Source organism: Notolepis coatsorum (assembly GCF_963971535.1).
Source record: "Notolepis coatsorum genome assembly, chromosome: 5".
In the NCBI taxonomy this organism is placed as follows: domain Eukaryota; kingdom Metazoa; phylum Chordata; class Actinopteri; order Aulopiformes; family Paralepididae; genus Notolepis; species Notolepis coatsorum.
In genome coordinates, this window is record NC_140169.1 from 179,686,293 (window position 1) to 179,758,381 (window position 72,089).

Here is a 72,089-nt window from a genome sequence, read left to right on the forward strand (position 1 = left end):
TGTCTGCGCACAGCCCAGAGCATGCTTAGCTGATGCCCTGTGGTAGAATATGGGAACTGCAGACGGACGGCATAGATCAGTTGCATGCATTAGTTTCAACGCGGAAATAAGCTTGACTGACGTGTTCTGTATGACCCCCGTAATTCATTATAGTTCATTGTGAAATAGCGATATTAGTGTAATTATTGTCAAACCCTAAATAGTATGTGGAATAGGTCTTTCTCTCCGAATGAATGCAGGTTTATATATATAGCGTTATCGGGTGCACTGACTGCGCTCGCAGGAACTGTTTTCAGAGATAGCATCAGATAGGGATGAATGAATGAATGAGGGGCAGTCTAATTGCAGAGAGAACATAATATTAACTAGAGTCCACTACCCGAGACACCTCCTTCATTTGTACCGCAATTTGGGACCCAAATTGGAGCTATAAGCTTAAACGCTTTTCCGTGCTTATTTGAGAAGGTCCAGCTGCAGAGCCGGAGAGACAGACAGAGAGACACTGTTCCACAGTGTGTGTGTGTGTGAGTGTGTGTGTGTGTGTGTGTGTGTGTGTGTGTGTGTGTGTGTGTGTGTGTGTGTGTGTGTGTGTGTGTGTGTGTGTGTGTGTGTGTGTGACCACTAGTCTCCTAGTAGAGACCCCCCCCCCCCCCCCCTCTGGACCACCTCCCAGTAGAGACACCCCCCCCCCCCCCCCTCTGGACCACCTCCTAGTAGAGACAAGTTTTCTGAAATGTATGTTTATATATGCAAATGAGGCACTTCCCCATTAAATATGTGGACATTTATGGATGCAATAAGGCAAAATGAAGTAAAATAAACAACTAAATGTGTGTTATTGACGTTTTATTGTCACTAGTTTCATAGAAGACATGTTTAGGAAGCAAAATATAACAAAATCTCAAAATCAACAAAAAAAGTATATTTGCCTATTCAGCTGCAGTGACTCGCCTTAATCCTCATCTTCGTCTTCTTCCTAGAGAAGTCTCTACTAGGAGGTGGTCCAGAGGGGGGGGGGGGCTGAGTCTCTACTATTAGACTAGTAGTCACACACACGCACGCACGCACGCACGCACGCACACACACACACACACACACACACACACACACACACACACACACACACACACACACACACACACACACACACACACACACACACACACACACACACACACACACACACACACACACACACACACACACACACACACTGTGGAACAGTGTCTGTCTGTCTGTCTGTCTCTCTGCTGTCTGTCTCTCTGCTGTCTCTCTCAAAATAGTATAAGTGCTATCTTGGCCCTGAGAGTTGCTCTCCGGCTCTGCAGCTGGACCCTTCTCAAATCAGCACGAAAAAAGCTATAAGCTTATAAAACGATTTAATATGCTAAACTTCGTTTTAAATTCTTTAATTCACATTTGTTTATTTCATAAAGATTTTCCCGACATAATGCTACCTGCCCCGACCAGATCCGTGACTCTGTTGCGATACAGATGAATTATCTACTCAGAATAGTATTATAAAGTGGCTATCTTTTATGCTGTAGATCACTGCTGGTATGTGCGTGCAGAACCTTTATTTCAGCGGGGACTGTAGTATTTATTTGACGTTACTGTACAATATATGTGTATTAAAAGACGGAGCTGTGTTTTATTGTATTATAATAATTATTACTATTAAAAATAAATGAAGAAAGGCATTCTTATTCCAGCATGCATTAATGACACCAACGGGCAACGGCAAAACAGTGGTTAATGGTCTTTATTAGTGTTTGCGGTGTCCAGGCAGCAATGGTCTTTTATGAAGTTAATAGATATAATATCCGACATCACCGTGTACAACACGCTTCCCTCGGCTTAGTCCACTTTTCCACATTTCATGGGGGTGTTCCATTACTGTATATGGTTAATCGGGGCGGTTCTGGTATGCAAATACTTAAAACAGTGCACGAGCTCCAGCTTAGGAGCAAGGTGATATTTATCAAGACAACTGTGCGTAGGACCTGTGTACGCACGTGTGATAAATCCCGTTTTTTTTGTGCGTGCACACATTCTAAATTCTGTGCTTACGTGTGGAAATAGAAGGTTTTCTAAGAAAACTTGATAAATGAGGGCCCTGGATTCTACTCCTCCTGTATTTAAACCTAGAGTATCATCCTCCTGCATCTAGGCAGTGTAGCCACCCTCCTTCAGTATTTAAACATGGAGTACCCTCCTTCAGCATTAAGCAATTTTCCACGAACCATACTTTTGTATTTGTTGTGGCCTTCAATACCCTCCTGGATTGAATGCACCCATTTCCCTCCCACTGTCTGTCTGCCCTCTGGTAACTTGGTTGAATACACCCATTTCCCTCCCACTGTCTGTCTGCCCTCTTCGGGGGACAATGTGACCTCTTTAAAGGTCGGGGTTACCCCACTGACTACCCTGTAGTAGTAATCAACGGGGTAGGTGTACTGTCCTTCTCGTCACTCCCTTTCCGGGCGTCTGTCAGATACTTTGGGGGTTTGTGTTCCCTTGAGGGATACCTCCCACTGCTTGGGGCACTTGACGTGACCCTCGGGTGCTCCTCGTCAACGCCCTCTGGGGGTTGCTGACTGTCTGCCTGCACAACCGTACTAAGTACACTGGGCTGATGTGTCTCTGTTTCTACACACCTTACTCTGGAGTCCAGCTCTGGCTCCTCTGTCTGTGTCTTGCTCTCACATGTTGCCTTTGTGACAAACTTGACTAGCATGTGTTTCTGCACTCTCCCGTTACCGGGATGATAAACTAGGAAAGCGGGGCTTCCCTTGTCGTGTCCTACGGAAAATCCTTTTACCCCTGTGGACTCTGGCTTTCCCCTGTCCTGCAGGTACGCATAACACACTGATCCAAATCGGTGCATTCTGGCTAGATTACACTTCTTCCCTGTCAGTGCTGTATACGGGGTGGTGCCCGAGTGCTTATTAAAGCACCTGTTTCTGGTGTAAGCGGCTTCTTGCACCGCATAATGCCATAGGCTCTTAGGTAAGTTACTATCTACTAGCTTACACCTAGCCATTTCGAAAAGTGTGCGCCATTCCCTCTCTGCCACCCCGTTCTGGTGTGGGGGATATGGACGTGACGTCTCGTGTCTTATCTTGTACCTTTTCAACAGTGATTGGAACTCTCTGTTTGTGAACTCGGTTTCGTTGTCGGACCTCAAGCATCCTATGTTACCATAAGGGGCTACGTCTGCCAGGAATTTCTCCGTGGCCTGGAGTGTGTCACTCTTTGCTTTGAGAAAGTAAACAAACACTGCCCCTGTGCACACATCTGTAAAAGACTGTACATATCTAAAGCCTCCTATGGACTCGTTGCTTACTGGGCTGGCTAGGTCCGTGTCAACTAATGCAAGTGGTGCCCTTACTCTTCTGTGGGATTTCTGTATCTCGGTTGAGTAAACTTCACCGTTTTGCACACTGCACAATTTTTGTCAGGTCTACGCTTTTCACCTTTAATGTGCATGCCTTCTGTCACTACTTGCAGTTTCAGTAAATCCTCGTAATTACAAGAAGAAATAACAACAGCAACAGATAAAAGGAAATTAACAATAGGGGTGTTTATTGATTTAAAAAAGGCATTTGATACCTTAGATCATAATATTCTAATTTCTAAATTACGTTCATATGGTGTGAGCGGAATGGTTCTTGAATGGTTGAGTAGTTATCTCCACAATAGGCAACAATATGTGCAGTTGGCAGATGTTAAATCTGAGCTCATGAAGATTGAATGTGGGGTACCGCAAGGTTCGGTTTTGGGGCCCAAACTATTTCTTTTATATATTAATGATATTTGTGATGTTTCAAAACTATTACAGTTTGTCTTGTTTGCTGATGATACAAATTTTTTTTGTTCTTGAAATAATTTAAAGGAACTAGCTGAATATATTGTGTATGAAATGACAAAGCTAAAGAAATGGTTTGATGTAAATAAGCTATCACTGAATCTGAAAAAAACTAAATTCATGATTTTTGGCAATCGAAAACTAGATGAAAATATAGTACTGACCATAGATGGAGTTGATATAGAGAGAGTTAATGAATTTCGTTTTCTTGGTGTGATTATGGATGATAAATTAACATGGAAATCGCACATAGCACACGTTAAAAAAAAGATGTCCAAGAGTATTTTTGTTATGAATAAAGTAAAGGATGTGTTAGAGTATGAGGCAATGAGAACACTCTACTGCTCACTCATCTCACCTTATATCAGTTATTGTGTTGAAGTATGGGGGAATACTTATGGGACCAATATAAAACCATTATATATACTACAGAAGAGGGCTGTACGAATCACACATAAAGTGAGTTATCGAGAACACACAAATATATTATTTATTAAATCTAGAATAATTAAACTTGAAGACATGGTTAAGTTTCAAACAATGTTAATTATGTTTAGGGCAAGAAATAATACACTGCCAGAAAAACGACAAAATCTTTTTCATTTAGAAAGTGAGTTTAGTACGAGAAAATAAAATTTTAAACATCAGTTTGCACGTACCGTACTTAAACAGATGTGTCCTTCAGTTATTGGTGTAAAGTTGTGGAATTCTCTCCATAGCGAGCTTAAGGGATGTAACAGTGTTTATCAATTCAAAAAAAAGTATAAAAAAAAAATATTTAGTCAGTATGCAAATCAAAATGTGATCTGAATAGTGAGATATTTTCTTTTTTTTTCCTCTTCTCTTTCTTTTCTTCTTTATTCTTTATCATTATTATTATTATTATTATTAAAATTTTTCTTGTTTAACTGTGGATTGTGTTTCTTTTATAATGGTATAAATGATTATTTTTGTAAATAAGGTTGTACGCCGACCATTAAGAAAATACATGTTAGTTTAGGAATAAGGGGCAGGTAACTATAAGATTTATTCTTCTTCCTGCTCCTTTTGTCCATGGAATGACTATTTATGATTTTTTTTAATGAAGAAACTATGATTGTATTATTCCATGTGGCAAATAAAAACTCTGAACTGAACTGAACTGAACAATGACCCATAATCTTGTGCCATGTCTGAATATCATGACTGGCCGTCACGCTACACATATCATTATTATCATTACACTTGTTGTTGTCATTACACTCCGTTTGCAGATAATATATTCTCTGGTACATATTTATGTCAAACCGTGTACCGTCAGGTTCTACAAGAAAATGTTTACCTTTATCGAAGAATACCTTGGCACCGCTTGCAGTAGCAGCTATTACAGAGAATAGTCCTTGTGGGAACGATGGTACGTAGAGAGCGTTCTTTAACGTTACCGTACGCCGGTGCCCCTTACTGTCCGTGAGGCATACCTGTGCGTCTCCTCTCTCTTGCGCCAATCCGTAGGTGCGTCTCCCGTCTGCCAGCTCCATGCTGTGCCTCTCCGGGTGGAAAGAGTCGTTGATAGTTTTTTAGTTCATTGAAGTAGTAATATTTGTTGTCAATATCCTATGTATCTGTGCACCTATTGTCTGATGCACGCTGTAGCCAGGGCGTCTCTCAGTCTGTGACCTGATGACCCCGTTGCTGCATCCATCCTGTGGCTCCCTCCTCACACACACGCACGCGTGCCTCACACACACACACATCCTCCTCTTCCGACGCGCACACGCACACACACTCACGTACACACGCGCACACATCTCCCCCACCCAGCTGTCGCGCCCATGATTTGTTGGGATGTTGTTCGAGACTAGCGATCTTTCCCCGCCTACATCTGGAACCCATTAAGCACACACACAGACTAGCACAGACACACACCACACACACACATACTACACACACACAGATACATATACACACATACACCCCTCCCCTCCTCCTCTGTATAAATGACATGTAATGTGGTGTGCTTCTTTCTTCTACTGGTGCGAGAGGATGAGCCTGTGCAGGGTGACTGTTCTTCTTCTCTGTGAAATAAAAGCTCCGTTTGAAATACTCTGTCGTTCCGCGAATCTTTTGGTCGACTGGTCCATGACCATATCAATTCAGGACTCACGAGGGACAGGTTATCCCTTTCAAATGGAGGTTCCAAAGTGAGAATTTATGTGGGTCAGCCGCAACCAAGGATGGAACGAGGAATGGAGACATGGAGGAGAAGACGATGCAGAAGATCCAGACATTCACTACCAGCTGTCTGCAGCGTGTCTGAACCAGGGGTGAGAGCAGCAGCCCCTAGAGACCACCAGACGATGGTGACAGGCAGGAGGAGACGGAAGACAGGCCAGGATGAAGAGAGGCAGACTGGAGGAGATGGCAGCTGAGCAGCAGAGACCGGAGATCGTCGACAGCAGCCAGGCACCGCAGATCATAGGCACCGCAGATCATCTACGACAGGCAGATCATCCACGACGAGAACAGGGGAAGCGGCAGCAGGAGAGACACTGAGCTGAGCTGGAGTGACGGTGGGCCAGCTGGCGAGAGGTGGAGGGGACAGTCCAGAGGCACTGAGGATGCAGCAGACCAGAGGAGACGCGTTTGTCTAGGGGGCCGCACCCTGGAACGGGGACCAACTCAGGAAGTGGCCCTTGCCCTCTAGAAAATGGGGCCGACCCAGGTGGGCGGTGTACTGTAACAGAGGGAAGGTAGCGCCCTGATGGACGTTGCGTGTGCCTGAGTAAGGGGGGTCCCACAGGGGTTACGTGTATCATCTGGAAAAGTTGCAAATCAGTGTTTCTCTCTTTCTTCTCTCTCTCTCTCCCGCTCCCCCCCCTCCCTCTATCTCTCCCTCTCTCCTCTCCTGGTGTTGTTATCCCGTCTGGTATTAGATGTGATGCATGTAATGGTTGACAATCGACGGGTACAGATCCATCAATGAACTGTTGTGTTGACGTATTGATTTAATGTCAAAAGGGGGGTTGATAGTTTTTTAGTTCATTGATGTAGTAATATTTGTTGTCAATATCCTATGTATCTGTGCACCTATTGTCTGATGCACGCTGTAGCCAGGGCGTCTCTCAGTCTGTGACCTGATGACCCCGTTGCTGCATCCATCCTGTGGCTCCCTCCTCACACACACGCACGCGCGCCTCACACACACACACATCCTCCTCTTCCGACGCGCACACGCACACACACTCACGTACACACGCGCACACATCTCCCCCACCCAGCTGTCGTGTCCATGATTTGTTGGGATGTTGTTCGAGACTAGCGATCTTTCCCCGCCTACATCTGGAACCCATTAAGCACACACACAGACTAGCACAGACACACACCACACACACACATACTACACACACAGATACATATACACTCATACATTCCTCCCCTCCTCCTCTGTATAAATTACATGTAATGTGGTGTGCTTCTTTCTTCTACTGGTGCGAGAGGATGAGCCTGTGCGGGGTGACTGTTCTTCTTCTCTGTGAAATAAAAGCTCTGTTTGAAATACTCTGTCGTTCCGCAAATCTTTTGGTCGACTGGTCCATGACCATATTAATTCAGGACTCACGAGGGACAGGTTATCCCTTTCATCGTCAAAGTTCTTGAACCGCCTCCTGTCGTTTATGACATTGGACGACGCACCTGTGTCCACGATCAGTCCTCCTCTCTGGGCCCGCTGCAGCTGGGCCGGTCCGGCGATGCACGCTGTCCGTGCCCCGAAAGCGCAGTCTTCTTGTCCCGTTATTCTCCGGGCGTCGTCTCGATCCGTCTCACATCAACCGTCGCCGCCCTCGTGTCCGCTGCCGTCCTCGTGTCCGCTGCCGTCATCCAGTCCACAGCCGTCATCTTGTCCGTAGCCGCCATCTTGTCCGTAGCCACCATTTTGTCCGTGGCCGCCGTCTCGTCCATGGCCGTCATCTTGTCCATGCGCGTATCACGCACTCTGGTTGTGTTTCTTCATGCATGTGTGCCCCGTGGATTTGCAAAGCTACACCAGACAGTCTTTGTGCAGTCGCTTCTCCGATGGCCTTTCTATCCGTATCGCCAACAAACCAGTTCCGCCGTAGTCCTGGTCCTCTCCCTTTAGCACCCTCTCTCCCGCCTCCGCGGCGGCCGGGTGGGTATCTTCTGAGGCCTCAAAGTTTCTTAACTTAGCCTTGAACTGTCCCAGCGTCATGTCCGTTGAACCGTGTGTTACCAGGAATGTGAACGGTTTGTACAGCTCCGGTAGTCCTCTCATCATCATCGCCATCATTAGCCCATCGCTTGGTGCTTCTCCGGCACTCCTCAATGGTGTCGTGATTTGCTCCGCTCTGTTGACGTATTCGGTCACAGTCTCAGTGTGCCCCTTCATCAGGGCCGTTAGTGCTATGTAGAGGGCCACGACTCGGGGTCTTCCTCGCCCGATGTAATGCTCTCTCAACACATCCAGGCTTTCTCTGCCTTTGTCTTTAGTGTCGCGGAATATCAGCCCCAAGCCGGTGTCGTCGAGCAGCGGCGCTAACTCACAGAACGTGTCTGCGTTACGCTGGTTGTCCAGGGCTTGCTCTTCCGCCGTCAGTTCTCCCGTGGGGGCTGCCAGGATCATCTCCTTCAGTCCCGCACCGTGCATGCAGCATAGCATGCGCTCTTCCCAGAGCTCGTAGTCCTCTGCTTTTCCAGGGCCATTTGCCCCTTCCCTTGTTTTCCATCCTCTTCGTTGGTGGTAGGCGTAGCTTTAGCTCTTGTTGGCCTAGCGTCTAGCCACGCGGTGCTCCCAGTGCTAACCTAGCCTATACTTTAGCTAAGCTTGCTACCCTTATTATTTCGCCCCGGCGTTATCTGGGCCCATAACCTGTTGACAGAATCCGGCTATAGGGCGACAATAATGTGGTCAAGAGACATGGTTTCTATCTTGAGCCTTAACTGGCGTGGTTTATTTATTCACATGGCAGAGCAGCAGTTCTACAGTTCTCCTCTAACTGAGAGGCTAGGGGAAAGAGAAAGAATGGGAGGAGACATCTCTATTTATACTCGCCACCTGGTGCTGTTCCTGAGTGGCTCCGCCTAGAGCGCCCTCTAGTGGAAACAGTTATATATGCAGTTAGACAGTTAGTAACAATCCTACACAGAACCTCTGACTTCAACAACGTGAAACCGGGAGCGGCTACGTGGTGCAGTGGGCAAGGCGCTCACCACGAATAATGGAGACGCTGGGTTCGCCTGTTCGAGCCCAGCACTCCACATTGCTTTCAGTTTAGCTGGTCGTCCGTACTAATACACATTGGCAGTATTAGGGGGTGGGAAACTGATGGGTGGGGATCGGGCGTTGTGGACAGCGACTCCTACAGGTCGGTTTGTGGGCCTGTGCAGTAGAATCAGGAAGCGATGGGGGCGGCGCCCCTCCAAAGCGCAGACCCCTGACGCTGAAAGATTGCGCCGCGCAGGTGAAAAAATGCGACTGCTGTTACCTTGAGTATCGGAGGGGACTCGTGCTATGTATGACTTAGTCCACATTGCAGCCGGCTTGTGGGAGGCAAGAAACAGCGTTCGAGACAGGGGAGGGTTGAATTGGATGATACGAAATTGGGATGGGAGAAAAATAGAAAATGGGAGAAAAAGTGGATAAAAAAAAACAACGTCAAACCGGTCTTATTTGACATGCCCTGAGTGGGAGTTGAACCCCGGTCTCCCGCGCCGCGGTGGTAATCTAACACTAGTGGTAATCTCTGTGGATGCCTTTTAAGGGGGAGTGAGTTTACTTGCAGTACCGCTATGTGCCACAGTCACTTCACAACACTTGAAGTCCATCGTGACTGTGGATATACTCGTGGTACCTACGTTACACTCGTTCCTTATTTGAAGAGGAGGAAACCTATTGATTTTAGTGACCTTTCCTCTAGTGCAGCGGTTCTCAAACTACGGGTCGTGACCCAAAGTGGGGTCGCGGGTAGGTGACAGTGGGGTGCGCATTGGCAAATAAAAAAAACTCAGATAGAGTTTTCCACCCGGCAGCTGTGTGTATTTGCCATGTCTCGCCCCTTCATCAATGGAGGCGACACACGTATTCCAATACACATCTCACTACACCCTGTGCATTTATAATCGCGGGAGGGGGGTCTGGTCTTTTGTGTGTAACCTGGAGTCGCAATGGATAGGTTTGTTGTCAGAAGCGTTGCTGGTTGGCTGCGATGAAATGGGCTCTGCCTCTGCGCATGTGAGGTGGCTATCTCGAGGAGTATTCGCCTCTGTTAACTCGGAGAAGAAGCGCAGATTTTCCTTTCAAACAAAAACAACACAAAAAAATGTGCTGGTAATGAGCTGGAAACTCCGTTAGTGGCACTCCAGGATAATCAGCGGAGATTTGGGGGTATTTACTCAGCTTGATGGCTTTTTGTAGGAACAGAATGCAGGAGGCACTCAATGATCTTTCGTGTGACGAGCTACTGAAAGTCAAGTTCACTGGACAGCTCCTCGCAAAGTTCTGGATATCAGTCTGGAACGAGTACCCAGTGTTGTGTAATGCTGCTCTGAGAAAACTTGTCCCCTTTGCATCAACCTCTGTGAGGGCAGATTTTCAGAGTAGAAGCGGATCTCTGCCAAAACGCACGTGAGCGCATTTTCTTTTCATGTTCTGGCAACATATTTTGACTAAATATGCCTCATTTTATAAATGTGTATACAGAAACAATTCTGTTGCTTTTGTTGATAATATTCATTAATTTTATTGATAACATAGTGCTGTAATTTCATTTTCAAAACAACGTGTGCTTTTATTTTGATATTCCTTATTTCCACATTGAAATTACGCGTATACATTAAGTGTGGGGTCGCCAAAAAAAATCCTAAATAAAATGGGGTCACGGTATAATTTTTTTTGAGAACCCCTGCTCTAGTGTGTCTATCAGGCCAAATGAGCGCTACTCCTCACCCATTTGCTTGAACATTATGACCTTTCCTCTAGTATGACTATCAGGCCAAATTAGCGCTATTGAGTGAACATTCATGACCCCTAGAGGGAGAAACCATTTGATTTTGGTGACCCTGTGACCTTTCTTCTAGTTCCACCATATGGATTTATAGCCTGGGTCTGTTGACACTGGTGATATTTGCAACTCTTGTTTCTGTTATCTACCCTATATCATGTGAAAGTAACGACAAGGTGGGGGAGATCGTTAGGCCTTGGCGGAGGTCTGCTGTCTACGGAGTGCATTCCTCTAGTTCCTTATATGTGTACCAGTATGATCCCATCACAGGCCTCCAGCTCCATGGCATTTAGCCTCGGTCTCCTCTCTACCCCCTACCCCACTGTTTCTCACTGAAGTGTGGAGGACCCCTATTGGATATGCATTGAATGGCTGACCCACCGTTTGACCGGGAGGTCCTCAATCCATGTCAGTGTATCCATGCAAAAGATGGCGAGAGCTGCAAGGAGTTTCTGCCGTGTCATGAATCTCCGGAGTAAACAAGATCTGCCTCCCTGGTTCACTGACATAGGGGCAAGTGAGCGCTTTCACGGCGAGCAGACAGTTTCGGCATGTCGTTTCCTGCCAATCGAAGATAAAAATGTTTGACTCCGTGTTGTCGAAATTAACTTTTGCCACCAACAGCTCTAGTCTAGAGGGAGCGAGAGTCACTTCGGAGAGAGCAAGACCTTCAGTTAAAAGACAAACTTTTTTTGTTGTGCTGTGGGTTGCGGCGGCCGAGAAGGTTAAAACCACCATATAGCCGGCTGAGCGGGATCGGGGTGTTGGTCCTGGGGGGTCTGGGGGTCCTGGGGTGGGGGAACGGGAGTGGGGGAGGAAATGTCTTTTGTGGTGTATTTATTATTTTTGTGATTCTACTGCCATTATTGTTTTGTTAGTGTTATTATTGTCCTGTGAAGTCATGTATATTATTATTATTATTATTATTATTATTATTATTATTATTATTATTATTATTATTATTATTATTATTATTATTATTATTATTATTATTATTATTATTATTATTATTATTATTATTATTATTATTATTATTATTATTATTATTATTATTATTATTATTATTATTATTATTATTATTATTATTATTATTATTATTATTATTATTATTATTGTATTGTGTAGTTGCTTCATTGTTTGTGTTGTTTTATATTTCATGTAAAAAAAATTACCTTTTTTTAACATAGTATATTGCAATGATTAGATTCAATTATATTCAAGATTAGATTCAAATGTATTTATGCAAATGTCATTACACAGCACAAGTACAGTACAATGAAAATATATTTGGAATCCAACCAGCATTTAAAACATGACTTCCCTGAAGGTAGCCAAGAAGAACAGCTGGAGATGTCCAGAGAAGACCTTCAATTTATGGACAGTGTGTCACAGTCTGCCAGGCTGGTAGTGGGACATTACTGTATTGGCTTACCACTGAAGAACAAATAGCTCTGAATGGCCAACAACCATGTAATAGCAGTGCAGCATGTCCTGAAATTAAAAAGCTTATCAAGACCCCTTCGTTTTGTGAGGACTGATCACTTTCACGAGTGATATGATCACCAAAGCTGATGAAGACCTCAGCCGTAACAATGAAAAGGTTTGGTATATACCACGCCATGGAGTGTGCCATCCCAAAAAACACAAGATACTTGTGGTGTTTCTTATCAGGGGGCCACACTGAATAAGCAACTTCTTCAGGGCTAAAATCTCACTAGTACCCGGATTGAAGTCATCACTATGAACCTGTGGATACTAGGGGTGGAACGGTACGCATTCAAATATGAATTGAAAATGGGGGACCCTGATGTAAACAAGACAAACGTCTTTCTCTGGTCGGCATCCCTTTAACACTTTCAGTGCCGGCCGTGTTTTCCTTTTTACCCTGTTGAATGCCACCATCCACGGCCAATGTTAACGTTAATATTGCCCAATCTATGTTTTAAATTATGGCTATGTGTCTAATCTGCCCGTCGCTTATCAAAGACTCACTTTCCAGTCAACATTGGCAAGGCAGATTGTATTTTTATCGCTTAATTTCCGTTTGATAGCATTTTGAAAATCACCCGTTTTCCGGGGAAAAACAACCCATGCCTATGATAATCGCATTTTACTGGAATATTCCAGAACGTTGTCATTTGTCGGCCTATTTATGAATCGTTTTCAAATAAACGCTAGATGATCGATAGTATATGTGTGCGCACGCACGCCCGTGCCGTACGCTGATAATCGCTGCTCTTATTTCCTCATGGCTTTTACAGTCAAAACAGCCATATCACATATCACATAAACACTTATATATCCGTGAAAACGAGTCTGATTATCCTAACACTGATAACATAGATTCCTTACCTGAGGTCAGATGGTATCCAAATGGTTTATTCCAATTTCCGATCGCCATTCGAAAAAATCGATAAATGTATTGATCCATCGTGTGTACAGTATAACACATGATCCGCGCGGCTCAGAGGCTCCGGAATGAACTCTGGTAGACCCCGGCTGCATCAGTGAGAAGTAACATGTGGAGTCAGAAATCCATTCTCCCATTCACTTTCATTGAGTCCATTCCAAAAGGGTGATTTACTATATGGGAGACGATAGGGCGCGCTTTTTTCACAGTTTGTGGAAATGGCAAGCGCAATATAAATCAATCTTCATTACGACTTTAAAAACATAGCCATTAACATTACATAAGCCTACACACATCTTGTCATAACGTTAACACGGTTTGTACAACAAAACACACGTTTAACTATGGTAGCCCGCCAGCTCTAATACAGCCAATGAAATGTTACCGTAGCTACTAGCTAGCAGAGGAGAAAATGGGAGTCTGAGAGGCGGGGTGTTGAAAGACAATGATAGGCATTTATTCAACATCTAAGAAGGCTAACATACAACTGTGTTTACTAACTCCAACCGGGACTATTGTCACTTTTCCACTGCATGTTATCAACTCGATTCAACTCCGGTAACGTTACAGTCGAGAAGGTCCGAAGGTACCACACGCTAAATTGTCAGTGCGGACCCCCCAACCCATAGACAGTTCCAACTCACCGAATTACGTTAATCCACCACAGTTTCACAATTACTGTGGTGCACTCAATATTTAAATAATGTTAGTCTAAATAAGTAAGGGATAATGTACAGTATAACTACGAGGTCATTGTCGCAAAATAATTTACCGACACGGAGTTTAGAATACCGAGGCGCCTCGCCGAGGTGTTTTAAACGTAGTGAAGGTCAATTATTTTGCGACAATGACCGAGTATAGGCTATACATTATCCCGCTTATTACATGGCTAACTTACTAACAATATACCTAATTCATTTTACACCATCGACAAGACCAGATAAAATGCAGACGCAGTTGTTCTGTGGCTCTGTCAGCCCAAATAAAGTGATTATTATTATCACCGGCAGCCGGCAGGTGTGTCTGATTGCACTGATGCAGTGTGTGTCAGTGGGCTTGATTGCTTCAGCTGCGAAAAGCAATAATCACTGGTGATTATTGCGCGTTGCCCATGGCAGCGGTCAGTTATCGAAAAATAATTCACCGCTGTCAGGGGCTATTGACCAATCACAATCAAGCATTTCGGCAAATGTAAAAACGCCATGTAATAAATGTAGACAATGTACATATGTGTACAAAAATTTTATGAACAGAGCAGTGTTGTTTTGAAACAGTACAGTGTGTGTGTTAGTTTGATTCACGCTGCATTTTATATTGATGGCCTTCTAATTAGTTTGTTTATTTATTTATTTTAAATAACAGTGACACTTTTCCTTTTGATAAGAAATCCAGCCATATTCCTTTCATTGTATTTCAAATACTGCACTTTAATTTCAAGCGGAAAACTAATATTTCCATTAAGAACTGACAATCAGGGAATTTAAACATTGTTGACATTGTTTTTCTGTGTTTATTTTAAAGAAAGGAAAGTCTAGTGCTGGTTGAGCACATGCATACTTTATGTTGATGGCCTTTGTCTATAATATGGCCAAAATAATTGAAAGATTTAATAATTTTGTTTGTTTGCACTAAGTTAATACTTTGACAAATGTAGCCTATATATTTTTTTCAGTCAAAACAAACGCACGTCACAAATGATGGATTCAGTTCACCTCCAATACCTGTTATTATCCTTGTCACATTTTCACCTCTCTCTCTCTCTCTTGCTCTCGCTCTCTCTCTCTTTTTCTCTTTCTCTCTCGCCCTCTCCCCCTCTCTCTCTCTCTCTCTCTCTCTCTCTCTCTCTCTCTCTCTCTCTCTCTCTCTCTCTCTCTCTCTCTCTCTCTCTCTCTCTCTCTCTCTCTCTCAATTCAAATGGGCTTTATTGACATGGGAAACATACGTTTACATTGCCAAAGCCAAACAAAACAAAACAATCAAACAGATAAAACAAAAGAAATCAGTACATTAGAGAAGGAATTTCTTGTACAGTCTTTATGGTGGTTGTATTCCGTTGGATGTCTGTTTCTTGTCACAGCAGCTCACAAATCTGGCTGCTGTGTTTGCACATTCTTGTATTTCTCCCAGTAGGTATGGGAGTTTTGAGTTATTGTCCATGTTTCTTTTATTTTTTTTATTTTTTTTTGCAAGGCCCCCCTTCCCGCGAGGCCCTTTTTCATCACATACCTAAAATCTAGTTTTGCTTATATACTTATATATTTCACATTAGACACGTTTGTAGAATGTGTCTGACTTGTTCCGGGCTCTGCGGCTCTGCAGATATACTATTTGAGCTCTGTGGCTCTGCATACACTATTGGAGCTCTGTGGCTATGCAGCAGATATACTATTGGTTTCAACGAGGGGAGGGGTTACAGGTATGGTAGTCGGCCGGCGTGCGTCTGTCTGACTATTTCCACGGGAGCGCGTGCAGCATTGGAGGTTATGCCAGCCAAGACGAAGAGGACGGTCGTTCGGCAGATGGACTGAAGATGAAAGTTGTTGCATGTTAGAAAGTTCAGTCAGGCTAGCCATGTCGGCTTAGCTAAAGGCAGGGACAGCTAGTTAGCTTTAGCTACGTTAACGAGTGCTAACGTGTGGTTCAGTCGGGATAGCCATGTCGGCTAGTAGCTTAGCTAAAGGCTAACTAGCGTTAGCTAACGCTAGCTATCGAGTGCTAACGTGTGGTTCAGTCGGGCTAGCTATGTCGGCTAGTAGCTTAGCTAAAGGCTAACTAGCGAGTGCTAACGTGTGGTTCAGTCGGGCTAGCCATGTTGGCTAGTAGCTTAGCTAAAGGCTAACTAGCGTTAGCTAACGCTAGCTAACTAGGCATGGCAACAACCAGGACCACCTGACGCTTTTTAAGAAGGAGGTGATGAACTACAGACAGACGAGGCACGAGAACGTGGTCCTCTTCATGGCGGCCTGCATGGCTCCACCCCACCTGGCCATCATCACCAGGTGAGAGAGGGGAAAACAAACGCACGTCACAAATGATGGATTCAGTTCACCTCCAATACCTGTTATTATCCTTGTCACATGTTCACCTCTCTCTCTCTCTCTCTCTCTCTCTCTCTCTCTCTCTCTCTCTCTCTCTCTCTCTCTCTCTCTCTCTCTCTCGCTCTCTCTCTCTTTTTCTCTTTATCTCTCGCCCTCTCTCTCTCTCTCTCTCTCTCTCTCTCTCTCTCTCTCTCTCTCTCTCTCTCTCTCTCTCTCTCTCTCTCTCTCTCTCTCTCTCTCAATTCAATTCAAATGGGCTTTATTGACATGGGAAACACGTTTACATTGCCAAAGCCAAACAAAACAAAACAATCAAACAGATAAAACAAAAGAAATCAGTACATTACAGAAGGAATTTCTTGTACAGTCTTTATGGTGGTTGTATTCCGTTGGATGTCCGTTTCTTGTCACAGCAGCTCACAAATCTGGCTGCTGTGTTTGCACATTCTTGTATTTCTCCCAGTAGGTATGGGAGTTTTGAGTTATTGTCCATGTTTTCAAAGTCTCTTTGGGTGTTTGCAATTTGTGGGAAGTATATGTCTCTGATGTCTTGGTATAGTGGGCAGGTTGTTAAGAAGTGGAGCTCGGTTTCGACCTCATCTCGTGTGCAGTGGGTGCATAGTCTGTCTTCGCTTGGGAGCCAGGTTTGCCTATGGCAGCCTTTCTCGATGGCTAGGCTGTGCTCGCTGAGTCTGTACCTAGTCCTGTGTTCTGAACTGTGTGCTGAGCTGTGTTCTGCATGTGTTCTGTGTTCTGAGCTGTGTTCTGAGATGTGTTCTGAGCTGTGTTCTGTGTTCTGAGCTGTGTTCTGAGCTGTGTGCTGAGCTGTGTTCTGTGTTCTGAGCTGTGTTCTGAGCTGTGTGCTGAGCTGTGTTCTGCATGTGTTCTGTGTTCTGAGGTGTCCTGTGTTCTGAGCTGTGTTCTGCATGTGTTCTGTGCTGTGTTCTGCATGTGTTCTGTGTTCTGAGCTGTGTTCTGAGATGTGTTCTGTGTTCTGAGCTGTGTTCTGAGCTGTGTTCTGTGCTGTGTTCTGAGATGTGTTCTGTGTTCTGAGATGTGTTCTGAGCTGTGTTCTGAGCTGTGTTCTGCATGTGTTCTGTGTTCTGAGCTGTGTTCTGAGATGTGTTCTGAGCTGTGTTCTGTGCTGTGTTCTGAGATGTGTTCTGTGTTCTGAGATGTGTTCTGAGCTGTGTTCTGAGCTGTGTTCTAAGCTGTGTTGTGTTCTGAGCTGTGTTCTGAGCTTATATAGTGCTTTTACTAACTATATTATATTTCTCTCTCCTCTGGTCAGGTGCATTGCCGGGTCTGTGCAGCGATAACACTGTATATTGACTGTAGAACGGGAGCTCTCTCTCGCCCTCTCTCTCTCTCTCTTGCTATATGTTGACTGTATCATGCACAGCCTCGGGCAGCGCTATTATTTAAGAATATGTTGACTGTATAAAAAAATAAATAAAAAATAAAAATAATATAATTTTTTATTTTTATTTTTTTAACCTTTAGGGGGGGGGGGGGGGGGGGCTCGCGTTTAAATCTCGCACAGGGCCTCGCATTTCTCCCAGGTGGCCCTGATCGCATTACCAACGTTTCACAAGACATGACTGTTCCAATGCATCGTTGTATCTGTCTACCTCGCCTGAGCACCTAAACCCCGCCCGCACAGCTCGGATCGTCCCAGAAAATAAACTACACCATAACCCAGTGGAGTGCAATACCCGCTGGAAGGCGTAGGCGGCGGTGTTTGCCCTTTTGCGAGCTCAGACCCATTCCCAACGATAACATCAGGCTGGATGGATGAAAATGAATGGATATCGCTAATAAAAGAAATAACGATTAAAATCCGACTATACTCGTGATTGGCGCTCTAGCGATGGCGAGTTAACCCGAGTTAACCCGACTATCATCGTGATTGGCGCTGAATGAGTTAAGGCAAACCGCTGTAAACATTATTTTATTTTTAAATAAATGAGAAGCATGTTTACATATTTGGAGTGTTACATATTTGTTTAATATAAAAAACTACTTATATCAAACCAAACCGAAAACCGTGACCCCAAACCTGTGATACATACAAAGATTTTGTGAACCGTTCACCCCTAGTGGATACAATGGCTGATGTGGAAGCCATGTTCGAGCAGGTAAAGGTTGCTCCAGAAGACAAACACCTACTTTGGTTTCTGTGGTGGCCAGACTGAGATGCCAACATAACTCTGGTGGAGTACATGATACAGGCTAGCCCACAGTTGATGTGCTGAAGACAACATGGACCTGTTTGACACTACCTCTTAAACCCTAGCCATATTTTCAGAAAATGTGCCTAAAAGTATGTTGTGGAATATATTATCATGTCATTATAGATCTGTGTTGAGATATCATTTTATACAGCTTGACTTTCAGTGTGACCAGCTTGACTGGTTAATGTGTGTGTGTCTCTTTAAGAAGACTCCAATGTACTAATATCTCCCAAGCCATAACCTTTTTGTTGTTGCTTCCAGTGACTGAGCACCATTCGTGTTTACCTTCGTCATATCATTGTGTATTAAAATATGTTCCACATAGACAGTTACAATGAGTATTATATTATAAAGGCCCAGACTATAGGTCACAGGATTGTGTTTCTTCAGAGCCATAACCCAAGGTTATGGGAACAGTTAGACGAAGCTATAGCCATAATATAGTGATAGTCGTATTATTAAATTCTCTAACCAGCCATTTTGTTTCTTCTATGTCATTTTCATGTATTTAATTGTATGTCTGACCAGAGCTCTTGATCATTCTATGGTCAGACACTTGTGTATGAACATTGTTGTCTCTGATTGTAAACTGATCTTTCATTTGTGGCCACGGATGAAATAAACTTTCCTATTATTAATAATGACTCTGAATCATTAATGTAAACGGCTCATCGTTTGTCCCTTTAATATTTCCGATTACAAGTACATACCCAAGTAAATGTAGTTCAAGTAATTCAAGTTTTTCGAAATTCGAAAGCCCAACAAAAGCCCTGGGTCTCTTCCTTCAAAATACTACACTCACTTTTGGCTGTGCCACTTCCTCCTGTCAATATGCACCGGTTTCCGACTCAATGCCCTGAGATTTCTATAATCTTATATTTCACTAATACCAGTTGGTAAACAAACGTAATGCTGAAAATAATACACTTTGACTGCTGTTTTGACAGGGTTAGGGTCTTTACTATTGGCTACATAATAGAAGAAAAAAAACGCAACATTAATTCATACATTCTGTAGAGATGGATTTATGGTGTGATGTAATTTGCGGTCCAGTACCGGATCGCTCGGGTTTAACCTGTTTTAACTAGGGATGCTCGATATTGGCTTTTTTACCGATACCGATATACCGATATTGTCCAACTCTTAATTTCCAATACCGATATCAACCGATACCGATATATGCAGGGTTTCCCCCCCCAAAAACATGGAATAATTTCAGGTAATTAACATTACATATCTCTTGTTGTGGAATTAACACAACATTATGCATACTTTTGAAAATAAATAAAATCAGAATTTGTTCTTACTTGCTGGGTAAATAAAGGTTATAGAAATGTAAAAAAATAAAATAAAATAAAAAAATGTATTTGTAATTTTTGGAAAACCGATACTGATTTTTTCCGATATCACATTTGAATGCCGATATCGGCCGATAATATCGGTAGGCTGATAATATCGGACATCCCTAGTTTTAACCCTATTTTCTGAAAATCCGCCTAAAAATACATAAGTAAATGGAAGATTTCTCCACTTCTACAAGGTCCATTTGCATATTCTTGGTATCTAGAGACATCTATGGTGTTACAACCACAGCCAGGGCCTCTCTCTCTCCTGTCTGGCAGCAGGTCTCCACGCCCTTATTTTGGCAGCTTCCTGTCTCTTTCCCACGCTGTCTACCTGGGTCAACTTACACACCTGAGACTCATCAGGTCATCACCGAGCCTGGATATGAGGCCTGCGCCCCTGCCACTCCCCATCCGAGTGTTGCTTCACCTACCATGGTACTAGGACTCTAAACCTGTATGCTACCTCTGTCATTGAACCTGCCCTGTTCTAACTTCTCTCTCTCTCTCTGTAGGATCACACAACCCCAGACTATTCCCCACCGTGGATGTCTTCAGCCTGGACACTGCCTGGTGTCACATGGAGTGACCTTCCTAACCCCCTTGTTGTATTCAATATTTCCAACTTTGTCAAGCCTGGTCCCTATTAAACACCCTAAACCGCCTCATTCTCCTGTACCTTGTGTTTGGCTCTTGGGTTCAAACCTAGACGCCACCCTAACATATGGATATCATGGAATGTATGCCCAGTGTCAGAAATATTGTGTCTAGGCTAGGTTTTTAGTGAGTTTTTCGTTATCTTTGCTGGGGTACGTCTGGGAGTGTTGTTTTGGATTTCATCATGGGTTTTTTGTACTTGATTTATTGTGATGTTTCTTCTTGACTTGTTTAACCTCTTAAATGCGCTCTATAAATAAAGTGGATTGGATACACACTTTTATCCACACACACACACACACACACACACACACACACCAGCGTTTCCGTTAGCCGGTAATTACTGGCAAAATATGTTGAAGTCCGAATATTTAAATATCTCCGGTCATAATGTCCGGTGAAAATAATTTCTCTAAGCACAATTTTATTATTTGAATTGTATTAAAATAGGCTCAAATTAAATAGCCTATGCGATGAACGAAACAATCATTACATGTTGCTTCACGCTGATAAAGCGTGGATGGCGCCGCTCGGATGTGAATCTTTTTTTCTTTCTTTTTTTGAGCCTGTCTGGCCACCATAACGACAAACAGGTATACGAGCGAGAGAGAGAGATGGCCAAACAAGCTAAGCTTAACAAATATTTCATGAAACCAAGCACAAGCAGGTCTAATAATAATGACAACGAAGATGAGTCTTCTGAACTTGAAGTCACAGAGACCGCTGATGCTGTGGTGAAAGAAAACAGAAACAGAAATGTCGAGCGTTCAGGCCCGAGTGGAAAGTTTAATTCTCCTGGCTGAGGTGCGACATTATATCCACATTTTCCAGTTCACTGATCCAGCCAGGGTTACCAGTGACACAGTTCATTCTGGAACCTCAGATCCCCGCTGATCATGGAGTTCTACAGTATCGCGGTGTATCCATACACGTATCGATTTTTTCGAATGGTGATCAGGAATTGGAATATACCAGTTGGATACCATCTGATGTCAGGTAAGGACTCTATGTTATCAGTGTTAGGATAATCAGAGTAAGTTTGATGAAGTTATAAGCTGTTTTGTGAAATGTCTTCTTTCGGTTTCAATGTAAAAGTCCGAGAGGAAATCAACGGGGCGATTATCCGCGCGCGGCCGTAATGTGCTTGCATGCACGTATAATATTGATCATCTAGCGTTTATTTGAAAACGATTCATAAAAAGGCAGACGAATATCAACGTTGTGGAATATTCCACTAAAAGACGATTTTCATAGAATGCTCCAGAATGAGCTGTTTTTTATCTGAAAACGGGGGCTTTTCTAAATGCTCTGAAACGGAAACGACGCGATAAACAGCCTTGACAGCACTGACTCGAAAATAGTCTTTGATAATGCGATGGGCAGATTAGACACATAGCCATAATTTAAAACATAGATTAGGCGATATTAACGTTAACATTGGCGCCGATGGTGGCATTCAGCGGGTAAAAAGGAAAACCAGGCTGACCGGAATTTCTCGAATATGTCCGGGGATAGAAATCTTGCAGGACACCCAGACCGGCACGAATATGTTCTAACGGAAACGCTGACACACACATACATAGGCGCCTGGCCTTAAGAGCACGCGGAGCAGCTGCTCTCCCACTATTGAACTTGGGGGAGCAATGGTATGATCTTGCTCCACCACTTTTTGATCATATGAAAAATATGATATACCCCCCCCCCCAATATATAAATCTAACCACTACGTAATTTCAATCAAATTAATAATACGCAATGACACTTAATAACACGTTTTTAAGTTTCCAAAGATTGCGAACCCCCCCCCCCCCCTGCCCCATTATGGTTTGATCCAGTTCCTCCCATCTCCAGCGCGTAGACCTTGGCTCACAGCGCTGCAGTCAGTGTAAATATCAAAGCCCACAGAGTGTGTCATAATATTGGTGGCAGGCAGGCAGGCTTTTCCAGTAAGTTGTTCAAATAAAAGGATTATGTTAGACATAAGTTACTATTGAGTGGTAGTAGAACTTCTACGGTTCTACCACGCAATACAATAAAAGTGTTTCACGGTCCCGAATTGCGATCTGGTCATACGGTTTCCTCGAATAAATAATAATAACGTTTCCCTCTCTGGTTGGCGTTAGCTTTAGTGCTAGCCGCTAGCTAACGTTATCTAGATATGTGGTGTGAGCTGGATGACGTTGACTTCATTTCCAAACGTTAACGCTATCTATATGGCAGACGAGCAGGGCCGGATTAACGACGGCCGCGGCCCGTGGGCCTATAGTGACGAGGGGCCTCCATTTTTTTTTTTTTTTTTTTTTTTTTTTAGATCGATGTCATGATTGTGCACTGCAGACTCTGGGAGGAGGCAGAGAAGGAGAGAAAGAGACACAAGATTTACAGGTAATGGAAATATATCTTTTTTCTCTTTCTTATTAAAAACTTGGCCTATTTGAAAGGAGATTGATTTAATAAAAATGAATGAGCGAAAAATCAATATACAGTGTATATACAGTATAATATATTATTATTATAGTAATTGGCTATCATACTGCAATATAAACTGAGTTTTATAGTGAAAAGAGCAGCTTTATTGGTCAAGATTGAAGGCTCTATATTGCAGGAAATTGCACGTACAGGTTCATTAAAGGGGAACTATCTTATAAATGGCCTTTTTGAGTGTTTAGCATTGTTTCCTAGCTATGTGAACTTATATTAATATGATCTATGTCTCGAAATTCTCATATTGGCGCATTCTTCCAATTCTCCTCTCACAATATTCACCCTCACTGAACTGAGTCGTTTGAAAATGTGCCTATATGTGATGTCATATAGTCACTGCTGCATGTTAATGTTCAGCAGACGGCGCAGGCCACACAGTGGTTTAGGAGCCAAGCTCAAAACAGCTCGAAATCTTGAGGTAGAAAAATGCTGTTTTTGAGGACTTGATTAGAAATACAAAACAATGAATAAAAAAAATATATATATTACAGAGGTGTTCCATAGACTCACAGGAATTGTGTAAAAGTGCCCAAATAGTGAAATAAATAGTAAAATAGTTCCCCTTTAAATTAAAAAAAAAAAAAGTCTGCCATGGAGGGGGTCGTGCCGGACACCCTCCAAACCACCCCTTGCCTGTCCAATAAAAAAATAAAAAATAAAAAAATGTCTTGCACCCCCACTTTCAACTATAACTAGGCGGCCATGCATACACACACACACGCGCATGCACGCACACACACACACACACACACACACACACACACACACACACACACACACACACACACACACACACACACACACACACACACACACGCACACACACACACACACACACACACACACACACACACACAAAGAAAAACCTAAGTAGGTACACAAATGAGAAATCATAAAATAATGATAGACTTTTCAGTACAATTAAACTCAGAAATAGAGTAATACCAACAACCCATCCAGCCTGGCTGCCTGATTACTTTTACCAACGGATTTCCAGTTCCGCGTTCACGTTCTGCGATCTGATTGGCCACTGACGTTTCTGGTAGCGCCAATCGTGTGACGCCTGTTTCTATCACCGGTTAAGCTTAGGCACTCTTTCGAAGTTGGTTAAGGTTAGAGTTTGTCTTAGAGCATGGCGATAGAACACCAGCCCTGATTCCAAACTCTAACCTCAACCAACTTCGAAAGAGTTGCCTAAGCTTAACCAGTGATAAACTAGGCGTTAGGTCGTTTGCAGGCTGTTCGAGCCGGAAATGGGCGCGTTACGCGATTGGGCATTACATCAGGGTCCCCCATTTTCCATTAATCATAACATATATGACATACATGACATACTGATAGACAGTACTGCTACATCTATACATTTATGACATACCAGATTTACAAATACAGTACTGTTTTTGATACAAGAAGAGTCTAAAAAACAGAGTATACACAAGAAACTGTACATTGGAGGAGGTTGGTAGGTAGGAGGTTGGTAGGAGGGGTGGAGGGGGGGGGGGGGGTTGGGTAGGTGGGGTGGGGTGGGGTGGGGTGTGTCTTAATGAGCCAGACACACCTGGCTCATTAAAACTAAGACAAAAAATACACTTAATAGATATGAAATGCTACTAAAGCAAGCAGACTATACAAATAAATACATGAAACAGTTTGAGGTTATTAGAATAACAGTAACACAAGGGTGCACGCCAATCCTATTATTTGGTGTATGCAGTATATGGAGCAGCTCCAGACTTTATACCTGATGATACGATTCAATCACATTTGAGTTTTAGCGCTCACAGCTTTTGAATGTGTGTGTTTTTCATGATTACTGATTGACTGTTTTAGACCATGTTAGGAATAACATGTATGAATTCTTAAATTCCATTAACACATTCCCGGCCACTGGGATCCGTCTAATCTCACTCTATAAGGCCAGCTTCTCATAACAATGTTTCACTGTGCGTGAGGTTGTTTGTAGAGCTAAATCTATATTTCATATTATTGCTATGTGTCTATCGTCATTGTCAATTGACAGTATAAACCTTCCCTTCAATATGCCATAAAGAAATACGTTCCCATTTTATAGAGTTGTGAATATGAACGTTATACCAGAATGGTCTAGGCCTAGGGTCATTCCTGCAATGCTAGTTATAGGGTGCTAAGCTAATAACGTTAAATCGATTGGCTAGAGTTAAAAATCAAAATACATATGATCGGTATCATGGTCCACTATGAATGCATGAAAGGGGGGGGCGGGGGAAGTCGTTTCTGATTATGGATTACCAATAACGGCATTCGTTATTGCAACAAGATACGCTGATCAGAGGCTTGGCTATGAGAGAAAGGCCCGATCCGGCTGTAATTGACGTCAAATCGCTCTTACCTGTGGCCGGTTGGATTCCAAAACAAAATTCCCAGTTATTGATCGCCATCTGGTAGATTGATATGTCCATTGGCTGATGCTATATTCCTTTACTGTATACTGAATTCGGCGTCGCAAAAAGTATTCCAGGCGATCTGGTGAAGGCATAGCTTTAGTGTAGGCTAACAGACAAAATTAACCCGGGATGAAAAAAAAGTTACACCCGGTCTGCCACAGGGAACACTGCATTATTGAGACAGCGCCACTAACAGGATCTGGCCGGTACTGCACTTTCTGAATTCCAACATGCATTTTCCAGTCAACATACAGCCCCGTGACAACATCCGGGATATTAGAATGGAATAAAAACAAAAACAAGCTTAACACGTATATATACGTGGTTGGCCTTCAACGGTCGTCTCCGAAACACGTATATATACGTGGTTGGCCCCGAATGTGTTAAACGATGATGAGGGATAAATTAAGCAATGGCTTGATCCTAAGGTCTACAGTAGACCTACCTCTTGACAAGTGCCTATATTTATAAACATTTCCATCCTCATTTATTTAATATGTTAATAATATACATTTTTGGATATTATTACCTGAGTTTATTCTGCATTTATGTTTTCGCCCCTACAAATGTAAATTGCTCGTATTTATATGTGGAAGTCTGGGTAATGTCTATAGATTAGTCCATAGATTAGCGCTTCAGATGGCAGGAGTATACAAGCCAAAAGCTAAGGCATTGGCAAAATGATGCTCTCTATACTATCTGTGATAATTGGCAATTGCCACATTTGGAGAAGACACTGCTTCATGTGTCCATACACTCAGACTAGATATGTACATCCAGTCTGTAATTTTGAGATTCCAAGATTTGTTTGTGCATCTATTATTGTTTGTGTTCAGGGAACCTTGTCTAAAATATGAACAGAAATAAAGACATTAAAATGTGTGTGTATGTGCATCTATTCTCACCATATCTTGAAAAGTAATTGCCAGATTTCCTGTACACATTCATGACGCAAAGAGGAAGAACCCCATTGATTGTGATGACCATTATGACCTTTCCTCTAGTATGACCATCAGGCCAAATTAGCGCTATTGAGTGAACATTCATGACCCCTAGTGGGAGAAACCTTTTGATTTTGGTGACCCTGTGACCTTTCTTCTAGTTCCACCATATGGATTTATAGCCTGGGTCTGTTGACACTGGCTATATTGGCAACTCTTGTTTCTGTAATCTACCCTATAGCATGTGAAAGTAACGGCACGGTGGGGGAGATTGTTAGGCCTTGGCGGAGGTCTGCTCTCTACAGAGTGCATTCCTCTAGTTCCTTAGTTTACAAGTATGATCCCATCACAGGCCTCCAGCTCCATGGCATTTAGCCTCGGTCTCCTCTCTACCCCCTACCCCACTGTTTCTCACTGAAGTGTGGAGGACCCCTATTGGATATGCACTGAATGGCTGACCCACCGTTTGACCGGGAGGTCCTCAATCCATGTCAGTGATTCCATGCAAAAGATGGAGAGAGCTGCAGGGAGTTTCTGCTGTGACATGAATCTCCAGAGTAAACAAGATCTGCCTCCATGGTTCACTGACATAGGGGCAAGTGAGCGCTTCACGGCAAGCAGACAGTTTCAAGGATAACATTTTTGGACTCTGTGTTGTCGAAATGACGCTTGAGAGGGAGCAAGAGTCACTTCGGAGAGAGCAAGACCTGGCGACAGTGGCTCAGGAGGTAGAGCAGTCATCTGGCAAGCCGCAGGTTCCCGGTTAGATTCCAGCTCCTCCTGGGCAGCGTGTCGATGTGTCCTTTAGCAAGACACTTAAAGGAACACTCCAACATTTTGGGAAATTTGCTTATTTGCCATCTAACCTGGAGTTAGACAAGAAGATACATACATTTTTCTTCTCTGTGCATGCAGTAGGAGTAGGAAGACGTTGGGAACTAGGCTAATGGAGGAACCTACATCCAGTGACTGACACTAAGCTAGGCTAACGGTGCGCGTCTTCCTACTCCTACTGCATGCACAGAGAATAAAAAGGTATGCATCTTAACACTCCAACATTTTGGGAACCCTGGAGTTAGACAAGAAGATGCATACCTTTTTCTTCTCTGTGCATGCAGTAGGAGTAGGAAGACGTTGGGAACTAGGCTAATGGAGGAACCTACTTCCAGTGACTGGCGCTAAGCTAGGCTAACGGTGCACGTCTTCCTACTCCTACTGCATGCACAGAGAAGAAAAAGGTATGTATATTCTTGTCTAACTCCAGGGTAAATGGCAAATAAGCTAATTTCCCAAAATGTTGGAGTGTTCCTTTAACCCCTAATTGCTCCCGATAAGCAGGTTGGCACCTTGCATGGTTGCCTCCGCCGTCGGTGTGTGAATGTGTGAGTGAATGTGTGAATGAAAGGGTCAAATTTGAGTAACAAATTGTAAAGCGCCTTGGATAAAAGCGCTATATAAAAAAGCAGCCATTTACCATTTAGCTTAAAAGACAAACCTTTTTTACATAGTATATTGCAATGATTAGATTCAATTAGATTCAAGATTAGATTCAAATGTATTCATGCAAATGTCATTAGATGTTTGGCATCCAACCAGAGTGCAAATGTAGCAGTAAAAGGCAACAGCAATACAATGTACAGGTGATTAAACTGGGTAAAACATATACAAATTAGTACTACTGAGTGTAGTGCTAATCAGATGTATGTACAGAGTTGTAGTATAATGTGTTCAGTGATACAGGTGCAAAGACAAAGGTAGTAGTCATACTAGTAAGAGTAGGATATGTAAAAGGACTATGTGCAGGAAAATACTATACAGGTGTGGATAGATATATATGCAGTTGTAGAAATCATCGGAAAGGAGAAACGCACAATTTCTATCTTGCGACAACACAAAGCTGTGTGTCATTTATTTCTAGCACAAGTGACAGCTGTCAGAACTATGCCGTGCTAGCCTCTGACAGCTCGTAGTAACGAAACATTTTATCAATGAAATCCCACCAGCGCGTCTTCTCTAAGCCCAACCCCAAAACCAAGTGACAGTGCCCCATCAACACATCAAAACAATACAATGGTGAATTATGTCTATAGCACCCACTCAGGGCCGCCTGGGAGAAATGCGAGGCCCTGTGCGAGATTCAAACGCGAGCCCCCCCCCCCCCCCCCCCCCCCCTAAAGGTTACAAAAAAATTAAAAGAAAAGAAAATTATATTATTAATTTTTTATTTTTGTATACAGTCAACATATTCTTAAATAATACCGCTGCCCGAGGCTGGGCATGATACAGTCAACATATAGCAAGAGAGAGAGAGAGCGAGAGAGCGAGAGAGAGCTCCCGTTCTACAGTCAATATACAGTGTTATCGCGGCAATGCCTCTGACCAGAGGAGAGAGAAATATAATATAGTTAGTAAAAACACTATATAAGCTCAGAACACAGCTCAGAACACAACACAGCTTAGAACACAGCTCAGAACACAGAACACATCTCAGAACACAGGACAGAACACAGCTCAGAACACAGCTCAGAACACAGAACACATCAAAGAACACAGCACAGAACACAGCTCAGAACACATCTCAGAACACAGCTCAGAACACAGAACACATGCAGAACACAGCACAGAACACAGCTCAGCACACAGCTCAGAACACAGCTCAGAACACAGGACACCTCAGAACACAGAACACATGCAGAACACAGCTCAGCACACAGCTCAGAACACAGCTCAGAACACAGAACACAGCTCAGCACACAGCTCAGAACACAGCTCAGAACACAGAACACAGCTCAGAACACATCTCAGAACACAGCTCAGAACAGAGAACACATGCAGAACACAGCTCAGCACACAGCTCAGAACACAGGACTAGGTACAGACTCAGCAAGCACAGCCTAGCCATCGAGAAAGGCCGCCATAGGCAGACCTGGCTCCCAAGTGAAGACAGACTATGCACCCACTGCACACAAGATGAGGTGGAAACCGAGCTCCACTTCTTAACAACCTGCCCACTATACCAAGACACCAGAGACATATACTTCCCACAAATTGCAAACACCCAAAGAGACTTTGAAAACATTGACAATAACTCAAAACTCCCCCCATAGACCACCGCAACACTTCCGGGATTCTGAAATCGGGGAGGAGATTGCGGGGGGAGCATATGAATGAATGTGGATCAGAGCCGTGATGTAAGTGGTTGCCGATACGGCTGTGGGGGTGCTAGAGACATGATCGAATAGACGTTTATGCGCCTCAATCTCCTGAACACGGCGTGACCCATTCCTAATCGATCAGAACTAAATCGGCAGAGAAAAAGACCATTTTAAAGCACCTATTCTCCATGCACATGCGCAGATTGCCCATGGAGTCCGGACGACGCGAGATGATGCACAAATGAATGTGGACTGTTCTATCAGAGGGGGGAGCTTCGGTGGCGAGTGTCCTTTCAGCCGAACAGGATAATGAAAAAATTATCCCACTTAATGGCCAGACGTGTCTTATGGCGACATCTACAATTACCTCATTGAGTCTCCAGGTAGACTAATGTTTATATTTAAGTGCAGCGGTCTGTAGCCACTCACATTACCACGAAGCTCCGCCCTCTGATGGAACAGTCCACATTAATTTGTGCGTCATCTCGCGTCGTCCAGACTCCATGGGCACTCTACGCATGTGCATGCGGAATAGGTGCTTTAAAATGGGCTTTTTCTCTGCCGATTTTGTTCTGATCGATTAGGAATGGGTCACGCCGTGTTCAGGAGATTGAGGCGCATAACCGTCTATTCGATCATGTCTCTAGCACCCCCACAGCCGTATCGGCAACCACTTACATCACGGCTCTGATCCACTACAGCCACTCGGGCACTGGATATGTGGCGAGGGGGTCTCGTGGGCCTTACTCGGAAGACGGGGCAAGGTAGGGGGTCGTCCCCGCCGTGGGGGCTGGGCCAGTCCAACAGGTTTGCTCAAGTCCACATGAGCCGGTTTAAGGCGGTCTATGGAAATGTGTTCCAGCTTCCCGCCCATATCCACGACAAAGTACTTGTCTCCAGCCTCCTGGACACGGAACGGACCCTCGTATGGAGGTTGCAAGGGGTCCCGATGGGCATTGTGACGGATGAAAACATATTCCGCTGACTGCAGACTTGTAGGGACGTGCGACCGGGGGAGGCCATGCTGTGAGGTGGGGACCGGTGTGAATACCTTAGCCTTCTCCAGAAGTGCTGTCCGCTGCTGGGCTGCAGACCAGGGGGCAGTAATGTTAGGGATGAAATCCCCTGGCACCCGCAGAGGCTGAGCGTAAACCAGCTCGGCCGAGGAGGTCTGAAGGTCTTCCTTGGGGGCCGTCCTGAGACCAAGCATGACCCACGGGAGCCGGTCGATCCAGCCGCTGTCAGTAAGGCTGGCCCGAAGTGCTGTTTTCATTGAGCGGTGAAATCGCTCGCATAACCCATTGGCCTGCGGGTGGTATGATGTAGTCCGGTGTACTTTCACGCCCAGGCTCTTGGTGACCGTGTTCCAGAGCTCGGACGTGAACTGTGGACCCCGGTCTGAAGAGAGGTCGGCTGGAGTGCCAAACCGGGCGACCCAGGTTCCAATAAAGGCCCTGGCCACCTCGGCGGACGTCGTGGCTGACAGTGGAACTGCCTCTGGCCAATGGGTAGTCCTGTCTACCATAGTAAAGAGGTAACTGAAGCCATGTGAGGGGGGCAGGGGGCCCACTAGGTCAACGTTCACGTGGTCGAACCTCCTTTCAGGTACAGGGAAGTGCTGCAGGGGGGCCTTGGTGTGACGGTACACTTTAGCGCGCTGGCACTCCAAACAGGAGTCAGCCCAGTCTCTCATATCTTTCCTAAGCCCAGGCCAGACAAACTTGGCGGACACTAGTCTCTGCGTAGGTTTCATTCGCGGGTGGGAGAGGCCATGGACAGCGTCATAAACACGCCGCCTCCATCCTGTGGGAACGATGGGGCGGGGCTGTCCCATAGAGAAATCCCACCAGCGCGTCTTCTCTAAGCCCAACCCCAAAACCAACCTCCTTAAAGTGACAGTGCCCCATCAACACATCAAAACAATACAATGGTGAATTATGTCTATAGCATTAATAGAATAGAATTAATATATATACAATTATATATGGTATATACAGCATTTATACATGCTATCATACAGAGCTATGGGTTATATGCAGGTATATAAGTAAGTATATAGATGGGTTATATGCAGGTATATTCCGACAAATATGGATATATGCAGTAAATATAATGATAGTTATAGAGTGGCATCTAGTACCATAATAAGGTCAAGGATATTGTGTTTGCAGAGGCGCTTGTGTTTGAAAACACCACTGGGTATCAAACGTAACTCAATGTGACACGCGGTGCCGACAGAGCCTATGGATCATTTTTCTCTTTTTTTCTTCTCCGAATAAGAAAAGCAAGACCATACCCGCTTCACACTTACCTAGCATGACCATACTGGAAGGCTTCAAACTGGGAGCAATTAAGAAGATCTTTTGGGTATGAAATCAATTTTACATCCGCTTTCTTCCCCCCTAGAGCATTCGATCTAATTGAATAAGACACATAAAGTGGTCAGCAGCTCTGTAGCCATAAAGGCATCGCGAAGAGGAACAGACGTCAGCGTTATGTGACACAGTACTCATGTACTGTAGGAGACGGGTTTATAGAGAGGATATATGAGATGTAGTACAGACCAGGCTATGTACTGTACGTATAGCCAGAGGCAAATGGCACCTCTCCATCACTGGTGCCGTGCACACAGCGCCTGCTTAAATGTCAATCTTTATGGCCCCGCCATGATAGAAAATGACTAAATGCAAATGTCATCTCTATAATAAAGAGCCGGCATTACAGGCAATTAATTATGCATGAAATCTCGCCTGTCAAGCCCGCTAAGTAAATATGCCTTGAGTGAGACTATTTCTAACCTTTTTATGTAAACAGGAGAGATTAATTTTCACCCCCCTTATTCTTCTTATTTATACATCTCCCGCTGTACCCCCTCCCCCCCCCAACATATCATTCTGAATTGTCTCATATGTGACGGGACAGAGTGACAGAATCACATCCACCTGGCTGAACTGATGTTGCACAAATGCATTCCCTCTGTGACTGTACTGTACATAATGCTGAATGTATGTAATAATGCTGGCATAAATAATGTGGTAAATGCTGACCAAATGTCCAATGCATATTCCAGTAACAATGTGAGCACCGGAAAGTATACATCTCAACTTTGGGTTCTCAGCAGAATGACTAGAATTAAATCATCAATATAATACAAAACTCTTAACCCAACGTACATTGTCAGATTGCCATTGGCATTGTTGGTCTGTCATGGACTTATATTCAAATGGTCCCTCCTTCAGTCAAGCACTCTGTCTATATATCTAGACAAGCAGATGATTTAATTTAATTTAAGACAGCAAATACAGCAAGTCAATGAACTTTTGGTCTTTCTACAGTCAATTAAGGAATTTCCCATCCATGCCAATGGTAGCCTTCCCTTAAGACTTGTAAGACATCAGACATGTTAGATGTTGTAATGTGTTCAATTGAGTGTATATTAAAGCAGTGATAAATAAAAAAAAAAATAAAAAATCTGACAGCACCGTGTAGTAGAATACACTGACTCTATTGACATGCAGTTCAAGCTGTTAATCCCTTGCATTTATTTAATATTGATGAAATTAACATTGGACTCGCAGTAGGATAATTGCAGCTAGTGGATGTGTTTTAATTGCTAATATTTTGTAGATATCGGGTTGGTTATGAAATCAATTTGACCAGACCTCTTGCCAGGGCCTGCTGTCATATAACCCCATATAATCTGTACATGTGTTTTCCATTGGACACCCTCCAAAATGTAGGAAGTAAAGAGACTGTGAGAGAGCATGTGTTCTCAGGTCAGTTACAGAAGATTACTTTTAAGGTTCTTTTGAAGGAGAGCTATAGAACAACCACTCCCACAACGTTTCATAATTATACTGTCCCTGTGTATTCGCAATATTTTTTTAATAATAATAATAATAAATGAAAACCCTTTACAGTAGGCCTACAACACACAGAGTGATGCGGGGAAGATTTATTGGTCCACGCTGGTACGGGGGAAAACAATGTTGGCAAGAACACTGCAGTTCTTTTTATAGCGCTTTTTATAGTCACACCCACCGAAGGTGTTTGAGTTCACACGCGGTTAGTCACTTTTGTTTGAAAGCTTCACAGCAAACAGGGTTGGCCGGGGACTGAGACTGTGCTGGCACGCTGGAAGAGACTGAGGGCCCTTTCTCACTCACGCTATTCGTTTCTATTTCGTTCCGTTCTGCCCGTTCCGAGATCTGATTCGAACTCCCCCCCCCCCCCTCCCCCTCTGGTTTGTGTACACACTTCAGTCTGGGTGCGCTCTGGGTTTTGTTTACGGTTTGCGTTTTGAGCTTGTAAGCTTGCCGTGGTTTTTGCTGTCGCCTATGAGCCAATGAACACAAGGGTATACTTGCGTCATCTAGTACGCGACAAGTCGTTCAATAACACAGACAAGTCGATTTCATACACAGATCAAGAGACGCAATGGAGATGGAGACCTTCATGATGATGTGTCTACTCTTTTGGAAGCAATTCCAGAAACGAAATCGAGGAACCAGCATATCTCGACGCAATCGAGGTGTCACTGCCACTGCCGACATATCTCAACGACGGACTACAAACGACCACAACCGTCGGCGTCAGCAGCAGCAGCAGCAGCGACGGCTATTTTCTCTAATCCATCAACCTTCCAGCATTTTGATTGAGGCCTGCATGTGTATACAGAGGCGAGCTGCTCGCCTCAGGCGATTTCACGAGAGCGAAGCAGTGGCAATAACTGATTTTCTTCTGGTGCTAAAACAACAATTGCGTTCATCAACAAGGTGAGAAGCAGACCTTTCTATAGCCTTGTCCATTGTACTCATCTGTTGTTCATAAAGAGGGCAAATATCAGTTATAAAATCAGTGTCTGCTTATATTTGCATCTTAAGTCAGTACGTTACTGTAATGTCTTGCTTTCATTCGATCGACATCTGCAAAATATTGGTATGCCCTTATAATGACTGAAACAATCCATTTAGCTACTGTACTTGTATTAATCTCAACTAGATAACTGCACCTTGCACATACATAACCCTAGGCTCTGTTACCATACTGTATACTTTGAACTCTGTTGCCTATACTCTATTTCTATACATATAACTCAATCAATTTATACCTCCTACCTCTCACTGTCTCACTGTCTACTACTGGCATGATGAACCTGTGATTTGACATTATATATTATTATTAGCTTTGTTGTTGTGTTCAATGTCACTCCAGGAAGCTACACAGATCCCCCCCCCTCCCCCTGAGGAATGCAGGAGAGACGTTTATATTTTGAATATACTAATGTATACTAATGTACTTTCTATTCTACCTCAGGAGCGTATGGGTTCGACAGAGGCCTGGTGTGTGGTGGCAGCATGTCTTGGCTAGCTGGGGCGATCCGGAATGGCTACAAAATTTCCGGATGAGGAAAACTACATTCATGGAGTTGTGTGGTATACTTAGGCCACATCTACAACGAGACGCAACCAGGAGGAGTCCAGTGCCTGTGGAACAGCGTGTGGCTATATGCATCTGGAGATTGGCCACAAACGTGGAGTTTCGGTCCATTTCCCACTTATTTGGTATTGGTCTATCGACAGCTTGTGCTATAACCAACAATGTTGCCTCTGTAATTATGGACAAGATGCTCTCCCTCTATATTAGATCACCATCTGAACATGAATTGAAGAGCATCATTCAAGGGTACAGTGACCGGTGGGGTTTCCCACAATGTGGTGGGGCTATTGATGGGACCCATATTGGCATTTTAGCGCCACCAGACGCCCCTGCAGAGTATTATAACCGTAAGGGGTTCTACTCCATCATTCTGCAAGGTGTGGTAGACCATCGACTGAGGTTCTGGGACATAAATGTGGGTTGGCCAGGCAGAGTGCATGACGCAAGAGTGTTTGGGAATTCCAATGTTTATGACCGGGGTCAGAGTGGCACACTGTTCCCCAATCTCACAAAGAGGATTGAGGGTGTATATGTCCCTGTAGTGATTCTAGGTGATGCTGCCTACCCACTCCTCACATGGTTGATGAAACCGTACCCAGAAGGCAATGCAACTCCTGCACAGAAAACATTCAACTACCGGCTCAGCAGAGCACGCATGACCGTTGAGCGTGCATTTGGCCGTCTCAAAGGAAGATGGCGGTGTTTGATGAAGAGATACGATTGCCACATTGCAAATATCAACACCACCGTGGCAGCTTGTTGCATACTTCACAATTTTTGTGAGGTACACAATGAGGAGTATGTTGACGACTGTGACGTTGGCAGAGACAATGAAGAGCGGGATCCACGCGGGGCGAACGGCACTGCCACTGCCACTGCCCACGCCACAAGAGATGTATTGTGCACCTTCTTCCATGATGCTTAAAGGCACATCAAACAGCATTAAATACAGTGACACTCTCAAGGGGCTTTTTTCTAGAATATCACATGTTGTTTTTCAATTGTTTTTCATTGTGGTATTCTATTGTCAGTATTATGTTTTTTTCAATAAATGTATCCAATCCCAGATTATGTGGACCTCATCTTGACCCTAATACAAGGCAACACTTAACAGCCAAAATAAAACACATGCTTGGTCAGTTGGCTGCTGTCATTAATTACTGATAAAGCCTTGTCTCAGGGATCTCTGTTTCAGAAGATCCAAGCTAACAAGATTATGGCTAGCAGTGTCCATTGAATTGAATGCAGACATTATTAAGGCAGACATTATAATGTACTCTAGTCATTCACACACAAATCAAGCACTCCAGACATTATAATAATGTTGTTGCCAGACATTCAAGGTTAGATGGTATCCATTGTCTGCCTAATGGCGGGGAGGAACTACATTAATTCTAGTCATTGACAACACAAATCTGCACATCTGCCTCATAAGTCACATTCCATTCAGACACAAATCAAGCACTCCAGACATTATAATAATGTTGTTGCCAGACATTCAAGGTTAGATGGTATCCATTGTCTGCCTAATGGCGGGGAGGAACTACATTAATTCTAGTCATTGACAACACAAATCTGCACATCTGCCTCATAAGTCACATTCCATTCAGACACAAATCAAGCACTCCAGACATTATAATAATGTTGTTGCCAGACATTCAAGGTTAGATGGTATCCATTGTCTGCCTAATGGCGGGGAGGAACTACATTAATTCTAGTCATTGACAACACAAATCTGCACATCTGCCTCATAAGTCACATTCCATTCAGACACAAATCAAGCACTCCAGACATTATAATAATGTTGTTGCCAGACATTCAAGGTTAGATGGTATCCATTGTCTGCCTAATGGCGGGGAGGAACTACATTAATTCTAGTCATTGACAACACAAATCTGCACATCTGCCTCATAAGTCACATTCCATTCAGACACAAATAAGGCACCAATCAAGCACCAATGTGCTCTATAGTAATTGAAATGTATTATAATGTTTACCACTCCTGCCTAATGGCCGAATAGATGACAAGTGTAGATTAAAGCTGGTATGATTATTCAGAACAGAGGATGGTCTCTCACTTCACCAACTGTTTTAACTACAACACTCTGTAACTGTTTTATAGTGATACTATAATATTGAATCCTTCATTTGCCAGACTGGACCATTATCCCTTTCACTTCAGTTAAATAACAGTGACATTAAACTATGTATCCCTTAAACGATTCCTATTTTTTTCAGTATCAGGGAAATTAAATCTAAAATGTACAAACTAGCAAATTCTTAACAGTGCATAGTAATAAGTCGATGCAAATCTTTCCAATGTGAGGTATCAAGAGGTTTATTTGTTAAAAAAAATAGATAAGACATATGCATGGTAAACAAAAAAATACATGCTAGGTTCCTATTATTGCAAAATAGAATAATAAAATAGAATACAATAGGCAGGCACTACTATGCTATATACAATTTACAGTGTCTGTCTATTAGTGTGCAAAATATAATAACAAAATAGAATACAATAGGCATTGAAAAATATGGATGACAAGATATGCATGGTAAAAAAAAAAAAAACATAATATAACTGTTAAGGCACCTAGTTTTACTCAAATGTACAGTTTAAAAAATGTGCAGAGGGATGGGGGAGAAAGAAGGGCAACACCTTTCCTTCTACAATCATTAGAGCCTGTGATAGGTAGATGGTTCTCCAAAGTTCTCATAATTTTGAGGGGCAGGAGGCTGTGGGTGTGCAGTGCGCTGCGATTCAAACATAGTGCATATCATCCTCATGAAGGCCACGTTCTCTCGCTCTGCTCTGTGTCCAGCAAGCTCGTTCTCTCGCTCTATTCTGCGGTCAGCCCGCTCGCTCTCTTGGGATGATCTGCGGTCTGCCTCCTCGTTCTCCGCTCTGCGCTCTCGTGCTCGCTCAGCACGCTCGACCTCTCGCGCTCGCTCAGCACGCTCGACCTCTCGCTTCCACAGGTCCTCGCGCTGCTGTGCCTCTCGCTCTGATCTCACGTCCAAACTTCTTGCTTCTCGCTCTGAACGCAGATCCTCTGCTTGGGAGAAATCCAGGCATCTCTTGTTGGTCAGGTCTATAAAGGCACCCACACTGTCTCTTTCATCAGCAGTCCTCTTCCGCCGGGTGTTGGGACTTGGGCCATCTGAAACTCCTGTATATATGCAAGCAAAAATATAAAATTAATTGAAGGCAGGCTACAACCAAAATATCACTTTTTGTGTGGGCAGTTAGTGTATTTGTATAAAACCAACTACAGTAACTTTGCATAATGCCACAGACTGACCAGGCAGACACTGAAGGCATGAGAATATAGATGAATATAATTGCTAAAAACTTTGTACTTACCGATTAGCAGGTTGGCGGAAGGACTGACGTCTCTCGCACCAGCAGTCGACTGTGTGTCCAGCAGTCGACTTCTCTTGCGTCGGTTGTCTGGAGTCTCTGGACTAGGACCTGGGCCATCAGAAACACCTGTATGCAAAAAAATATATAAAATTAATTGAAGGCAGGCTACAACCAAAATATCACTTTGTTGACTATGTGGGCAGTTAGTGTATTTGTATAAAACCAACTACATAATATATGCCGTCTAATCACTGCCCTGTAGAACAGAATGAAATACAGTAACCTTGCATTGATTGAAAACTTGATTGAAAACGTTATTAACAGATTGCAGAATGGGTACAATACACACACAATTGTTAAGGGGATGCAGACCAGAGAAAAAACGTTCGTCTTGTTTACATCATGAAAATAGATGAATATAATTGCTAAACGTGTACTCACATGGACTCGATGGTATGTCGACCAAAGGTAGTGTGTTCTCCACATCTTCTGACTGAACAACGGGGGGGTCACTGGACGGTTTGCTGTTGAGAATGTTGTCCACTGCCTCGTACCACTGAAATTTGTCCTTCTCATCAGACGAGCTGCCAGATTTACGCACCACATCTCGTACTCGTAAATATTGCAGCCGCAACTTCTTCACTTTGGCTCGACACTGCTCGACCGATCTGCTGAATCCGTGCACAGCCAGATGATCGGCGAATTTTCCATAAATTTCCGCATTTTTATGCGTCTTGTCCAGCTGTTGCTGAATGCTCTCATCAGCCCAAAACGCTAGCAAGCACTCAATTTCGGCAGTTGACCACAGTGAACCTTTGCTTGTCATGTTTGCTAAATCGATGTTGCTTGGTCGAATAGTTATGACGTTATGTCAGCACCAGGTGCCACGCCCGTGAATAGGTACACGCTCGCAAGCCACACCCCCCGTTCTCCCCGGGGCCGAATCGGAGACCACCTCTGCCAGGTGATCCCGTTCAGCGGGGGGTGAAACGAATCAGCGCCGACTCGCACCACGAAAGGGGTGAGTGAGAACACTGCCCCCCGTGCTCCGGGACGGTGATTCGATACAAAAGGCTGAGTGTGAAAGGGCCCTGAGAGAGTCGAAAGAGAGAAAACAAGCCTCGACCGAATCTCCTCTATTCCCAGCCCTGCACCCCCAACCCCAGAGATGGTGACTTTGGGCCAGGGAGTTTGTTGATGTCAGCCAGAGAGGTCACTGTAGTCCCTGTGTATCTATCATGGCTGCCAGGAGGGTCACTCTGTCAGGTCCCCATGGATATAATGCCATCTCTGGATCAACAGGGACGCTCCGCTGGCCCCGTAACCCCCGGGAATCCCTATGGGAGGGAACCGTGGGATCTGACACTGTTTGAACAGAGAGAGAGAGAGAGAGAGAGAGATAGAGAGAGAGAGAGAGAGAGAGAGAGAGAGAGAGAGAGAGAGAGAGAGAGAGAGAGAGAGAGAGAGAGAGAGAGAGAGAGAGAGAGAGAGAGAGAGAGAGAGAGAGAGAGAGAGAGAGAGAGAGAGAGAGAGAGAGAGAGAGAGACTGCAGACTATAATCAGCTAGCAGATAGATAATGACTGTGATTAGAGGTCCAACTGAATGGGCCTCCCAGTGAATGCAGGTGTAATTGGATAGGGCATGTGCAGGAGGTTTCCAAGGCTTTCATATCATTACAAAATTTGAAATAACTATGATTTGCACTCGTTCTTTGGATAATGAGCTTTTGTGTGAGTGGGCTGTATTTTATTTTATAGACAGAAAAATGACACCTTTCCCCCACGCAATATCTCCCCCACAATGTTGGACTCTCATGATAATGTAATTACTAGTGCTGTCAGGCGATTAAAACAATTTATTTAATTAATTACAGGATTTATAATTAATTAATCGATTTAATCGCATTTTAATCACATAACCAATTTAGGCCTGATATTTTATAATAATCATATTTCAAATTGCATGTGTCCGGATGGCAGAATTCAGTACTGTATCTACAAAACCTTCTGTTTAATCATCTTCCATTTATTCATTTGCTTAGATTTTTCAGGTCTGGTCAATTTTAGCATGGTATTATTCACAGTCAGAGATACAAACAAATGTAATTGATATTCTCATTTGGTTCATTACAATTTACTCAAGCCTAGTAACAGACACAGTATTTCTGACACTGGGAACACATTCCCTGAGATCCATAGATGTCCCTAGAAAATCAGATACCAAGAACATGCAAATAACCCATATTAAAAAAAGTCTGTAAATGTGTATTCTACGTTATTATGGAATGAATGAGATACACAAATATTTAAATAAAACATTTAAAAAAAATTGTTTTATTAATTTTGAGTTAATTTTCATAACGCAATAATTTGCTGTGTAATTAATTAATCTAATTAACGCGATAAACTGACAGCCCTAGTAATTACATCACGTAAATATTCACCTGGGCTGTACCTTACTGCAGGTCATTTTAAGATCCAAAGGAATACATTTAGAGTTTCACTGTTTTTAAGGGACATGGAGCAGAGTAGAGGGGTTTGTTTTCTGTGGGTTTCTTTTCAACTTTGTGAAACAACACATTAACTCTAAAGGCTTCAAAGGCATTTTCATGGCTTTGCTCCTGACTTCTTTTAGATGAGTGGTTCTCACAACTTTCTAGTGACTGCGAGGTGTGAGGAATATAAAACAGTAAATCAGTATTACAGTTCACGATGCAGCCGTATAGCAACACGGAGTCCAAATAATTTCTAAATGTTAGAAATTAGTCATTACAAGGCCTTTTCAAAACTATATTGGAGCTTATCACAGGTTTAACAGATATAATTGCTGCTTTGCTTTGACAAATTTCAATCGACATAGCCTATAGCGCAACATAACAGTGCTATGGGTGTAAAAGCCAACACAAAGTGTCATCGTCATCTCTCAGTGATACCGTACCACCTCAGCACACTGTTCTGCCGTCCTCTGTACATTCCAATAACCTAGACCTACTTTTTTTCTAATGTCTTTCCACAATCTGCAGTACAAGTGGAACTTGATGACAAGAGTGGGACGGAGGGATTTACCCTGAACGGTTGTGGTCACTGCCTCCAAGCATAATATACGTGTTACCTAGGAGGCCCTGTCTGTGCTCACCTCAGCACAACACAGGAACAAATGGACCATTAAGCTAATGGAACCAAGTGGATGAAGCACATGTTCAGCCTCGATCTTCCCAACAACACGCGGGGAGCCAATTATGGCTAAATCCCCCTCTCCCTTCACCATGCAAAACCAATACTTCACTCCCAGCTGCTTAGCGGCAGAGTGGTAGGCCCTACGGACCGTCCCTTGAATCGCTAGCAGTTATTTCCTTTAAGGTGATCAAAATATGAAAGGCAAAGAAAAAAATAAGAAAAGAAAAAAAGCAGGACACTGTTGTTTTTTTTATTTACAGTGCCGCACCGTACGGGTGCGTTCCATGCAACAGATTATACCCTTAGGAGCGGTTAAATGGAACGTTTTTTTTCACAAGAGTCAGTGAGACATCATCTGGAGCGGTGCAGAGAGAACATCTGGAATGCTCCAACCATCCAGGGGACATATCCAGATGTTGCAACACCTGACCAGGGAGGGATTCTCGTTTGGATGTTGACAAAAGCGAAAACGGTGTAAAGAGATAAACGCGATTGATCGTTAAAACGATAGAAAACATAAGAACTAATGTTCCGAAATCACAGCGGAGAGAGAGAGAAAGAGAGAGAGAGAGAGAGGGGGCAATTGCGTCGTGATTGAGAGAACGCTGTTTGGAAATTCTCCCGGAAGTATAGTATTTTCGCTCAGCTTTGACTGGTGGCAGTTCAGCTCCACTGTGCCATCTGAGTCACTCTGAGTACGCCCATAATAGATGTTCTACCGCTTCCCAGCAGGAGGAGGAGGAGGTGGAGGAAGAGGAGGAGGGAACAAAGCAGGATAATGCCAGTGAACAACTTCTAAAAGTAGCCATCACTGATGGTTTGTCTGAGTCACTCTGACGCCTAATTGATCACCCCATCTAGGTTGCTGGAGTGGAGATTCACTCAGCGTGTGCGGCTGCGGGAACGGCGTCCACGCACGCACCACAGTTATTTTCATTTCTTTAATGACACTCCCTCCTGACTCCTCGAGAGTAGTGGCTGCACGAGGAAGACGGGTAACGTCTGTGTTTCATCATGTCCCGAATAATAACAACAGTAACAAAGCTTTTTTTCTCTCAGCGTAATCGCTTGCCTTGGATGGACAATAACGGAATATGACCTGAGCAGCTCACCAAGAAGAGTCCGAACCTTTCCAATTATAAAATGTCTGTTTCTCGTTATCAAACACATTTTATGACAGGGTAGTGTATATGCTAATGTGATCTGCCCCTTTTGTGATCTGCCCCCTTTAAAGGGATCCACATTATAACTGATAAAAGTGTTTTTCTTTTACGATATTGCCACCCTTTTTTATTATTAAAGGAAGAAGAGATTGCATGTCTGTTTGATTAGCAATTTTTTTTTATGTATTGTATCCCTCGTCATAGCAACCTGTCAGGTAATTGGGGGGGGTGTCGCAATGTTTGGGACCAAAATATAAACGTTCTAGGCCCTAGGGTGTTTTGACTAACAGTCTCTTCCTCCTTTAGGACCTTCCAAAATGGAACTTATGAACTAAGGCCATGTCCAGACAAAACCGATTTCGGTCGTATCAGTCAAAGTATTTGATCATATGCACCTTTCATCCACACGGAACTGCGTTCTGGGAGCCTGAAGACGCTATTTTCTGAAACCGGCTCCCTGAAACCGGAAAATCTGAAGACGCTCCCCTTGCGTCGCCGTCTTTACAAGCCTATACGCGTCTTTTCCTGAACCGATGACGCAATAGCCCACCTCTCCCTTAACCCGCATGTGCAAACTCAGCCAACATCACAACAACAATGGCATCGTACAGAGTAGTTGCGTTCGTGTTACAGAAGCTATTGAGCTTGATCGGGCTTTTACAGCTAAATGTACTGCACCTGTACTACCACCATAGTACCAACAGATTGACATCTCCCTTAATCCGCATGCACAAACCCAGCCAACAAAAAATAAACATGATACATATATGTCTTATATGTCCAGATTGAACGTGCTGTATCCAACCAACTTACTACTTATCTCTTACAGAATGACCTCCTAGACCCTAATCAGTCAGGCTTCAGGACTGGTCACTCCACAGAGACAGCCCTCATTGCGGTCACAGAGGCACTTCACTTAGCAAAAGCGAAAGGCCTCTCCTCTGTCCTGATTCTCCTAGATCTATCTGCAGCCTTCGACACAGTCAACCACCAGATCCTCCTTGCGGCCCTCGCAGGAATGGGAGTGGCTGGCTCTGCGCTGACATGGCTGTCATCATACCTCAATGACCGCTCCTACCAAGTGTCATGGAGAGGGACCCTGTCGGCCACCCGCCCCCTGCGGACGGGTGTCCCCCAGGGCTCGGTTTTAGGACCCCTTCTCTTCTCCCTCTACACTAAATCACTGGGTAACATTATCACGTCTCATGGCTTCTCCTACCATTGTTATGCCGACGATACTCAACTCTTCCTCTCCTTCCCTCCCTCAGATATCCACGTCTCTGTGCGGATCTCGGCCTGTCTGTCCGACATCTCAGCCTGGATGACGTCCAACCACCTCAAACTGAACCTAAGCAAAACAGAATTGCTCCACCTGCCGGCCAAATCCTCCCCCCTAACCGACCTTTCAATCACAGTCGAGAATGCAGCTGTGACTGCGTCCCCGACCGCCAAGAACCTTGGTGTTGTCCTCGACGACCAGTTGAACTTCTCTGCTCACATCGCAGCGACGACCAGAACCTGCCGATTCCTCCTGAGCAACGTCAGAAGGATACGCCCCTTCCTGACAAAAGAAGCCACCCAACTCCTCGTCCAATCAACAGTCATCTCCCGCCTCGACTACTGCAATGCACTGCTCGCTGGCCTCCCGGCCACTGCCACTAAGCCTCTTCAACTCATTCAGAACGCAGCGGCCCGCCTGATCTCAAACCTACCGAAGTCGGCCCATGTCACCCCACTTCTTAGGGACCTGCACTGGCTCCCCATTGCTGCACGAATCCGCTTCAAGGCCCTCGACCTAGCATACCATGCGGCAAAGGGAACCGCTCCCGCCTACCTCCGGTCAATGGTCTCTAACTACACACCCTCAAGACCCCTACGCTCTGCATCTTCTGGCCGCCTCAGACCTACTCCTATCCAAGCTCCGGGAGGGTCATCAAAGAGAAGTCGCCTATTCTCAGTCCTTGCCCCACAATGGTGGAATGAACTACCCACCCCAGTTAGGACAGCCGAATCACGTCCAATCTTTCGCCGTCGACTAAAGACGCACTTCTTCAACCATTATCTGAATTAAAAAAAAAAAAAAAAAAAAAAAAATCTAACCCTAACTAACCGTACTGTCATGCACTTGTCCTAATAAACTAACCTACACTGTAGCACTCAACACTTTGATGAACATTGTTGCTCAGCTGATAGAGTTGTGCCCTTCCTGATGGCTTGTCGTACAGAACTTGTAAGTCGCTTTGGATAAAAGCGTCAGCTAAATGACTAAATGTAAATGTAAATGTATATGTCCTGGCTAGAAGTGTTTATTAAACACCGGGAGGCTACTGTGATGAAATACACGATACTAGCTAGAGATTAGCATCACATAGCGGGCCTTTTTCTGAAAACCCAAGTAGTAGCCAAGCACATACTGTTCCATAGCATACGCCATCAGTTAATCATGACAAATCCTCTCTCAGCAGGGTTTATGAATAGAAAGAAATAGGTCCTTGTTTACACTGTGAATTAACCAGACTTCCAATTTAGGTGGCCTACAATGATATTTAAATGTACATTGATTGATGTGTACTCCCTGAGCTACTATGGTCTAACAAAATCTCATCTATCTCTATCTATGATAGATATCCCATTTGCTCTCTATGACCACGCCTATGGGTGGGACCCGTGTGCTTGGTATAAATGAGAAACACCTGAACCTGCTTTCATTCAAAACCTACCTGACAACGTAACATGTAACATGGAACGCTCTCCCCCTGGACCTGCAAACTGCCGCCTCTGAAAACTCTTTTAAAAAACAACTAAAAACACATTTGTTCAGACAGGCTTTTGATCATGCATAGGCGCCTTTCTTGTCCTCACTGTTCTATAGTTTTGTTTTAATTAGTGACTCATGATTTTATCCAAATTATTTTATTCTACTTTTCTATCTGGTTTCACTGTTTTTAACTGCTGTTTGTTTGTTGTCATCTATTTCTGATTTTGTTTTATTGTGTTTTTATATTAAGCTGTAGTGTAAAGCACCCTGTGCATTCGTGCTGTGAAGGGTGCTATATAAATAAAGGTCATTCATTCATTCATTCATGTAACATGTAGACTTTTAAATGCGATAAAATAAGAAGAATATTAGGAGCTGAGACATTGTTGCAAGTATTTTTTAATTACATGGATCATCGTTTTTGACTCAGCACCTGGAAAAGAGATGAGCGAGTGTGTATACTCTGACTACATAAACCAACGTCGGAACTGAGCAGAATTTCTTTCTCAAACAACAAGGTAGTACCGGTGAGATTACAAACGGCAAGAGTTTTTGAGGGAGAGGGTCATCTAAGAAGCAACTTGCAAGACAGTCATTGCACTGATGGTAGTAATTCAAACACATCTCTCCGCTGTCCCGTGGCTTATATATTATGTATCTTTGTTATCGCCCTTCCGAGAACACTGTGTGAACTGACAACACGACGGGCCTCGCAAAGGAACGGACAACGTTGCTTTGTGGAGTCTGGTGCCTATCCTTCCCTCAGGATACCATTACCGTGAAGTAGGGCTGTTTATAGTAGAGAGCCTGAATACAAGGGTAGCTGGAGGTACTGAATCTTTGGCAAGTCCTGGGAGAAGCATTGTTTGGGAAGTCTCTATAGATTTGGTGCAACTTTTCAATCTCAATGTGTATTTTTTCTCTTTCTATTTGTGTTTTTCACTCAGCACCTGGCTTTACTTGTGTTCTCAGCATTTCTGCCACACAGCTGCCACCTAATAGGATGGCGAAGACAATATTAAGCACACTAAACCAAACAAGACAGTACACAGTAGTAAATATGGAGAATAAGTGGCAAGAGTTGTTACTTTGAAGCATAAGAACAGCGAGAGAGAGAGAGAGAGAGAGAGAGAGAGAGAGAGAGAGAGAGAGAGAGAGAGAGAGAGAGAGAGAGAGAGAGAGAGAGAGAGAGAGAATCCAATAAATGCTTTGAAATAGCTTCGTAGCAGCAGTTCATGTGAAAATGTAATCATGTAATAGACTAGTTACATGTATTTTCTTTTTTAAACTATTCTGAGATATCCGGTATTTAACATTCGGAATGGGGACAGTATTGGATTCACCAAATAATGGAAAATGACTGCTGCTTTAACGGTTTGTAACTATTGTCTCCTGAGTCCCTCCTCGTCTTCAGCTTGCGTCTAACAGAATAAATGACTCCCTGCACCGTTAGATAGCAGAGCTGTTGGAAAGCGATCCTTTCTCTGGGTCCTGATAACTGCCCACGTTGCATTTGACCTGTCTGTCTGTCCAGGGCCGTCCCAATTACCACTGTTTGGGCTTCAAAACATCAGTAGCTAATTATCAACAAATAATTTAAGCTTAATTCTGTCCCTACACAGGGTCCGGGTCGTTGCAAACAGCGACTCCTACAGTTCGGTCGGGGCGCCTGCTAAGCGCGGATAGGACCTGAGTGGGATAGTGTGATCCTTCCACACGCTACGCCCTCTCAGAGAATATCCGCACTGCCAGGTGAAAAGAAGCGGTGATTGGCTGGACGTGTGTCGGAGGAAGCACGTGGTAGCCTCCACTCTCCCAGACCGACTGTGGGGGGTAAGTGCGCAGCGACCAGGAAGGGGATTGGGAATTGGCATAACGACTAACATTGGGATGGGAGAAAATCGGAGGAAAATGGAGCGGGAAAAAGATCAATAAAAAGAAGAAAAAAAAGAATGACAAAAGATCTTGGTTGGAGTAACAAGAAGGGATTTCTGGCGACTTCTCTCGTTTTCTTCAGGTTTATTACAGAAAGCTTCAGGTAAAAAACATACAGGAACAGTTGTCTCCAAAATACTCATACATTTCAATTAACCTTTTGGCTTAAAAGTTACTTACATAAAGTTACTATTCATTATTTAATATACCTCACACCCTTGTTTTCCACATTGTACTCGAATTATGTCACCCAGTCCTCCTAATCTACCCCACAGTGCAAAGCATTTAAAACATCCTTTTTTGCTATTAGCTAGCATTACCGCAAAACACATTAGGTACCGTTAATTAGAGTGAATGTTGACTATGGAAATGTAGTCCATCACTACTTTGATTAACACTAACTATAGCATTAGCTCACCGAGAGTCAGGACAAAACATGTCGTACATAGAAACGTTTTATTTATGTTAAAAATCAAGAATCAAAGATTATTTCTTTTAATAATCCTGTTTAAACCAGGCATGGTATGGTCAGCTACAGTATATCAAATCAAACAAATCAAATGTATTTGTAAGGCCCGACAACACACGTTAATGTCCCCATGGGCCGGACACGTCTTCTTTAAACAAGTCAAGAAGAAACATCACAATAAGTCAAGAACAAAAAAAGAACACCATAGAGTCCAATTTTTTTTTAATAAATGCTAAATAAATGCAACACTCCCAGACATACCCCACGCAAAGGTAAGGAAAAACTCACTAAAACCTAGCAATAGGAAAAAATGCACCACAGGCAATGTGGAGGAGAGAAACCTTAGAAGGGCCGTTCAAGGGGGGATCTCCCTTCTTAGATGTCGGTGATAGTAGTGTTGCAGTAAAACAGGCGAACAGTTGGTAAAGCATGCACTCACAAGCGTAATGAAACGCAGATAAGTACATGCAATAGCAACTGAACATTTTGAAAGATTAAAGATAGAGCTGATAGCGATAGCAACTGAACATTTTGAAAGATTAAAGATAGAGCTGATAGCAGATTGTGTGTGTGTGTGTGTGTGTGTGTGTGTGTGTGTGTGTGTGTGTGTGTGTGTGTGTGTGTGTGTGTGTGTGTGTGTGTGTGTGTGTGTGTGTGTGTGTGCGTGCGTGTGTGTGTGTGTGTGTGTGTAAATGAATGAACCTAAATATTGTGGCAATTCCAGGTGTAGGGGTGGCAGAATAAACAACACACAGACAGGTTGCAGTTCCCAAAATCATACTCTTTATTTCTATTAAATAATAATTGCTTGCTGGCGTTAATCTGTCAGCCGGGCAACGTCTCCGCTCTGTGGCCTCTCGCCTTGCGCTGCTACGGGGGACTGAGAGGGGGCTCCTTGGCTCCATTAAGTCCCCCCTCCTCAACAGGCGCACCGCGCCGTGATTCGATAATCACTCCTGATGATTCTCTAGCGACAGGTGCGTCCGGACGCCCAAACATGGGCAGCGCCCAGCCATTGGGTCGCTACGTAACGTCCATCAATCACCAAGCCCAGGGGTGGCTTGGGGTTGCCACAGTACCCCCCCTCCAGCTCCGACCGTCGGGGAAGAGCGTCCGACAGAGAGGGCGTCTGCATTGCCATGCGCTACCCCGGACCTGTGGATGACAGAAAAGTTAAATGACTGTAACTCCAGAAACCATCGAGTCACCCTGGCATTGGTCCCCTTTGTCTTGGCCATCCAGACGAGGGGAGCGTGATCCGTCACCAGCGTGAAACGCCTCCCCAGCAGATAATAACGGAGCGTCTCCAGTGCCCACTTAATTGCCAGACCTTCGCGCTCCACCGCAGAATAGTTGCGCTCGTGTGGTAGTAACTTCCTGCTCACATACAAGATTGGATGTTCCTCACCCTCCAGCTGCTGGGAGAGGACCGCCCCCAGTCCCACCTCTGATGCATCTGTCTGTACTGTCATCTCCTTGTCGAAGTTCGGGGAGACCAGCACCGGTCCCGAACAGAGGGCCGTCTTGAGGTCCTCGAACGCCGCCTCTGCCTCCGGTGTCCACTTCACCGTGAACGGCCGCCGCGCCTGGGTCAGATCTGTGAGGGGAGCAGCGCGAGCAGCAAAATTAGGGATAAACCTCCTATAATAGCTCGCTAGCCCATTAAATGTCCTGACCTGCTTCTTGGTTAAAGGGCGAGGCCACTCCCTTATCGCATCAATTTTCCTCTTCTGCGGTTTTACATTGCCCCGGCCTATCGTGAACCCCAGGTTGCATTTCTTTGGGTTGGCGGTGAGACCCGCCTCCCGGAGGGCACCCAACACCGCTCTCACCTTTTGGAGGTGGGAGTCCCAATCTGACGAATGAATGATTATGTCATCGAGATATGCGGCTGCATAATCCCGATGGGGCCGTAGTACTCTGTCCATCAGCCTCTGAAAGGTAGATGGCGCCCCATGCAGGCCAAACGGGAGAACTTTATAGTGAAACAGCCCGTCTGGGGTGGAGAAAGCTGTCTTCTCCCTCGAGGCGGGGGACAGAGGGACTTGCCAATAACCCTTCGTTAGATCTAGTGTTGTGATGAACCTGAACTGGCCCAGTCTATCAATGAGCTCATCCACTCTAGGCATGGGATAGGCGTCAAACTTCGAAATATTAAGCTTCCTGAAATCGTTACAGAACCTGGTTGTTGAGTCGGGTTTCGGCACTAAAACAATAGGACTAGACCAGCCGCTATGAGACTCTTCAATTACTCCCATCTCCAGCATGACCCGCACTTCTCTTCTTACGGCCTCTCTTTTTGCCTCTGGGATACGATAGGGCTTCAGCTTTACCTTGTCTCCCGGGCTGGTGATAATGTGGTGCTGGGCCAGGGTGGTGCGGCCCGGTGTGGCCGAACTCACGTCCCAGTTCTGTTGGACCAGCTCCCGAAGCTCCTGCCGTTGGGTCGGGGACAACTGTTCCCTGATGGGAACATCGGCCGCCTCTGCCACCTGCTGCGCAAAAGGGGGGAGAAGGGGGGGGGCGAGAGCAATACATCCCGGGCATGCCATTTCTTTAACAGGTTAACATGGTATAACTGTCGATGCTTCCTACGGTCGGGCTGGTGGACCTTGTAGTTGACAGTACCCACTTTTTCGATGTCGTATGGTCCCTGCCATTTGGCTAGGAATTTGCACTCTGCTGTCTGAACCAGTACGAGGACCCGGTCCCCCACATTAAACTCCTGTGGCTGCGCGCCCCGGTCATAAATGCACTTCTGTGCGTCTTAGGCCTGTTGCATATGTTCTCTCACCACCGGCCAGAGCGCCTTCATCCTGTCTCTCATCACCTGCACATGCTCTATGAGAGACCGGTGGGGCGACGGCTGTTCCTCCCAAATCTCCTTTGCGATGTCCAGGAGACCCCGCAGCTTGCGGGCGTAGAGCAGCTCAAACGGCGAGAAGCCAGTGGAAGCCTGTGGGACCTCACTCACAGAGAACATCAGAAAGGGCAACAAATGATCCCAATTCTTCCCATCCTTCTCCATCACCTTTCTTAGCATGCTTTTCAGTGTTTTGTTAAAACGTTCGCACAGCCCATCCATCTGTGGATGGTATATGGAGGTTCGCAGCTGTTCCACTTTCATTAGTTTGCACATTTCTTTCATGACCCGCGACATAAAGCACAAGCCCTGATCAGTGAGAATGGAGTTGGCAATTCCCACCCGACTAAACAAATGAAAGAGCTCCCGTGCCACGATTTTGGCCATCACCGTACGTAACTTACCGTGCACCGAGACACACGTTGTTGATTGAGAGTGAATATCACCACTTCCGACTAATTCACAGACCCACCAATATGTGCATGTCCGTATCAAGAACGAATATCTCAGAACCTACAATTGTGTTAAGAAACTTCTCGTCTCATCACATTTATTATATAGATTATTATATATCTATAGGAGAAAAAAAATTAAAACTCTGTGTGAGAAGGGTAAAACTCAACTCATTGTAATCTTGTCGGTAATTCCCACTTCCAACCCACTCTGATTACCTATGGTGTATGACTGAATACATTTCCTGAGTCTAACCATGGTTCAGCCAACATTCAATACACTGGGTTATGCCAAAAGAAAAAAGGGTCATAGAAACATAGTTATCTTATATGAATGCAACGACAACAACCGTGAACACATTATAATCGCCTGATTATAACAACACTTTTTATTAATGTCCCACTCCGTCTCTCGTCCAGTCCACCGTCCACGACTCAGCCTGCCATCTTCTTGCCATGCGCCTTTCCTGATGCCCCCCCATCCCAGTACCAACCAGGCTCGAATCCTGCATAGCTTCTGAGATAGGATGAGACCGTGCGTGTCCAGGTTGTTATGGCCGTAAGCCAGTCCTCTGTAAGCGAGAAAAGTCTGTTGGGATCTTCATCCTTCAGCTCCGGGAACCCACTGCGATGTCCACTGTCCTTCCAGCACGTCTCAGCATGGCCCAATGCAACCTCTAAGAGGAAAGTTCAATTCAATTAGAATTTCCCACAATATCTAAATTTGGTTCTTAACCAACACCCATGACCGACAACATTTGACCAGCATCTTCCCCCATTTACTATACCAATACAAACAGTAGTTTTATCAAACCCCCCAAATGTAGTGCTTTGTCCATATGCCCAGACTATTGTCCTAATGACTTACCCATGGCACTAAGACCTCTGGATGTATAACTAATAGCTCTCAACATGCTCACAGCATGTGTTTATTCAATCAGTGTCACAGGGCTCACAATTATCTTGGCATGATGATAATGGGAATTATGCTCGATTCTGGACTACATCCCTGTGAATGATTAATTAATATTTTTTTGAAATGGCTATATTAGATTATACAATGCATTTGAAAGAAGAATATTGACCCAAAACTCTTCAAATTGTATATTCCCCGGAACCCATCCAAAACACATGAATTTCACAACTGGCAGATAATGTATATACAGGAATTTGTGGATACTGCCAGTGGAGGCTTTACATATATTATGCACACATTGGATGTAATTTCCTCATATTGCCCCCACAGTACCTGCTAACATCTGCCCACTTCCCCATACTGACTCCATCATATTCCTATATCAGAGCTGTCATGACCATCCGTATCAGTCCTCAGACTGGAGTACCACAAGGCTGTGTTCTCTGCTCATTCGTGTACATTAATGACTTAATTAGTCACCAGGACTATTGCAAAATGATCAATTTGTGGATAATGTGGCCCTGATTGCGATTGGCCCTCTTTTCGAGGACTAAGACTAGTTATAGAGCTGTAATTGACCACCTTTTAACTGATGCTTCTCAAAACTCATCGATTTCTAATACCGAAAATATGGTTATTTCATCCTTGCATCATGGTGCCATTGAAGATCATGCAGTATCACATTTTATAACATCATATTTATTAGGCATATGTCTTGTTTGCCTTTACTGGTTTGTTCATATCTAGGCTTTTGTTGCTCCTTTGTGCAAAATAACTCCCCTCGAGGAACAAATACATTTACATCTCCTCATTTACATACATAGTGATATGTTCATGCGGCAACATGCTAGCAAAGTTGCCCTAAATGGGTTGGCACAGGTGTTATTGCATTGCACTTAGCTTCAAGGTGCTGGCCTTCGTGTCAACGGCAGACGACTCGAACTTCCGTCCATCTCATTCCCCCTGTTGGGGCCCCTCAGAACCTCCACAGTCTCTGTCTCCTCCCTTCTGCTTGTCCTGCTCCATCTTCCTGACAGGCTGACACAGAACAAATATGCTTATACCATTGGCTTACACTCCACAGGGTAATCTTGTTGACCAATAACTCTTATAACAACAACTGCCCTTGTCTCTGTCTTGAAACGTCCGTTGGCAATGCTGAGTCGTGGTTCCTGTGGCCTGGACTGTCGTCAGAGCAGGTTGCATCACTGGCCTCCATACTTTTTATGTCACTCACTCCTTCAAAAGGTTGACAGAATGACAGTCATTAAAAATCAATCAAGACTCAAGAGGTTATGTCCTAGTGACCCATTCTGGGCTTGCTTTGCAATTGTTCATGCAAAAGTCCTTTGCAGCGCGGACCTTAAGCTGCGATGCTGTGTTAAATTAGCGTTTTTGTTAGTTTGCTGGGATATCTTATAGCAAGTATTAAGCATTTTAGTAAGCATTTACAGGTTAGTTCCTTTGTTTGCACCGGTTTTTCTTGGTCCTAGCATGACCCATTTCCTAATTATTACTAATTCCTATGGGGTACCCCTCTTTACAGTGTTTCCAGCTCTGTACAACCTGTGAAGTAAGACATGGTTAATAATTTACAGATGCCAGAATAATCTCTGCTTTCTCCACCGCCCATCAACTCATTGGGAGAAAACAATTAACTTCACATGGCCCATTCATTCCGTCTGTCATGGTCAGTCAAATACACTTTTGTCAGTCTTATTAATTAATTAATCACACTCCTGGTCATCTCTGGTTCACCTGAAATAGATATAAACAGTAGTTAATCAAATGTTCCATATTCCTTCAGCCTCACCTACTGTATATTCATAACATTATCCATTCACATTCTCCCCCCACAAAATGACCCGATCAATAGGTCAAATTGTGTAATGTGACAAGTCCTTCTGACGCTTCTAATCCCAATTTGGAAAATCGACTCCCCCCAACACACCCTCATCAAACTAACTGCATATGGATTCAGAACTACAGCTAGATAAAAACTATCTATGTAATAGACAGCCATGTATTGTGTTCAATGGTACCCTGTGGTACAACTCTAGGAATGAATGAATTACCTTTATTTATATAGCACCCTTCACAGCACGAATGCACAGGGTGCTTCACACTACAGCCTAATATAAAAAACACAATAAAACAAAATCAGAAATAAATGACAACAACAGACAGCCGTTAAAAACAGTGAAACCAGATAGAAAAAGTAGAATAAAAGAACTTGGATAAAATCATGAGTCACTAATTAAAACACAACTAGGAACAGCGAGGACAAGAAGAAATGCCTATGTGTGACCAAAAGCCTGTCTGAACAAATGTGTTTTCTGTTGTTTTCTAAAAGAGTTTTCAGAGGGGGCCGTTCACCGGTCCAGGGGGAAAGCGCTCCAGAGCCTTGGTGCTGTCACCTCGAAGGCTCGAACACCCCTTGTTTTCAGCCTGGACCTGGGGACCACCAGGAGGTGCTTAACCCCGACAGTGTGGATTTCCACAGGGAAACTACCAGGGGCCAGTCTTCTGTGTCATTTTTACAAATGCTTCGCCATGGGTATTTAGAAAATACATGTATGGTTATGTACGCCGATGATACTACAACGTATGCATCATCACACAAGACAGAAGAACTTAATGAAGTCCTTCAGAGATAATTGAACTTAGTGTCCACTTGGGTGTCTGAAAACAGGCTGAAGTTAAACATTCTCAAAAACAAAGAGCCTAATATTGGGATCCAAGCATGCTATAAGAAAAAGTGAAGCCAAATACATCTTTTTTTTTTGTATTTTATTTTTTTATTCTTTTTTAAAACAAACATATAAACAAACATGACAACACACGATAAGATATACAAGCATTAATTGTCAGGGCACATCCAATGAGATCACATTTTGGTTAGTTGTTTTATATAAGATATACCCATAATACCTGTTATCTAAAAAAAAAAACCTACATACATATGCATATACATATACATATACATAAGCCAAATACATCTTTAGACAGAACAGCTATTGAGCAAGTTAGTTTTTTCTCACCTTGACTAATGTCCAGCCGTCTGGTCTAACACCTCAAAATAAGAGCTCAATAAAATCCAGCTCACTCAGAACAGAGCGGCCTGTCTGGCACTGAACTGCTCAATGAGAAACAGTGTGGAGGTAATGCACACCAAGCTGTCGTTGTTTGAAGGTGGAAGACAGACTGGATTGCAGCCTGATCTTGTTCATGAGGAATATATATTGCAAGAGAACCTATCTGTTTGTCTTCACAGCTAACATGTACACCTGATCGACATATGTATAACACTAGGCATGCCTATAGGGAAACGGTCACACTGCTACTACCAAAACTCAATGCAGCAAAGAAAACTGTGTTATATAGAGCCATGTCATATTGGAATAACTGCCAGTACACCAGTAAGATAAGTTTTAAAAAATAATCTGAAAAAAGCATTTGAGAAAAAACTAAATTATTTTACATTAAAGAAAAACACAGATACTGTAGTCCACACTGTAAAGATATGACTGTCCATATACACCGGTCCTGTGTGCCAACCCCTGTCTACTGCTGAAAAGGACAGCTGATGCTATACTGCTATACTGACGCTATAATGCTATACACCCCCTCCCCCTGTTGACAGGGTGAAAAAGGGTATCTTAAAATCAGGCCGGGACGGAACTTACTACAGAAGTCATGCTTTAGGGTGCAAAATGTACCGCCGTTCATAACTGACATTATGCCCATACTGCAAAAAAATAAAAACAAACGTTCTTTCACGGGATATTCACTGTATTATTCTCCAGATTACTTTAGTTTTTCTACTTTAAGTGTAAAAGCCATACAAATACAGTAAATTACCTTCCATCAAAATATTAACCATTACATAAAGGTTGTAATCTGTAAATGTAATTGATTTTACTGTAACTTGACCATACGCATTTGTCAATCATTGATGCCAGACATTCACCGCCTTCATGCGCTCTGCATCTGTCAACAAGTTCTCAACCAGTCAATCAATCATTCATGAGCCAAGTTTCTGCCAGTTAGTGGGAGGGGGGGTTCCAATTCTGGTCAATGGGCCAATACCATGTTGCACTTTGCTAGAACATATACGTTGACGCGTCTGTGCCTCGTGAAGGCCACTCGTCCGATCCAAAAATAGAGTTGCCCTTTAATGTTTCTTTAAATATATATTTTACTAAATAATCTCATCTACCTATGTCAACACAGTCCCCCCAAACCACTGAATACTATAAGGCTTGGTATTCCTGGTATTTTTTGTTGATCGGCCCTTTAATACAAATATAGAGAGAGAGAGAGAGAGAGAGAGAGAGAGAGAGAGAGAGAGAGAGAGAGAGAGAGAGAGAGAGAGAGATAGAGAGAGAGAGAGAGAGAGAGAGAGAGAGAGAGAGAGAGAGAGAGAGAGAGAGAGAGAGAGAGAGAGAGAGAGAGAGAGAGAGAGAGAGAGCCCTTCTGTTACCTCTGTGCTCCCCCCTTGGACGCTGGCCTGCCATAATCAGAGCCAGGCCGATAAAACGCCCTACACTCAAACTGTCTGTGACCCGTCCCTCCACAGTTCCAACAGTGGTCACGGGAAAATGGTTGACCCCTCCTCGTATCCCATGAACCAGACTGCCTATTTGGTATCTGTGGCCTCCCATCGGCACCGGGCCCTTGCTGTCGCCCAAAGTCGGAACCAGGTTGGTAGAGCGCTCCACAGACAGATTCCCTATGCCCTTGCTTCCCGCAGTTCCAACAGTGGAAACGGGAAAATGGTTGACCCCTCCCCTTTCCCTGTGTACCCTGCGAGCCATAGGTCATCTGTCGCCCGGGGGCCTGAGACCGTGGATTATTCATCATTGGTGGCCGACCAGCTACGTAGTTGTGAATAATAGCGTCATCACACGGGCAAAGGCCAGAGGCGCCCCTGGGAGGCAAACCTATGTCACAATTCGCAGCGCGCTTCTGCCAGTGTTCAATTATTAACAGAATCAAATCCCCTAAAATTGGTTTCAACTCCATAAACATCACATCTACAAATTCAGCAGCCACCTTGTCTGGTTCCTGCCGCACCTGCATGCGCTCGTCCCAGCGGACACCTATTGAAATAATTAGATCTCTCAACAAAGGGTTAAATTCAATCAACATGTCCTCTGCCGTGAACTTAGCCGCCATCTTGTTTATTTCAGCTGGTGGGCCGGCCCTATTCAGCTCAAACAGTTATGACAAGTTTGTGTGTGTGTGTGTGTAGTCAGTTATTTGTGTGTATGTTGTTGCCTATGTGTGTGTGTGACTGTGTGTATGTCTGTATGTGTATATGTGTGTGGTTGTGTAGTTCTGCTGTGCGTGTGTCTGTGTTGTATTAGTTCTTTGTGTGTATTGTTGTTATCAATGTATGGTGCGAACTTGTGTGTGTCTGTGTTGTATCAGTTCTTTATGTGTGTGTGTGTGTGTCACTGTGGTTCAGCCACCAGGTGTCAGTGAGACCCAGTTAGCACCCGACCTCTAACTTACAAACAAAACAAACAAAAAACTTCTGATCAGCAGAAGTCCTGTCAATTATTGGCCAGACTAGGGTCGTATCCTTATCACAATATGGTTGGACTTTACCGCTTGAGCAAACTCAGTTTTGAAATTGGCAGAACGCCCAGAATTGTGTCGGTGCTGGGGTTAATGATTACAGAAGCGCCGGAAGGTCGCTGGTTCGATTCCTGCCGCTAAAGTGCCCTTGTGCAAAGCACTTGACCCCCAATTGATCCAGTGGAGTTGCTCAGTGACCAACGGTGTCAGACTGTGGTTGTACTGGGCAGCTCCCAGGTGTGAATGGAAAAATATCAAATGTCTTCAAGAATATATCTCAATGTAACTGTAACTATATCCTATTGGGGTGTACAATAACACCTTTTAAGCAATGAATATTTCTTTGATAGCAGAGAGCAGGGGCTTGCTCTTTTCCAACCCTGTTCTTTTAAGAACAGATTACCTGTTGTTGTCTTGAAATTCGACTTTGCTGAGTGGTCGTGGTGGGATCAATCCAGGTTTTGTCTTTTCAGACAAACAGAGGAGAGAGGATAGCCACGTTGTTTATTTCACACAATTTATCAAGATCACATTGCGTCTCTCATATCATAGCCCAAATTGGCTCAGTCTACTGTACTTGTAACAATGTACACCGGTAGTTTAAGATATGTACTAACGATCGCAGACTGCTTCTAAATAGCCCGTCTCATACAATATATAGATAAAGATCACAGTCTGTTCTAAAAAACCCAACTGCCGTGTAGTAAAGTTTACAGACAATCCACAAATAGCTTCGCCTGTCATACAACATATATAAGAATCACAGACTGTTCTAAAAAACCCGCCTGCCGTGTAGTAAAGTTTACAGACTGCTCACAAATAGCTTCGCCTGTCATACAACATATATAAGAATTACAGACTGTTCTAAAAAACCCACCTGCCGTGTAGTAAAGTTTACAGACTGCTCACAAATAGCTTCGCCTGTCATAAAACATATAAGAATCACAGACTGTTCTAAAAAACCCACCTGCCGTGTAGTAAAGTTTACAGACTGCTCACAAATAGCTTTGCCTGTCATACAACATATAAGAATCACAGACTGTTCTAAAAAACCCGCCTGCCGTGTAGTAAAGTTTACAAACAATCCGTAATGATTAAGTCTGCCATAGTATAAAGTTTCACAAACAATCCGTAATGACTAAGTCTGCCGTATAGAAGAGAGAAATGGCGGGGGGGGGGGTGTTAGAGAGTAAAGGTTTACCGAGGGCGGTAGAGGGAAAGAGAGAGAGACCAGTAGAAATAGAAGGATATACAGAAAAAGAAAGCAACGCTTAAACCAAGAATCAGATCAATTGCCTTTCAAATGTAAATTTGGCCTTTAAAGGATACATTTTTAGTGCCAGCCTCCATCGTCTCCATTCTTTACGTGTACTCTTAGCTGCTATACTGAGCCAGTCAGTCGGCCAGGCTCAGCCGCTCTTTCGCGGAATTTCTCAGCAGACAATTTCTTCTAAAAGCCAAGCGCTTACCTAGGGTTGTCGACCTGTCTGACGATTTTTCCGCGAGAGAGTTCACCGCGAGCCGGACCGGCCGAGGAGCCCAGGAGCAGCCAGGTCAAGGGTCACCAATATGAAGGAGAATGGGCTTCTTAAAGGAAAAGCAGACGAGGCTGGTCTTAATCACGTATCAATTGAAAGTTTATTCAACTTAAAGCATTGGTTTGAGAATACAGAATTGATTTAGAACAGAACAGGAGTAATACAGAAGTAATACAGAACCAGATGGATATTAAACCCGGCGCCGGTCAGAAAGGAGGAAGGAGAAGAAGAGACAGGTCCCTCCCCTTACAGTGACCTTTATAGACATTCTAGAACAGTTGATCACATGACAGCATGACAGGCTTAAACAGGCGTACCTTCTCCCTAACATCATACCATATGAGTATCCATCCTGACCTGTCATTATGCCTTTGTTTGGTGTAGACAAACACAGCCCTTCACAGGCCTGTCAAAGTTAATATTTTACAGAATACTGTGGAAGGGCTGAGATCGATCGCAATGATGTAATTCTGATCTAATATCATATAGAAACCATACATTTTCCACTACAGTATATTTTCAAAAACATGAGGAACAACTTTGCTTGAATTGTCTTTATTATGAAAACTAAAACAGGATGTTTGCATATTCTCAATGTTGCTGTCGACGTCATTGCGTCGATGTGGGGACTTGCTTCTTCAAACCGGGTGGACAAAGTTTACAGACAAACGTTAGATTGTTTCCGTCTGAGTCAGTACTGACTTTAACGTTAAACTATTTTAAATCCCCAAGCGCCGACATCTAGAGGTAGAGTTCTCTGAGCGAGTGCTGCTCTCGACCTGCTGCTGCGCAGCTCTGGGCTTCTGCTCGCAGATTCAGCTGTTGTTGAACTTGTGATGAGTCTGATGACGGAGCAGGGGGTGTACAGGCGCGTTGCCAGATCGGTTGGTTTTCCACATAATTTTAAAGCCTGTTTACGGTGTGTTTTAACAGGGGTTTCGGCTGAAATACATATGAAATCTGGCACATCTTTGAACGCCGTTATAACAGAGTGCTGAGAATGAACGCACTTTTGAACTCCGTTACTCAGTACGTTCAGTTCACGTTCGCCCAAAATACGAACGCGTTCATGAACGATCGTTCATTGAACGCGTTCAGGTACATCACTGATCATAGCCTACTGTATGTATTTCTAGGCACAAAAAAACACATCAAAATAGCACGTTTAAAACATGAATGAACCGGCACTGGCAGAAGGCCTACACCTAACACAGAAACATGGGCAAGGTCTGGTCGGTAAGAGATCCATATAATGTTGATTACCAGGTCAGGCACAATCTGAATTCTTGGCCATGACTAAAGGTGTGCCACAAGGTTCAGTTTTGGGTCCTGTCCTTTTTACAATTTATATTAATGATATTGTTTCTTCTTTGTATGGATGTCATGCCCATTTGTATGCTGATGACACAATTGTGTACTGTATTGCAGACTCTGTACAGCTGGCCTTTGAGAAATTGCAACTTTCCTTTTATGCTCTACAGCAGGGGTGTCAAACTCATTTTCACAGAGGGCCACATCAGCATTATGGTTGCCCTCAAAGGGCCAAAGACCGTATAAATGTTAATGTAATGTAAAATAAATGTAGCTACACATTTACATATTGTTAAACATGGTGTTTCTGTATTTATTACTTATTCAAGTTATACATATTGCATATTCATTTGCATAAATGTAAAAATATATGTTAGCTTATGTTATTTTAACAAATTATTTTAGTTTATCAGAACCCCATATTACTCCACCAATCAATGATCAAACCATTCAAGTAAATAACAAAGAAGAATATCATCAAATACAAGCTATGACATTAAGTTTGTTCAAAACCTTTTTGTCACAGTCAAGAGGGGCAGAACTAACAACTGTGAGCTGCAAAGAACACGTGGGACAGATGTAGCAGATGTTACAAAAACAAATGGCTGCACACAACCTTGCAGAGGCCATACATCCAACTAATGGAAGATAGTTTAATTAACTTTAATGAACAGATTGCAGAATGGGTACAGTACAGTACAGCTCAATACACACAATTGTTAAGGGGATGCAGACCAGAGAAAGACTTTCGACTTGTTTACATCAGGGTCCCCCATTTTCAATTCGTAATGAAATTGCTATTATGTGTCTGCATGAACACACAACTGTAACTGTACTCAAAAATAACAAAATAAGGGTTGTCTCAGTTCACAACTATATTGGTCAAGTTTTGGGTGGGACTTGTTTGCGTCCCTACAGCTTCTTATTCAATTGAGCGAGATGCTCGGTTATGTCACACAGCCAGTTTGCATCTGACAGTTCAGACAATATTTCTTCAACCCTTTGTTACCTATTCTGCCTGGATCTTTTTTGTATTTTGGGCTGTAAAATTGTCAAAGAATGTCTGAGGAGTAAGTGCTTTTGGCTTTTTTCCTTTGTTACCTCAGATGTTCAACATACATGTATGTGTAAGAATGTGTAATAACTAAGGCTGTCAAAGTTAAAGCTTTATTAATGCATTAACCCACAATTATTTTAACACTGCTATTTTTTAACCCAATATTAATGTAAACATTTTTTTTGAGCTCTTGGGGGGCCACATCAAATGACGTGGCGGGCCGGATTTGGCCCGCGGGCCGTGAGTTTGACACCTATGCTCTACAGGATGCCCTTACTAGTCTTAAATTGGTTCTTAATGCCAGTAAGACAACGTTTATGTTATTTTCAAGCGCAAGGAATATTAACTTTGATGATGTGAGGATATCTACTGTCAGTGGCTCTTGTATAGAGAGAGTCACTGAGTATAAATATCTTGGCCTGTGGCTTGACGAGAAATTAACATTTAAGTTCCATGTGGAAAATCTTGCCACTAAACTGCGACAGAAAATTGGTTTCCTGTACAGAAACAGATCCAATTTTCCTCTATTTAGTAGAAAAAGAATTGTGGAATCAGTCTTCTTATCAGTTTTGGACTATGGTGATGTAATTTATAGGCATGCTGCGGCATCAACTCTTAAACCTCTGGATTCTGCATATCATTCAGCTCTTAGATTTATAACTGGTGACAGATATGATACTCACCATTGTGTCCTGTATGATAGGGTGGGTTGGCCTTCTCTTGCAGAAAGGCGCAATAAACACTGGTATTTATTTATTTATTTTGAAAGCCCTTATTGGTAAACAACCTGTTTATATCTCCTCACTGTTAGATTGGAATATTGGAACCTATTCAACTCGATCGAATGACTGGATGGTTCTTAGGGTCCCTCAAGTTTGTTCTGAGCTAGGGAAGTCAGCCTTTTCCTTTGATGCCTCTAACTCATGGAATGTCCTTCAACTCACGCTAAAATTGGAGGTTCTCCCTTCCCTTGGAATGTTTAAATGTATGATTTCAGACCATTGTGTAACTACCTGTAACTGTTTTAGTTGATATTTTAAAATTATTTTTTAAACGTTTTAATTTGTTTTACTCTGGTGTTTAAATTTCTGTGAATATTGTTTTTATTATGTACTGTACAATCGTCGTTTCTGTAAATGAGGGAAACATCAGATGCTTACGATTTTAAATAAAGGTTGAAATGAAATTCCAGACCTACCATGTATCTACATTCTTATCATCTAATGTTTATTAGTACTTTTCTGAATCATATTTTTCGATTGAAAAATAACCAAAAACAAATTAGGGCTTCCTCGTTTATGTCATTCTGTCAGCGCGTTGTATACATGTAAAATACGTATAGCTTAAAAAGCTATTTCATCACCTTTTGTGATATTCACAGCATCAGTCCGAAGCAAAAAATGTGTATGTCCAAAGGTCACAATGCAAATGATGGCATTTTGAAACACAATGCAGCCTATATATTTTCAAGTAAATGTGTGAAGCAAGGGGTCATCAAACAAAATTTAAAGTCAAATGCCACCTCTTGCGCCATCTGTTTAAGGTCACATGGACAGGGAAGATGAATGCACAGAAGGAATGGTTGTTGGCCTGTTAGAATTAATCATACAAAAGGGATAATCAACAGCCCCTGAACACACATTGGAGTTGTTCACCTGAGCAACATCGGGTAACTCTAAATATCAGGTGTGATGTAACCAAACTGGATTAAAGGAACACACCGACATTATGGAAAATGTGCTCACCGTCTTCTCCATAGTCAGACAAGAAGACAGATGCCTAGCTTAGCACAAATTAATGGAAGCAGATATGGATCAGCTAGCCTAGCTTAAAACTCTGGGAAAGGTGTTTTTGGCCAAACAGCTAGGCTATCTGATCCAAATCTGCTTCCATTCATTTGTGCTAGGTTAATGTTGGCATGTTCCTTTAAAAAAAAGCCATTGAGGTTCCCATTCGCCTTATCAACTTCACATCTTTATTTTCTTTGATTGATATGAACACAGTGAGCAGATGACTAATTGACTAAAACTACAGTGATGAAAAACAATATGAGTCAGGGAATCATGAGTTTGTAATTCTGATTCTCGTTCTGTGTGGTTGGTTGTTGAATCTGCATTTTTATAGCAAGTGAATGGGCACTTCCGCCTCCATTGCATCAAAGTCAGCCAACAATTAGCATTTTGTGAAAGGAAAAGGTGTTCTAACCTATCCCATTATCCCCTCCTCCGTTAATGGCATTGAGAACTTACTTAGCGTGTTCTTGGATCACCTCTCATATTCACCCATTCTGTTTATTGTGTGCCTTGCTTAATCGCATTATCACAAAATATTCCAATTGATTTCATCGACAACATGAATGGATGTGAAGGTCGTTTATCATAGCAGTGACTCACTAATGCTATCAGCTCTTTGGCAGCAGCTTTTTATCACGTTCTTATAGTAAAAGCTGGTGGGACATAAACCCAATACTGTACATCTTGCTGAGTATGAAACGTTATTAAAAAAGTTGCCACGCTGGTAGATTGTGAGGGCTTCCTAACTTGGGGGAAACTTCTCAGGTTTCATACATCCAGTGCAGAGACTGCACATCCACAGTACAACAGGGTGGTGGAGGAGGAAACGTCTGCAATCTACAGTATCTCCTCGAACAACACAAGCTCATAAATCATAAAGGCCAGACAGAATCTGAACTTAACACTGGATTTTGAAATAACCTGGAAGTACAAAAAAAGAGTAATGGGATTTTACAAAGCAATATCATATCATTCTTAATCTGTAACTGTAATATTGGAAAAAATATTTAAATAAATAACGTTAGTTGGAGAAGGGATGGCTCCCCTGATGTCCCGGTAACATTACATCCTCGCCGGTTTGGCTTTAGTATTTTTCTGATTTACCATAAATGCGGACTCCAGCGTAGTCTGGTGAAAACGCACCTTCTGGATAGCCTTCACCTTGTTTTTCCTCTTCATGATGATCTCTAATCGTTCGCTACACACGATCAATATTGTCACCTCGCTTTGCACGAATATACTCATTATTGGCAGTCAATGAGTTATTAATGCTGCTGTCATAGCAGTGGTCATAGTAGGCCACTGCCTATTTGAACCGAAGAGTCCATTCTCTTCGGTTCAAATAACAGACTCAGCAAGACCGACGGCTTCTCGGTTACAGTGGGTGACAATATTGTCACAAGGAAAGATGAAATTACCTACCTGGGTTCCATCCTAGAGGCTAATCTTTCCTGTGACAAAATGGCATCCAATGTAATAAAAAAAGTCAACCAACAAACTCGATTCTTGTACCGGATCTCCTCTCTGGTAAACAAGAATACCCTGAAGACTCTAGCAGGAGCACTCATTCAAGGGTACTACGACTATGCTTGCACCTCGTGGTACCAAAGCACCTCAAAGGCACTAAAAAACAAATTACAAACATCTCAAAACAAGCTAGTCAGACTACTGCTTGACCTGACTCCTAGAACCCACCTCACCCCTGCCCACTTTGACAACCTAGGATGGCTTAGAGTAGACGACAGAGTACAGCAACTTGCAATGGGCCTGGTCTACAAGATACACTACGCGACCAAGGTACCCATGTACATGTCAAAATACTTCCCAAAGGTCAGTGAATACCACGATCACAACGCCAGAGGGAGCTCCACAAATCATGTTAAACCCAGATTCGGCTCAAACAAGGGACTAAACACGTTTCGCAATTATGCCACATCAATGTGGAACGCCCTACCCAAAGCTGTAAAGGAATGTGAATTACTACCCACTTTCAAAAACACTCTCAAAAAACACCTACGTGAGACAGCAATTCGAAACTGGCCCCTACAAATGTCCTAACCTAGTTGTACAGTAAATGACCAAGTAAGGCTTTGTCAGTATTCCAATGTACAGTGTAAAATGTGTGTGTCCCCCCGACCGAAAGTCTTTCTCTGGTCTGCATCCCCTTAACAATTGTATGTATTGAGCTGTACTGTACTGTACCCATTCTGCAATCAAGGCTATTGTAGATCTCTGAGGACATCTTCAGGCCAATTGGTGGTAGTGAACGTATAGCTTACTATATTACCTGAACAGTCGTGTGTGGTGTGGGGTGCTAAGCGATTGTTGTTGAGCGACAACTGATCGCATCGCCAGGCGACGTCGCTCGTCCCCCGTGTGCTTAGACATTAAAGTATATCTTTTGAAATAACCCTGGAGGAAGGAATTCATACAAAGTATTCAATATTTTCTGTGCCTTCAGGAATTAATAGCACTCTTTATGAAGATGAGTCACAAAGGCTGCATCAATAATGCCTAAGTACATCTATCTACTGTTTTAGCTAGTAGATTTGTAGCCTGCATACATGGCATGAAAATAATGTTTATGATAATGTTCTCATTGTTCACAGAGGCGGGGCTGAATCAATGTAGAATAAGTGAGACTGTACACACTATGGTGACCATATTGTGATTTCCAAAAAAGAGGACGTTTGGTCACCATACTGTACACTCACTGCACCAGTTATGTTATCGTCAATGAATGTAATCAACATTTACAGTAATCACAGCCTTAGAACCACTTGAGCGTTCCACATCGATTCAGTCCCTCGTAAAAGCTTCAACTTTTGCCAAGTTTTGAGAAAAGGTTACCCTGGTATGTGCCTATACATTTCTTTTGAGGTATAATGTTAAGAGTGCCTGTGAATGCTACACAGACACCTCAACAAGCACCCCCCCCTCCCCCCAAACTGATTGAACTGTGAACGCTACACAGACACTCTGACTGCAGCTGTGACTTCACTATCACCTCCACTACCATTGTTTGCAATATTTGCAACAATGCATAGTGAACTTTATATCCTTCTACCACGGCACTGTGAACTGAATGTGCAATACTGTCACTCGTGCCTTATTTTTCTACTTTATTTATCTTTTTTAAGTTCTTAATTTTAGCATACACATTTTTCTTAATCTTTTTTATTCTAGTTTAAGTCTATCTTTGTCTTTGTGATTCTTTGTGATTCTGTGTGATGGCGGGACTAGCAAAGTAAGATTTTCATTGTACGGCGTAACTTGTCATTTTAACTGTGCGTATGACAAATAAATATGTTGAATCTTGAATTAAGAGTGAAATAAGCCCCGCCCCATGACCCTACTGATTGGCAGCGAGGGAGGGTGTTGGGGTTGGTTAAATGGTAAATAAATATATAAAAGAATGTCATAAACGAGGCAATCTTTCACCAAGCACGCCCCTCCTCCCCCGGTAATCAAGCTCTTTGTGCTTGCTGCCGCAGAGCGGTCCCCATTGATGGTCAGGTATGATTGTTCACATTCATCATGTCCCGCCAACCTGAGCCAGGGAGGGCGGCTTGCAGCATCCCTGAGCCTGCCAATAGGGGGGAAAACAGCAAGCAACCGTAATTGAACTTCAAAGGAAGCAGATGTCAAACTGCTATTGGGGCGGGAATGAAACACTGACCATTTCACTTTCCCCATCAATTTAACCCAGTAAGTGTCCTTCAAACAACCAGCAGGAATATCAACACTCGGAAGATTCACAAGATATGGGTTGTTCCTATAAAAGACCAACACTGTTGAACTGTTTTTATTTAACCAGTGACATCCTTGTCTTGAAGCCACGAGCAGTCAGACATTTTGTATCTCCGACGTTGTTACGTCAATGAGTCATACACCTACATGACAGTCCTCGGTATGGTGTGTCTGGCGGTGTTATGCGGCCACAAGTCAGGGCAATTCAGCACACCTGCCACTCCGAGGGTGCCAAAACGGTTGCCGGTCCGTTTTCTTGATGAATCACTCTTGTCACGGCCTGTCTCTCACTCCGCAACGCCTCCCGGTGAAACCCTAACCAATGCTCAGTCACACCTCCCTCACTCCCGAGGCAACAGCTGGCCGTGTGAGGAACGAGGAAGACAGATCACTCTCACAAGCCACCCTGAATAAATCCCACCGCCGCTGTACCCTTGCAGTCTGGTAAGGATACGGATGTGTGTTGAAATACCGGAGCTTGAGGTATCAGACTGTACTCGGGTCAGTCTAGCTGTGACTGCTTGCAGTCGTAGCTCTCTTTGCCATATAACCATTGATGTTTTCATTGTGTAACTGTGACCAGTAACCGGGGAGCCTGTCCGCTTCATCCACAGCACACTAACACTTCTGAAGAGCTGTCTCCTCACCTGCAGTGTACTGTATGAAATCAACAGTTGCAACATAGACAGTTGCAGCAGTATATCTGGTTAAATCTATTGTTGGCATTATGCTGTTTGGGTCTTGTGCCTAAATCAACCAATTGATACAGAAGATCTTGTTTTTCATATTAATGTACAATGAATCAAAGGGTAATATCTAAGACGTCGGCTTGGTCATTGGTATGTTTTTTTTATTTCTTTTTTATAATAAAGCCTTTCTGGGTAGACGCCCCAGTTATGTATCTGTATTGCTAACCAGAAAACGTGTTACAGTCTCAGAACACTATATTTATGACTATTCCTAGAGTTCGGACTGAATTGGGAAAGAAAGCCTTTATGTTTTCTGCACCATCTGCATGGAATAACCTGCTAAATGAACTCCAGGATCTAGTCACTCTTAATGAATTTAAGGACATGGTGAAAGCTTTAGAAATGGACTCTATTAATGTTTGTAATTGCTTTAATTTAAATAGGATTACATGGATTACACTTTGACTGTAAGACACTTTTGAGCTGATCTGTTTTGTGTGCGTGTGTTTGTGTGTGTGTGTGTGTGTGTGTGTGTGTGTGTGTGTGTGTGTGTGTGCGTGCGTGCGTGCGTGTGTGTGTGTGTGTGTGTGTGTGTGTGTGTGTGTGTGTGTGTGTGTGTGTGTGTGTGTGTGTGTGTGTGTGTGTGTACACTGTATGAAACTACTGTACTGGTGCCATTCCTGGCCAGGTCGCTCTTGGAAAAAATATTTTAATCTCAATGAGTCTAACCTGGTTAAATAAAGGTTAATGAAAAATGTCTCCTCAGAATTTGGTGAATTTCTGCTGCTATTTTATGCTATTTCTGCTCCAATTTTGCCTCTTGTTTACACTGTAAATGTCAACTGACATCCAGCATGCTTTATGACCCTAGAACCAAGATACACCAGGGAATAATGACTGGCAGGTGTTAAACTGTGTGGTATACTTGTTTCAATTGTCAATCAATATTTGTATTGTTATTGTCAGCATTACCTGTACCCCTTTTCTCATTCCCATGCATTGCTTTTATTCTGTCTATTTCATGCTAATTGTATGTCTATTTTACTGCTGTAAAGCACTTTGGGATACAATTCTCGTATGAAAGGTGCTATACAAATAAAGTTTATTATTAATTGATCCCATTGATTGGAGCACTTACTGTATGTCCATGGCATGCTATAGTGTGTCATACATAGTTCCCCCCAATAAATGAAGGATGTATGGCATGTACACACACGTTTTATGTCATCTCTTGTGGCCTTTAAATTTGAAGATAGAGTCAATTGCTTGAGGAATTCATCATTTTAAAGAAATAAATGGACCCCTTCTTGCCATGGAGTTATCATGTTCATAGAAATATGAAAAAAATGTTCTCTATGTTTTAGTATGGTGGGTGGATATATCAATGTGATTACCCTAAAAATCATTAAAAAAATACTCAAATGTTATGATTTCTCAAAACGCAACTTAGTGACTGAAACACTAGCTTGTTATGTACAATTAGCGTAGATTTCAATGGTGAAATCCATTTAGTTGCTTGTTTGCTGAGAAATTGGTGAAAAGATAGACATTTTCTAACTGGAAGTGTTCCAAACCGATACTCTGATTGTCCAACCAGAAGTCAGCAAATCTTGTTACATTGAAAACCAAGCCTGAGGTGGTTATTTAAAATAACTCTCACACTCGTGATAACTGGTTTTAAACACACTATAACATAGAAAGAGACAATAAACAACACATTTATAACATTTGCAACACTTAACCTATTAAGCCCGAGCCCTATCTTCTGAAAATCCATCAAAAAATACATACCTAAGTAAATGGAAGATTGCTCCACTTCTACAAGGGCTATTTGCATATTCTTGGTATCTAGGGACAGCTATGGATGTCAGCGAATGTATTCCCAGTGTCAGAAATATTGGGTCTCATTCACCAACATTGCCAAAAGATTTCTCTTAGGGTAACCATCTTGGAACTGCCTAAGACAAACTCGATGACAAGTACACCCGGATTCACCAACACATGGAGAACCTGTCTTAAGTGGCCAAAACTATCCCAGCTGAGATGCCCACACTGAGGAATGTCACTCATTGACAAACATGGACGCGCGTTCGCGTTTAGTTCATTTGCATACAGACACGCCTCCGGCAGCTCCTTATAACGCCAGCCAACAGGGCCCTGTTTCTTGTACGTGGTTCAACTAAGTCGATCAAGATGTCATTATCCAGCTTCAGTTAACCTGATGTTTGAAGCCGGGATTTTCCTGTTTCACGAAGGTGGATTCAGTCTCGTTAACTCAAGCCAGACTTGCGACTCAGGCTAAATGCGCGCAGCGGTTTTAGGTGAAAAGCCAGCACGTATCGATGGCAGAGATCCTGATTCTCAACGGCATTGATTGATTAATTGATTTAAGACTTTATTGACAGATTGCAATACGGCTCAATCGCCTCGCCGACAAGTTAAATGCGTTATCTATAGGCTAATTCTAAGTCCCTCATTACCTCAATCAATCAGATTATATTTCTTTAAACTTGCCTGCTGGATTGAATAATCAAATGAGATCTTGCTAGCGAAAATAATTAGTTAACTGTTATACAGAATTACGATACGGCTCTCTTACCCATTGATTGATGTATAGTCAATCTTTAACTTATCTCCAATGTGGTCTAACGGGTTGTTCTTTTGACTTTCACACGGACGACCGGGGTTCGAGACCCTAGTCGTCTCCTACTTTTTGCAATATAGGAATAATTCAATTTGGTGCACGTTGAGAGCTATATAAAGAATGCCATCCTCAATGCATGTAGATTTATAATATTTTAACTTAAAACCAGGCTACTTTGGCGTATAATCATTAATATTATATTCAAAAAAATCATATTGGAAACACCGGGATTTAAACCCCGGTCGCTGGGTTGGCAGGCTTGAGCACTACCGCTGGGCCACTGGGTCAGATGGGATAAATTCATTGTTTATACATTAATGAACGAGAGACCCGTGTTTAGAATATCCTTTGTTTTGAATGAAGTTTATCTCTTTATCCTCATTCATTAATATGACGTCAACGGCTCATTCAATTTCTCAAATCCGTCAAACAGCGCATCTCATCAGACATCTTAATCCCAGTTACAATTAAAATAACCACATAATGTGTACATCGCACGAGCGAGCGCCACCGTCGCCACGGTATATATAACGTGCATTATTTAGGACAAAGTGCATTTAGTATCAGCATTTTGGGTCTATTTTACATTTCAAAAGCCCCCTCTGGAAGAATGGAGCACAAAAACGTAATTCAGAATGGTATAATGCAGATCGTAGACTGTGGGAATAGTTTCAGGAAACGGGCTGTCACTTTCTTTGCGGGGGCGTGGCTCTGCGTGATCCGGCTAACTTGAACTTGAACTCTGCTTTCGAGCAGGCTCAAACTTTTGGATCTGTTGTCATGGTGATTTGGAAAATCCACGTACATGGAACCGGAAAGTCCGGCTAACTCAGTTATCCAGCTAAAGTTATCCGGCTAACTCAGTTATCCAGGTACAAGAAACAGGGCCCAGAGCCGTGTGCAAATGAAATCGCAAAAATCATGACATCAAGAGTTAGACACACCTGTCCAGCTCATTATAATGCAACTGACTATGATGGGCCATGTGGAAATGGTGGCCAATATAGGTACCTTAGCAGAAGCGCTTTGCGACCGATCAAAATTAGATTAGATTCATGTATTGTCATCACACAGCTCGTGGCCACCTGCCGCAGCGCGTGCGCACACACACGCGCGCACACGTGTGTAATGAATGAACGCAGTAGGCTTATATTATTCTAATGACTTGTTTTATTAGGAGATCACAGATACTGCGCTGCCCTATAGTAGTACAGTCCAGTCCGCTCATGGTAGTATGCCCGACTCTGGCGGCCTTAATATGTGTACTGTACTTACTGTACTTATAGGGCAGAGCATATCTACTAAATCCTAATGAAACAAGTAATTATAATAATATAACTCTACTGTTCATTCATTAGACACATATATAAGCTATACAGTGTGCATGTGTGTGTGGCGCAACAAGACTTATATTAATATTATTATTATTATTATTATTATTATTATTATTATTATTATTATTATTATTATTATTATTATTATTATTATTATTATTATTATTATTATTATTATTATTATTATTATTATTATTATTATTATTATTATTATTATTATTATTATTATTATTATTATTATTATTATTATTATTATTATTATTATTATTATTATTATTATTATTATTATATTAATACAGTCTATTC